Here is a 72,089-nt window from a genome sequence, read left to right as displayed (position 1 = left end):
AAGTTGGCTCGTCCTCTGCATGGTTATTTCCAAGCTGGCATGTGCTTCTCTTGGTTCTATATCGCTTTCTGTGAGATCCAAGCAATGGCATAAACTTCGATAGATCGTTAGAACCAAGAGAGAACTCTGTGTGGAGCCTAATCTGTCCTTGTAGATAAGGCCACACCTTCAAGACTCAGCTGGGGGAGGAACGGCAGAGCTGGGGCCGAGCCTCCCATGCCAAACATGGTTTTCTTCCCCTAACACAGCAGATGGTCTCTGTGTCTGCTGTCCTCTGAGCCTGGGAGTCCCAGATCCCTCTCCCCACGTCCACCAAATGCGAGACCACCATGGGCTGGGCGTGGTCGCTAAGGTGTCTGTAGCCTTTTATCAACAGCATTGCTGGGCTGCTATCTGACTGACCCAGACTTCCAGTCACCTTAGGTCACCCTGGTCTCCTGCCCATCATGACTCTGTCCCTCTGCTGAATGGGGGACGACTGACCATACCCTCCTGGGAGGAAGCACAGAGGTGCAGCCTCTGGGTGAGATGAGCAAAATCTATTAAGGGGACCCTTCTTCGAAAGGAGAGGCATGAGAAGATCCTCTCATGCCCAACCATGAGAATTTTCCGTGTTTCTGCTTAGGGTCACTAGTCGTACAAATGAAGGCAATGTGCCACAGATGCCCCATCACCAGGGCTACAGTAAAAACCTAATAAATGGAAAACAGCAACATTGCCTGATGAACAACTGGGTTTTTCCAAGCAATTTTGTCAGCAGAAGTTTACTGCTTTTTGATAGAATTGAAAATAAACAGGGGCTTCCCTGGTGGCGCAGTGGTTAAGAGTCTGCCTGCCAATGCAGGCGACACGGGTTCCAGCCCTGGTCCGGGAAGATCCCACATGCCACAGAGCAGCTGGGCCCGTGCACCACAACTACTGAGCCCGCGTGCCATAACTACTGAAGCCCACGTACCTAGAGCCGCAGCAAGAGAGGCCGCCACAATGAGAGGCCCACGCACAGCAACAAAGAGTAGCCCCTGCTGGCTGCAACTGGAGAAAGTCCACATGCAGCAACAAAGACCCAACGCAGCCTAAATAAATAAATAAATAAATAAATAAATAAATAAAATGAAATAAAAAATTTTAAAAAAGAAAAGAAACAGAAACAATAGAAAGGCAGTATTTTAAATACACCTGGATTTTAGTAAATCATTGTGGTAATGTGCTACATAATTTTGGAAAATTAATTCTGGTTTGGCTATCAGCAATAAAATGATGAAATGGTTAATGGGCTCCATAATCATTCTTCCAATAATGTCTGGGAGAAAATGAAGTTAAAGCAAATCTAATTTAGAAAAGCAAGTGGAATTGAATGGTTGAAAATGTCAACAGAAGTGATTCTCATCTGTTGGAAAATAGTGTCTAATGCACACGTGGAACTATATAACCAGAACACAGAAATTTAGCTTCTCTGTTCACATGAAAACCTCAGCTTCATCTGAAATGCTGAGGATGGCAGGACAGAAAGAGGATGAATTCGCGCCGTTAGGGAGTCTGCATCTGCGGTACCGAGTTGATAAAGGCAGCCACAGCCAGGAGAGTAGGTGTGTACGAGGGCCAGAATTTGTTTCTGTGCACACCAGGACCCACACTCACAGAGATGTCTAAACAGAGGAGGCACTTCCTGGCCCCGTGACGGCTCACCTTTTTTCTATCTGCTGGCCCACAGAGCCTCATTCCAGGTGTCTCAATCCACCTCCACGGGCAGGGGAAGCAAAGAACAGCAAAAATACCAACAATTTTGCTCAGTCTTTCTACAAATGCTCTTTGCTTTTACTGCAACATGAAACCCAGAGCAACGCAAGTGACGTGAGCCACCGGTGGGTGTAGCATCACTGAAAGCCTAACATTTGAGGAGTACCTAAGGAATGGTACATAACCGCCTGCAACTTCTCTGCTGAAGTCATTCTTCCGAGAAGAACTTCTCTGCTATGTCTGAGTGGGCAGAAGTAAAGAAAAGCAAATGCCAAAGCTAGGACCATGCTTAGGCAGGGAGCCCAATCCCAGGTGCATATTTTAGAGATACAGTGGGGAAACCTTGAGGCACAACCAAACCGAGGAGGGGACTTACACGTGTCCAGAGCTGTGGAGGGCAGTGGAGGGTCCCCAGTGTAGCTACTGGGTTGGGACTTGGTGGGGTTTCGTGCGCAGCTGGGCTCTCTCGTCTCTGTGGCCCAGGGCTCTGATGTGTAGGCAGCTGCCGATGGAGATCCCAAGGACTAGTGTGCTGCTGAAGCGACCCTGTCAGGTTGCGCCGGTGATGCAGCAAAGTCTAGAGACAGGAGCTTACTTTCTGTTTCTTGGTTCCACTGCCTCATGTTGACTTGTTGCAGCAAAATACAGCAAACATTTACCCTTTCTTCTGCTTCTCATTCCAGCTCTAAAACTCCTACTTCTTTTCAAGGCAACGTGGATGTTCTAACTAGTGCAAAGTCACATACAAGGGAGTAGATAAACGGAAGTCAGGGAGATTCATGTTTCAAGATATCATCCTTCCCTACCGGGAGGAAAAGTGTACTGTTGGAAAATATTCAGCCAGCGTTCTAAGCCAGAGAGCCTCATAGATCCATGGAAATTGCATGTATTTTAAAGAAAAATCTTGAGAGGAAAATAAATAAGCTACTTTATATAGATGTTTCTCCTTTGACTGAAGGACAATTGTGCTGTCTACAATAGTTGTTAGAGCTATAAAACCTTAAAAGGGCATTCATAAGAAGGAAACACAGACTTGCTGTGATTCCTGCTGTTACAAGTGAAATGCCCCCTTGCTCTGCCTTGTCTTATCCTGGGATGGAAGGCAAATTGCCCGGTAGACAGTGTCTGCACAAGATCTTACGAAAGCTGGGCCTTCAGGTGACTTGCAAGTATCATACGTTTACATATGATGGCTTCCTAACTTATCAAGCCTCCGCTCACAGGTTGCCTTCTCATTAGACCTACCTTTAATATTTCAGTTAAAATTGCAACGTTCCCCAGACACTCAGAAACCCCCTCACACTGGTCTATTTTTCACCCTTATTAATGTATTAATAAATTTATTAATTTATTAATTACCCCAGGATGTAAGCTTCACCAGGGCAGAATTTTCTTTTTTCTCTTTTGTTCACCAATGCATCCTGGCTCCCAGGACAGTGCCTGGTACATACTAGACACTTAGATACTTGCTGAATAAATAAATGAATGAACAAATCAATGAAACACATCCTTCATATAAAAAATGTTAAATATGCATGTTCATGTTCTAGACCAGAAGATTCTATTGATCTCACAACAGAATTGAAGGAATACACCAGGACGGTTGGTAAATGGAGATATTTCCAGATTATGTTGCTTATTTACTTGATAAAGTTTGATGTTACTATGGCCTGAAAGTTTGTCCCCTCAAAATCCACAAGTTGAAATCCTAATGCCTGATGAGATGGCATTAGGAGGTGGGGCCTTTGGGAGGTGCTTGAACTCAGAAGGCCGAGCTCTCATGAATGGGATTAGTGCCTTGTAAAGCTACCACTGTCTGTGCTTTGCCTGAAGCTTTTCCTGTATTAACTAGAGATTCAAGGTGGGGATGGCGGGAAAGGATGAGGAATGAGGGAAATATGAGCACAAACAATAAGAGGCAGAAGAAAATCAAAAGACAATAGAAGACAAAAAGGTGGAGCAGGACAACACAGCTTGTGGTTTATAAAGCAGACACAGCACACGTGAAAAGATCAAACACCCGTGTCAGCCGCTGTTGGTTAAAGAGGCTGTAATGAGCTACCTTGGGAAATCTATGTCACACACATGACATGAGTACTATGGAAAAGGAGACCAAGAACCAAACTCTAAAAAATGGGCAAGAATGTCTTTCTAAACTTGTTGCTTAGAAAGGAGACAGATTTTTCAGTTGTATTCCTCTTTATCATATTTTAAAATTATTGATCACTATTATTTTATTACTGAAACAATACAGTAGATGGAATATACTATACGCTTAACGAAAAATAGAAAATACAGACAAGCGTAAAGAATAAATATCTACAAACCATCCATAATTCCACCACTCGGAAACAACCACTCTTGTTTTTAAAAGAGGCCCTGTTTTGAAGCCTCAGATAGCTATGCAGGAAACGTTCACCTTTGGAAGAGGGAAGGTCCACCATGGGGCACACGTGCGGTTAACTGTGTTCACGTGTTTCTCTGCACGGGCCCTCAAACTACTTACATTAGAATCATCTGGTGCGTTTATTTAGCTGCAGCATCCCAGGCACACCTGTGGCTTCTCAGTCAGAATTTCTGGGGCTGAGGTCTGGGCAGCGGCTAATCTACAAGCTACTCAGGAGGTTCTAAGGCCCAGTACGGTTTCAACTGCTGGTCCAAACGAACGTTTCCCAAGCTCGCCACGATGTGTGCGCAAGGATCACCCAACGAGCTTGTGAAAGCTGCCGTTCCACCCCCATGAGATTCTCTTCGCTTTGATCATGGTAAAACCCGCATACTTCTGTTACCCAAAGTCTTTCCGGTTGATTCTCTGCAGCCAGATTTGGAAGCCCCTGCTTTAGATCAGTTGTTTCCTATTTTTGTTAAGCCCTCAAACTCTTTGTTCCAATGACCGGGCTTTCAATTAATGTGTAAAACAAGCGAAAGCAATTACTGTTTGAATCAGAGAAATCTGGGCAAAACTTGTGCCCCCCGCGGTGCCCAGAGGTCTCCCCATCCTGCAGCCTAAACACCGCTGCTGGGTGGGGGAGACCCGGCGGGTGACGGCGCACAGGGCCCGACCTCTGTGGTCTGCAGTTGTCATGTGTTTGACACTCCACAGGGGACACAGCAGAGAGGCTGGCATCTCATAACCAACCCACGAACTTTCACAGAACAGCTGAGGTCTAAGAGGGGCGAGGTCTAAGAGGGGCAAGGCCCAGTTCACACAGACGTCCGCTGTGTCTGGAACTCAGTCCAGTGTCAGCGCCAAATGTGACACAAGAGGACAGAATCAAAACGCAATTGCTCCGGCTCTGTAAACACTGTGTGCGCGTGGAAAACATTTGCTCGACGTCCTGTACAATGCTGGTCTCTGAGCGCAAACAAGGGCTTTTCCAGGGAATGGCGTCAAGAAAACAGGACCGCAATTTCTAAAACAAAACTAAATGTTAAATTACCCTTGCCCACTTGACCCGGTGTCAGTTCCCCAACAGTGCTTTTCACAGTGGCAACAGGAAAATGGTAAAAGTATTTCAGATGGTATTTTGGTTAAGAGAAGGGCAAAAATAAAAAGAAAATAGCATTCTACAGCAGGGCCTTGCCAAAAGTGCAGCAAATCAGAATTCTCCGGCTCTTCCGGCTTCCTGGGGTTTAATTTAACCTGTGCTTTGGCATTCCTTCTGCCCGCCAGTCTCCCCAGAAGAGGTGAGATGGCTCAATGAAATTTCACGCATTCATACCATCCGGGTTAAGGTACAGAAAACCACATGCTTTTTCTAGCAACTACAGGCATTTATCTTGGCAAAGCCAGTGGAAAGAGGTCTGTATTACACACTAGATCCCTCTCTACCTCCTCAGATGTGGCGGGATCCCCATAGGGAAGGATGGAACGTTCAAACTGGGGTAGTTGAAGGAGTATTTAATAAAGGGACTATGTACACCGGTGTGGACAGGGTTTAGGAAACCCAGGAGGGACGGCGTAGTCCCTGGGGCTGGGGAACGCGAGCGCCAGTCCTGTATTCACCCTGGGTGAGGAGAGTCAATGCCAGGGAATAAGGCCGCAGAGGTGGGACCGCCTGAGCTACGCATCCATTCCTGGTGACAGGGAAGACCTCCTGATAACCCAGGAAAAGCGGTTTATGGTTATGGAAACATAGTAATGTTTCGTTATTGCTGGAGTAGATGCCACGATGCTGTTTATAGTGGATTTGCACGTGAACTTCCATTCTTTTTACGGCTCTCACAAGGTGGTTTGTTAAATGTATAACTTAAACAATTTACCATTTAGAAGTGAGGCATAGGAGAGGCACTTCCCCTTAAACAAGGTCTCAGACGTGCAGTGTTTTCCGCTGGAATCCCGTTCGTCGGAGCCCTGTCGATAGGACGTGGGTGTGGGGCAAGCTGGTGAGGCAGGAGTTAGATGGCCCCAGGCTGAGCAGCTGGAGTCTGTCCCCCTGGACAGATACTCCAAGACGAAGACAGCAGCAGGAGGGAGGAGGACCTGAGCCCAGCCCAGATAAGAGATAACGAGACCTCATATTCCTTCCCGATTACACATGTGCAGAAAGGCTCCTGGGGGTCAACAGGAGGGGGCGCCACCCCATAGTAGGTGATGTCAACCTACCCGTAGGCCTCTGTGCTAGAATCCATCTTGGCTAAGAGATGCACGCACACACAGGGCAGGACCTTGAGATAAACCAGATACAGACTCAGAGCCAGACAGAGCAAGATGATTGGCCAGAGGAAACCCGGAAGAACTGCCGAATATAAGTGATTCAAACTACCACGAGGGCGCCACTCTCTGAGTCCATCCATGTGTCTATCCACATGTCCTCTTTTTCCTCCTAATAAATACTTTACTTGTTTCACTGTTTTCCGTCTCTGTGGAAATTCATTTCTACAAAGCCGAGGGGCCAGGGCCTTGTCACTGGCTGCTGGTCTAGTGGCCAGGATTCAGCGCCCTCACTGCCGCAGCCCGACTTCAATCTCTGGCCGGGAGCCGAAATCCTGCCTCAGGCTGCTTCAGGCCGAGGCCACCTGAGATCAAGACGTGCAGTGTTTTCCACTGGAATCCCCTGTGCCTAGGAGCCCAGTCCAAGGGACGAGGGTGCATGGGGGCAGGCACGTGGGTTTGGTGGGCAGAGGCCTGGGGAGCAGCGATGCAGGTGTGGAGGACAGGGGGCGGGGATGTGGGCGTCGGGGGGAGTGTGATTACATCTCAGGTTTGAGGGTGCCAGCGACTGGGATCGTGACCTTCACAAGAGCCTTTCAGTTCTGTTTTCTTCCCACCTCAGGTGAGACCTTGGGTTTGCCCTGTGATCTCAGTTCTCTGAGGGGTATAAGAAGCACTGTTGATTTTCAATTTGTTCGCTTTTTACTTGTAAAACCACAGGGGTGGCACCATCCAGGCTGCTTACCTGCTAGCCTGGACCCTGGAGACTGGCAGGCCACGCCCTGAGCTCAGGCGTGACTCAGCTCCGGGCCTGGCGACTCTGGAAGGCTGTAGATTTGCGTCCTCCTTCCGGCCGCAGGTCCGGCCCTGCACAGCCCTGGGGCCCCACCCTGCTCCCCCTACTGGCCGCCTGCTGTGGGTCCTGCCTGTTGGGCACGCAGACAGCCTCTAGAGCTAGAAAAAACAAAGACGTGGATTCTCCTCTGGGCGCCAGAAGGAACCCTCCCCTGCCAACACCTAGTAGGACCCTGACCTCCGGAGCTGTAAGATAAAGGAGGTTGATGATGGGGTGGGGGGGACCGGGTGGGAGAGGAGGAAGCTGGGCAAATGCTCTCCCTGCGGGCAGCTCCCACCTGCAGCCAGCCCATCCGTGGCCCCTGGGGCTCGCGGCTTCCTGGGCTCTGGGTTGGGCCGTCGGCCCCCTTCTGAGGGAGCAGACTTCTCAGCAGAGGCCCTTGGCAGCTCAAGCCCTCGGTATCAGCCAGACCTTCCATCAGGGACAGAGCCCCTCCTGGGCCACCTGCTCGCACGCCCGCCAGCATGCTGTGTGCCTCTCTGTTCACCCAGGTAATTATTCACCCTCCCCTATGGGCCATCGCTGCAATGTCTCCTAGGGAAGAAAAACAAATCCAATGGAAACAAAGCAAAAGCAGATTTTTTAAAAAGAAAAAAGACCACCCTGAGGGCTGTCAGCAGCAGCTTCATAGGTCGGTTCACCGGACTCCAGAGGCAGCTTTTGGGCTTTGAACAATCCCCCTCGGCCCTGAGATGAGGTTAAGACACCCCCGCAGAGAGCACAAGGCTGGGGCAACAGTTCTTTCACCGTAGACTCTTTCCTGCTAGTCTTCCTTCCAATCTCCAGTGGGAAGAGGGGGATAAAACCTAAAAGTGTGAGGTAGGCATTCCATCCTTTAAAATATGCGGATACATAAAAATCCAGCCTTCACATGAGTTTGGAGCACTAAACCCACCTTGCAAAGGATTCTTAACAAGTCTTCAAGCAAATGGAGTTAAATCTAATTAGGCACAGCTTTAAATATTACTGAAAGCAAAGGCCCACGTACGTGACTACAATAAATGACAGTGAGGCATCCGCTCTATTTAAAACACAGTAAGCGATTGTATTTAGCAGCACAGTGGCCGAGGGCGTGGGTAGGGGCTGGGGTGGAGTTCAGGCTGGAATGCGGGAGGCCGCAGGGTGGCTTTAAATACAGCTCTTGTGGTTGGGATTAACAGATACACACTACTACATATAAAATAGATAATCAACAAGGACCTACTGTGTAGCACAGGGAACTACTCAATATTCTGTAATAACCTATAAGGGAAAATGTGGTGCTCCAAGGACAATGGTGCTTCAAGGACAAAGGACAGCCCAGCCTGAAAAAGCTGTGTTACGGACCCCACCAGACTCTCTCGCCCTCCGCGCCATGTTGCGATGGGAACGAAATTCCTGAGCCCACCTGGTCAATGGGACTGTTCCTCTTTCGTCCCAAATAAGGAAAGGCATCTGCCTTGTCCCACTCCCACCCTATAGAGGGAAGGTATATATATGTGCCTCGACCAATTGAGAAAAGAAATTTTCACCTCGGACTATTCTTTTGTTCTCTGGCTATAAAAACCGACTGATAGCACATGTTCAGGGTCGGCTATCCCAGACTACTAGGAAGTCGGCCCGCTGTTCTGGCAGCAACCATTCCCGCTAATGAATTCCATCCTCTGCATTCTGCCTTGTGTCTGGAAATTCTTTTCCAACCTGCGTTTGGACCACGACAGAAAAGAATCTAAAAGGAATATATATTCAGTTATATACATGTAACTGAATCACTGTGCTGTACAACTGAAACTAACACGGTATTATAAATCAACTATACTTAAATAAAGTTTTCGTTCTGAAGGGCGCTCGAAGCTGAGAGCTTGCACACCAGGCTCAGCCGTAAACCACATTTTGGAGGCATGTGTCGTAAGGACACTCTACTCAGCGTGGTCCAAAAATCAAATGTCTTTCACGTGTGGCCCCTTGTCTACGCATGTACCTAGATGTATTTGTGATAATAAAACACACATTTCTGAAATATTACTGAATAGTACCTTTTTGTCATTATGCCATTTCCCAATACACAAAAATTCTGAGTACAAGGGTGGTCCTCAGCCTTTCTTAAGTAGCCACAGTTTATTCCCCTACAACACTGATCTTATTATTCTTCAGAAACTAGGTGAAAGCCCTTTTGTACTTTTATAAAACTAGTAATTTGTATAAGCACAACTTCGTTAAAAAAAAATTGGAGGGGGGAAAAAAACGATAAGCCATGGTAAAGAAGTGATTATAAACTGTCATTCTTAGATCATATAATCTGACAACATCCAAACGAGTACAGACCCCAATGTTGGTCCTGGGTCTCCAGTTTTTATACTAACACAGGTGCCAGGAGTTCTGCCCGCCCCACGACCTGGAAACAGCAAACGCTGAACATGTCTGTGTCATTTTGACATTTCTGGGAATATTTCATCTTGAATAAAAAGGAGAAACATGAAATAAGAGATGCTAAATCCTACATATCTTTATCCAAAACCCAAGAGAAAAGCAAAAATACATTTTTTAATATTTCTATTATAATCACTTTTTTAAACTGGAGGGTGTAAACACCAAGTTGGGCATTATTCAGAAACGTGCTTGGGCCGGACTGGCTGAAGGTTAGGTCAATCTTAGCTGCATTTTCACAGTCAAACCTATTGTTTCACACTCAAGTCAGTGTGGTAAACGAGATGTTCAGGAAGAAAAATCATAGTATTAGTATTAGTTTCGTACTGCTGCTAGAACAAATTACCACAAACTTAATGGTTTAAAACACGCAAATTTATCACTTTGTGGTTCTGGAGCTCAGAAACGGAAAGGGGTCTCTCTGAGCTAAAATCAAGGTGTTGGCAGAGCCGTGTCCCACGGAAAACCCATTTCTTGCCTTTTCCTGCTTCTGGAGGTTGCTCACCTTCCTCGGCTCCCGGGACCCTCCCCCTTCAAAGCCAGCCCTGACCACCAAGACTTTCCCGCCCCCCTCTCCCTGGATCCTCCACTCACTCATAAGGACCCTGATGACACTGGGCCCACCTGGGTGATCCCGGCTGACCGCCCACCTCACGGTCAGATGATAAGCAACGTTTACCGCTTAGCCTAAGGTAGTCATTGTTTCTGGGGATTAAGACTTGGACATCTTTGGGGCCTTACCCTGCTGCCCACAGATGGGTTACTGGTCTTCACAGAACAATGGTCCTGAACAGGCAGATGATCCTGTGTCTTCGTCCAGTATGGGGACAAAGGCACAAGCGTTGCCACTGAGCCACCAACGCCTCCCACTGGAAGCAGGACTGTCCCGACTTGCGCCACCTGTGAATTCCACCCCACTGGTGCTCAAGGCTCCCACCAAGAGGACCCCTGCATCCCCACTGCCTGTCCACCATCTACTCAGCTCGCGCAGGCATTTCCTGCTTGTGCCCCTCGACCCTCGGAACTCTCAGTCCAGCCCCTCTGTCCCTCTGAGCCACTGTCGCAGTTACAACCTTTAATTTATTACCAAGTGACTTCAGGTGCACCTCTCCGAGTCGGACTGTAATCTCCGTGGGGGACTGCAGTTCTGTTCTGTTCCCCATTGGAGCTGTGACACAGTTCTAAGGACCCACACTTAGATGGTGCTCTGGGAATGTTTGCTGAAGGAACGAGCCTCCCACTGAATGAAAACGAGATGGGAGGAGGTTTACAGAGGACGGTGAACAGCTGGTGACACGGGTTTGATGACTGAAGCTGATGGGTTATCAGGATGCAGGATCTACTGCATCAGTGGAAACTGTTCATGAGACGGTGGTGAAGGGGCCAGACCGACAGGCTCAGCCCCAGCTCGCCCGCCCGCGGCAGACCCTTAAACCCTGTGCCTCCTTGTTTTCTCTTTTGCAAAACACGGTAGTGGTACCTGCCCCACCCTCCCCTACCCCCCAGCAGTGTAGTGATGGCTGAGTGCACGGCGATCAGTCTTCTTCAGACTTGGGCAGAGCCCGGTGCACTGTGAGTGTCCCCGAGAGCCACACACTGTCCTCGTCAGCACAGCTGTCAGAAGTCCCCACGCCAAAGCCACAGCACAGCCGTCACCCGTGGATCGGCCAGGAACTGGAGTTCACTCGGAAAAGAGGGATGGAAATGTTTTTTAAAGCACGTCAAGGTGGTTTATATAATGTCATTTAATTAACCCTTCAAATAAAGGACCTAACATCAAGAGTCTCTAAACTGATCTCTAACGGTCACTAGTGAGCAAAACAAAGGTGTGAGGACATCGTACCTAACATGTCCTCACTCCTTAACCTTCGTTTTGCTCACTAGTGACCATTAGAGGTTTAGGGATCCCTGACCCTAATTTAAGGCCCATTTCAATAATAATAACAAGTCGTCAAGAGTGAACAATCTATCACTTCAAGAGAGGTGTTAGTAAATTTGCTGAGTGGAAATGAACTTACTAAATCATCAGCCCTGGGGACGGAATGAGCTGCCCGGGGGCAGGGGAGCCACAGCGGCAGGACTGTCCACTCCTCGTGGCAGATCACAGGGGCCTTGGGAGGGAGCAGCAAAGAACTCCCAACAGTTTCTCCATTTTATTGGAGAAGCATAAGGAGAGATGATTCTAATTAGAAAAGAACAAAATGCTGAAGGTCCCATACGATACAAGATACTGCATGTAGGGCTAATTAGCGCTTTAAAGAGGAAGTCACCTGTCTAAGCAGTAGACAGTGAGGGCTAACTTCACAATAATCATCTCTGACTCTAATTGGAGAGCTACTCTTTGGAAGCAGAGCTCAGAGAAACAATTTGCAGATAACATCAAAAGAGATTTAATCATACACCTTCCTATTTGAAAATGTTAGCTGCCGCTGTGCAGACATATAATCACTTATCTACCATACGAAAGATAAAAACTCAGCCCACCCACTATTTCTCCTTCTCCGCAAAAAATATTTTTTCTCTGATGGCTCGTTTTTAACCAAGAAACTTACTGCTTATGTGGTGGCTTATCTTTGCTGCTAAAGTATTAACTGTTCAAATGTCTTGAGGTGAGAATATGGAAAAGCAGACTCCTGGGCCCTCTCAACATCACTGTACAGGAAGCTGGGAAATGGAAGCCAGTTTTACAACTTTGGGAATCAGGGGCAGGAGGGGAAGGAGCTAAGGAAGCATGAACGCCCAGGGTCTCCCGCACCCCAGGGTCGCCTGCCCCTCACCCCATCTGAGCGTCCTGTCCCTGCCACACACCGAAGGCAAGAAGCAGGGCAGGGGAGAGAAAGCGGTGGCATCTCAGGGACCCGTCATGCATCAGGGACAAGGGCCTGGGCAAATCCATGCATCGCTCGGCTGGGGATGCCTACCCCTGTTTGAACTGGTCGTGGACCCTGGCTCTGTCCCAGAGGTAGGGGTGCAGGGGGCTTCCCTCGGCTGATGGGCCTGAGAAGGGGGAGCTGAGACCCCTCTCACATGGCGGGAGGTAAAACTGAAGGCCAGTCTGCGTCCCAGTTCTTTGGCCTATGACCCAGCCTTTTAGCTAAGAGTCGGCCAAGGGGAGGTGGGCGGGGAGGGTGTGGCCACCGTCACCCTGTGTGAGTTAGGGGATCCTGCAGGGGACGACAGCAAAACCAGGTGGTGTCATGGTCTCTCTGCAGCTCAGCCCTGTCCCTGCCCCCACGGGCCTTCAGGACCAGCCTGGCTCTGCAGACCCGCTTCCCTCAAAGATGAATGCTGACTGCCCGGAGTCAGCTCGGGGCCAGGTGGAGACATGCTGCCCAGCTGGGCGGGGAGAAGATGTTAGGCAGATGGGGAACGTACAAGAGCCTTGAACGTGAGGGACAAGTGCGACAGCCAGTTATCACTACTCTTCTCAACAGTGCACTGGAGAACAAGCCTTTGCAGTAAAATAAAAAATAAAAACCATGAGTTATAAGGGATGAGAGAAAGCAAAGCTATCATTTTCTTGCAGATGATACGATTGTCTACCTATAAAATCCAGGAGAATCTATGAATAAACTACTCAGATTAATAAAAGTTTAGGGCTTCCCTAGTGGTGTAGTGGTTAAGAATCTGCCTGCCAATGCAGGGGACACGGCTTCGAGCCCTGGTCCAGGAAGATCCCACGTGCTGCGGAGCAACTAAGCCTGTGCGTCACAGCTACTGAGCCTGCACTCTAGAGCCCGTGAGCCACAACTACTGAGCCCGTGTGCCACAACTACTGAAGCCCGCGTGCCTAGAGCCTGTGCTCTGCAACAATAGAAGCCACCGCAATGAGCAGCCCGCGCACCGCAACAAAGAGTAGCCCCCGCTCGCCACAACTAGAGAAAGCTCGTGAAAGCTCGTGTGCAGCAACGAAGACCCAACGCAGCCAAAAATAAATAAATTTATAAAATAAAAAAATAAAAGTTTAGCAAGATTTGCAGAGGACAAGAGCAATGCACAAAATTCATATCATTTCTTTACAGTAGCAATAACCAAGTGGGAATTATAATTTAAACTGCATCATTCATAGCCACAGCAAAATCTATGACATTCATAGCTGCGGCAAAATCTAACAAACGTGCAAGATCTTCACAGAGAAAACAACAAACGTGTTATTAAAAAATATAAAGGAAGAATTTAATAAATGGGGAAAAATTTCATGGTTAGAAATTTTACCCAATTTCGTGGATAGAAAGATTCAATTTTGTAAATGAATTCTCCAAAATCTTTAAATTCAATGAAAATTCAATCAAAACTCCATCAAAATATATGGGGAACTTAAAAAACTGATTTTAGAGAATATGTGTAAAGAAATAGCTTAAGAAATGCTTGGGGGCTTCCCTGGTGGTGTAGTGGTTAAGGATCCGCCTGCCAATGCAGGGGACACGGGTTCGAGCCCTGGTCCGGGAAGATCCCACATGCCGTGGAGCAACTAAGCCCGCAAACCACAACTACTGAGCCCGAGAGCCACAGCTACTGAGGCTGCATGCCACAACTACTGAAGCCTGCACGCCTAGAGTCCATGCTCTGCAACAAGAGAAGGCACCGCAATGAGAAGCCCGCACACCGCAACAAAGACCCAATGCATCCAAAAATAAATAATTAAATTTAAAAAAAAAAAGAAAGAAATGCTTGGAATGATACACTACCTGTAACTGGCTTCAAAAGAATATGGGGCAGGGGTGGGGGGACCAAGGGGGAGGCGTAGATGAAAACAGATCAGGCATGAATTGATTATCACTGCAGCTGGAATTGGTCTATCCTATTGGGTCTACTTTTGTATGTTTAACATTTTCTATAATATAAGGTTAAAAAAATTTGAGAAGGAAAAATACCAAAACTCTTTTTTTGAGAAAAAGCCAAATTGGGAGAATTTACAAGAAAGTGAATATATCAAAGGTACAGTCATAAAGATTGTGACAACAGTACAGCAGTAGAAAAATAGACCAAGGGAAAAGAAGAGCTCAGAAGCAGTCTTGTGTGTATTTGGGAATTTGGTAATCTGATGATGGTGACGTCACAGGTCAGTAGGAAACACGGACATTCAATATATAACGTGGGGAGACTGGGTCTCTTTATCGGGAAAACCTGTTAAACAAGATTCCTGCTTTATGAATATGACAAATTAAAGCCTAAATGTGACCAACCAAAAACTAGTAGGATGAAATATAGGTAATATAGGATTTTGTGATCACGAACATAGTGTGAAAAGAGAAAGGGGCAGAATAATTAATACAGCATGGTGCCACTTAATGTAAAGTAACACTTTCAAAAATAAGTTTGTATAATGGACACATGTACATATGTAAATTTTTTAAAAAGGAATATAAAAATACAAACCACCAAACTGTTTACCACTGGGTGAGTGAGGATAGGCCTCTGTGTTGTTCGTAAAGGATTCCTAAGCTATATCTATTATGTATTTTTTCTTTTAAAGGGATTAGAAACAAGTATGACAAAATATATAGTTAAATTTGGGTTATGGAAACAATGTGTTTTGTAAAAATTCTTTATACTTTTCCTGTATCTTTAATTTTTTTTCAAAAATGCAAAAAGACAAAGAAATAAGAAATCATTCAAAGAAATAACATCACTTAGAGTCAAGACAAGCTCTCCTAGGAAAAAAGCAGAAGGAAGAGCTGTAAGGGCTCCAAGGAGAGACTGCAGGACAGGGACAGAGGATCAGGAGTGGATGGAGGAGGAAGAAACCAGGAGGTGAAAAGCTCCTACAGACGCCATCAGAAGTAGGAGAAGCAGGTGGGAAACGCTGTCCTGGACACGGGGAGCAAACCTGAAGTCACTCAGGGTGCTGGGCACGCACAGTGCAAAGCGGTTAAGTGACTCGGGGGCCAGGGAATGATGTGGAGATGATGGGAAAATAACGTGTGTATAACTGGTGCTCCTAAAGAAAGAAACCAGAAGAGAAAAAAATTAAAGATATGAGTGCATAAAGGTAACTTTAAAAAATGAAAAATTTTTATCTTTTGGCCTTATGTTCCAGGAAACAAAAGTGATACAAGAAGATGGATATAAAATACCTTGATTAAGTAACTCAACTTCAAGGAGAAAGAAAGACCCCTGGTTTCTAGAAGGAAAAGTATCAAAGGCAGGAAGAGGTCCAGAAGCCAGAGCCAGGGGAGGGGCCTGGGGGTGCCAGGCAGAGGGAGGGGGTCTGTCATAGCCGCTGGCTGGCTCACACAAGAGGGAGGGGTCCTTGTGGGCCTTGGGCAGGGACAGAGGTGATCCAAACCCAAGGAACCAGCCGAAGGCAGCTTCTCGAATGCTTAATCATGGGTCTGAATGCCCTGCATTGGATCAAACTCCGTAGGAAAGCTCAGGAAGGGCCCCTATGGGGCACCAGCTAATCTTTCAATTACTGACAAGACTGGATCAGGGAGCTTAACTGATTTTTCCAATACTCCACAGCTGATTAAAGAGAGCCAGAACTCCTTCTAGCTTTTATTGGATTCTTAATCTGCTGCTCTTTGTTGGAAAGATCAAATGTATAATATTCGTAGTTTTCTCCATTTATTTTTTAAAATAATGTATTTTAAAAATATTTTATATCCATATATTTACACATAGATTATATATCATAGAAAATATTTATATAATATATAATATAGAACTATATAGAATACTATATATAGTATAGCTATATATTTTGGTTATAACATATGTAACTATAATACTATATACTATTATACTATATATACTAAATATTTTATATTCAATACATTTTATATACAATATAGTATACATTATATTGTATATATAGTATTCTACATATATAGAATATATGGAATATTTAATACATTCTATATGTCATATACCATATGTAATATATAATTACATACTAAATACTAGATAATACAAATTGTTACATAATCTGCTACAGAAGTATACATACATACATAACTATACATATATATACATATACATACATAAATATACATATGATAACCTAAAATATATAACGCATGTCATACGCATGCATAACTGAGAACAGTGTCAGCGGCTCACCTGGCGGTGCCCTCCTTGCTGACTCGGCCAGAGGGCATTTCTGCGTCTGTATCTTCTTCCTTCTATTCTTCAGCCGTCTCAGTACCTCCGACCCCTCCCCAGGAGGCTCTTCCGCAGCCTCCTGTCTCCCATGGTTACACTAGCTCCATCCGTGACAAGACCGCGTTTGTATTTTCTCATTTGTGGCACTTCTTTCTCTTTCCTACGACGTTACAGTACATCAAGCTTGTAGCACCGTTTCCCCAAGGGTCACTCCCCCGTGGCCTCTGCGGGACATTCTGTGGCACTTGGCACTCGACCACATTGTGCAGATGAGGTGCAGACATTGCTTCTCCTCTGTGCCTTCGGAATTGTGCTTCACGGGTTGAGAAAAATCTTACTTAAACTCTGTGAGGCTGGGATTCAAAGCAGGAAGCAGCTGCGGCTGAAACTTCCTACCGGACAATCATCTGTTTAAACAGCAAGAAGCAGCCTGTGAAATCAAAAGTAAACGCGAAGATGCCTTTGGACAATGTATCAAAGGGACTGAAAACCAATCCTGCTTAATCCTTCTAAACGCTGCATCTCCCCAGCAGGAACGCAACCTGCCAATTAGGGAAACAAGACAAACACAATCTCTTGGGGCTGCGGTGAAGGGGGACAGGTGTATTTAATGAGACCTTTGAAGGGGAAGCCAGTTGCAGGCCTAACATCTCCGTGGGCAGAACAGGGAGAAGCCAGCACCCCAAGGGGAGAGAATGCCAGGAAGTGCCAGAATTATGCAAACGGTACGGGGGAAGCTAAAAACAGACCTTCACAGGTAACATCCTGTAAGGAAGCCCATGGATCTCCTAACAGAATCAACACAGTTGCCCTGCCAGGCACCTGAGAGCATCTGGTCTGAGGTGGGAGCAGCCAGCCTCAGCGGGTGCCGGGCTCCCCCCTCCAGTGTTGTCGACTCCGGGCACCATGTACGGTTCGGCTCCTGCCTCTCTGACTAACGTCCCTCCCCCACCTCCCCCTCCCCAGCCCTGACACCCACCGTTCCAGTCCCTGATCCCATGAATGTGAGTAGGATCAGATGTCCTGATCCTACATGGGGCATTTCAGATGCCCCATGTGAGTAGGATCATGTGTGCTTGTCCTGTGATGGCTCATTTCCCTGGGCGTATGTCCTCCAGGTTCATCCATTCCACTGCATATTAAGAATTCCCTTCTTTTCCAGCAGCCTCGGTGTGTGCTGTAACCTCCCCCACTCCCCCCTTATCACCAGTGTCAGTTCTTGTTTGGTCATATCGGATATGTCTTTGGCTCTGTTACCTACATGGTGTTCTAGAACGTGGACTTGAGTTGGAGCAGTGGGCGTGGGACTCCAAAGGAGGTGCTGGGTCCAGGAGGATAAGGTGCAGGGAGAGTCAGCTCATCATAGGCAAGGAGACGTGAGGAGGCAGCCTCAGCCCTCCTCACCTTCACTCAGTGGAGCTCCTGGGCTGACAGTCTGGTGGCTGCTCCGCCTTTCAGACCCCAGTGTGACGACTGGCTGGAAGCTGCTGGGAGATTAATTTTCTGATTATGTAACGTTGTGGAAATGCAGAAGACCCTGGAAAGTCACTTGAAGTGAACATACGGGCTGTGACATCTCATCTATGAATTTCGTCAGCAGAAAACACATGGCTTGGGAGCTTCAAGATGGCGAAAGAGTAAGACGCGGAGATCACCTTCCTCCCCACAAATACATCAGAAATACATCTACACGTGGAACAACTCCTACAGAACACCTACTGAACGCTGGCAGAAGACCTCAGACCTCCCAAAAGGCAAGAAACTCCCCACGCACCTGGGTAGGGCAAAAGAAAAAAGAATAAACAGAGACAAAAGGATAGGGATGGGACCTGCACCAGTGGGAGGGAGCTGTGAAGAAGGAAAGGTTTCCACACACTAGGAAGCCCCTTCGCGGGTGGAGACTGCGGGTGGCGGAGTGGGGGAGCTTCGGAGCCGCGGAGACCACAGCAACAGGGGTGCAGAGGGGAAAGCAGGGGGATTCCCGCACAGAGGATCGGTGCCAACCGGCACTCACCAGCCCGAGAGGCTTGTCTGCTCACCCGCCGGGGCGGGCGGGTCTGGGAGCTGAGGCTCGGGCTTCGGTCGGATCCCAGGGAGAGAACTGGAGTTGGCGGCGTGAACACAGCCTACAGGGGGTTAGTGCGCCATGGCTGGCCGGCAGGGAGTCCAGGGAAAAGCCTGGACCTGCTGAAGAGGCAAGAGACTTTTTCTTCCCTCTTTGTTTCCTGGTGCACGAGGAGAGAAGATTCAGAGCGCCACTTAAAGGAGCTCCAGACACGGGCGTGAGCTGCGCCTATCAGCGCGGATCCCAGAGACGGGCATGAGACGCTAAGGCTGCTGCTGCTGCCGCCACCAAGAAGCCTGTGTGTCAGCACAGGTCACTCTCCACGCCGCCCCTCCCGTGAGCCTGTGCAGCCCGCCACTGCCAGGGTCCCGCGATCCAGGGACAACTTCCCCGGGAGAACGCACGGCGCGCCTCAGGTTGGTGCAACGTCATGCTGGCCTCTGCTGCCGCAGGCTCGCCCCGTACTCCGGGCCCCTCCCTCCCCCCGGCCTGAGTGAGCCAGAGCCCCCGAAGCAGCTGCTCCTTTAACCCCGTCCTGTCTGAGTGAAGCACAGACGCCCTCAGGCGACCTACATGCAGAGGCGGGGCCATATCCAAAGCTGAACCCCAGGAGCTGTGTGAATAAAGAAGAGAAAGGGAAATCTCTCCCAGCAGCCTCGGGAGCAGTGGATTAAATCTCCACCATCAACTTGATGTACCTGCATCTGTGCAATACCTGAATAGACAACAAATCACCCCAAATTGAGGAGGTGTACATTGGGAGCAATGATATATATATATATTTCCCTTTTTCTCTTTTTGTGAGTGTGTATGTGTATGCTTCTGTGTGTGATTTTGTCTGTATAGCTTTGCTTTTACCATTTGTTCCAGGGTTCTGTCTGTCCTTTTTTTTCTATTACTTAAAAAAAATTTTTTTTCATAATAATTTTTTTTATTTTAATAACTTTATTTTATTTTACTTTATTTTATCTTCTTCTTTCTTTCTTTCTTTTTTTTTCTCCCTTTTATTCTGAGCCATGTGGAGGACAGGCTCTTGGTGCTCCAGCCAGGTGTCAGGGCTGGGCCACTGAGGTGGGAGAACCAAGTTCAGGACACTGGTCCAAAAGAGACCTCCCAGCACCACGTAATATCAAATGGTGAAAATCTCCCAGAGATCTCCATCTCAACGCCAAGACCCAGCTCCACTCAACGACCAGCAAGCCACAGTGCTGGACAACCTATGCCAAACAACTAGCAAGACAGGAACACAACCCCATCCATTAGCACAGAGGCTGCCTAAAATCATAATAAGACCACAGAAACCCCAAAACACACCACCAGATGTGGACCTGCTCACAAGAAAGACAAGATCCAGCCTCATCCACCAGAACACAGGCACTAGTACCCTCCACCAGGAAGCCTACACAACCCACTGAACCAACCTTAGCCACTGGTGACAGACACCAAAAACAACGGAAACTACGAATGTGCAGCCTACGAAAAGGAGACCCCAAACACAGTAAGTTAAACAGAATGAGAAGACAGAGAAACACACAGCAGATGAAGGAGCAAGGTAAAAACCCACCAGACCTAACAAATGAGGAGGAAATAGGCAGTCTATCTGAAAAAGAATTCATAATAATGATAGTAAAGATGATACAAAATCTTGGAAATAGAATGGAGAAAATACAAGAAACGTTTAACAAGGACCTAGAAGAACTAAAGGGCAAACAAACAGAGATGAACAACACAATAAATGAAATTTAAAATTCTCTAGAAGGGATCAGTAGCAGAATAACCGAGGCAGAAGAACAGATAAGTGACCTGGATGATAAAATAGTGGAAATAACTACTGCAGAGCAGAATAAAGAAAAAAGAATGAAAAGAATTGAGGACAGTCTTAGAGACCTCTGGGACAACATTAAACACACCAACATTTGAACTATAGGGGTCCCAGAAGAAGAAGAGAAAAAGAAAAGGACTGAGAAAATATTTGAAGAGATTATAGTTGAAAACTTCCCTAATATGGGAAAGGAAATAGTTAATCAAGTCCAGGAAGCACAGAGAGTCCCATACAGGATAAATCCAAGGAGAAACACACCAAGACACATATTAATCAAACTAGCAAAAATTAAATACAAAGAACAAATATTAAAAGCAGCAAGGGAAAAACAACAAGTAACACATAAGGGAATCCCCATAAGGTTAACAGCTGATCTTTCAGCAGAAACTCTGCAAGGCAGAAGGGAGTGGCAGGACATATTTAAAGTGATGAAAGAGAAAAACCTACAACCAAGATTACGCTACCCAGCAAGGATCTCATTCAGATTTGATGGAGAAATTAAAAGCTTTACAGACAAGCAAAAGCTAAGAGAATTCAGCACCACCAAACTACCTTTATAACAAATGCTAAAGGAACTCCTCTAGGCAGGAAACACAAGAGAAGGAAAAGACCTCCAATAATAAACCCAAAACAATTAAGAAAATGGGAATAGGAACATACATATCAATAATTACCTTAAATGTAAATGGATTAAATGCCCCAACCAAAAGACATAGACTGGCTGAATGGATACAAAAACAAGATCGTATATATGCTGTCTACAAGAGGCCCACTTCAGACCGAGGGACACATACAGATTGAAAGTGAGGGGATGGAAAAAGATATTCCATGCAAATGGAAATCGAAAGAAAGCTGGAGTAGCAATTCTTATATCAGACAGAGTAGACTTTAAAGCAAAGACTATTACAAGAGACTATGAAGGACACTACATAATGATCAAGGGATCAATCCAAGAAGAAGATATAACAATTGTAAATATTTATGCACCCAACATAGGAGCACCTCAATACATAAGGCAAATACTAACAGCCATAAAAGGGGAAATAGACAGTAACACAATCATAGTAGGGGACTTTAACACCCCACTTTCACCAATGGACAGATCATCCAAAATGAAAATAAATAAGGAAACACAAGCTTTAAATGATACATTAAACAAGATGGACTTAATTGATATTTATAGGACATTCCATCCAAAAACAACACAATACACATTCTTCTCAAGTGCTCATGGAACATTCTCCAGGATAGATCATATCTTGGGTCACAAATCAAGCTTTGGTAAATTTAAGGAAATTGAAATTGTATCATTATCTTTTCTGACCACAACGCTATGAGACTAAGTATCAATTACAGGAAAAAATCTGTAAGAAATACAAACACATGGAGGTTAAACAACACCCTACTTAATAACCAAGAGATCACTGAAGAAATCAAACAGGAAATCAAAAAATACCTAGAAACAGATGACAATGAAAACACAACTACCCAAAACCTATGGGATGCAGCAAAAGCAGTTCTAAGAGGGAAGTTTATAGCTATACAAGCCTACCTTAAGAAACAAGAAACATCTCAAATAAACAACCTAACCTCACACCTGAAGCAATTAGAGAAAGAAGAACAAAAAAACCCAAAGTTAGCAGAAGGAAAGAAATCATAAAGATCAGATCAGAAATAAATGAAAAAGAAATGAAGGAAACGATAGCAAAGATCAATAAAACTAAAAGCTGCTTCTTTGAGAAGATAAACAAAATTGATAAACCATTAGCCAGACTTATCAAGAAAAAAAGGGAGAAGTCTCAAATCAATAGAATTAGAAATGAAAAAGGAGAAGTAACAACTGACACTGCAGAAATACAAAGGATCATGAGAGATTACTACAAGCAACTCTATGCCAATAAAATCGACAACCTGGAAGAAATGGACAAATTCTTGGAAACGCACAACCTTCCAAGACTGAACCAGGAAGAAATAGAAAATATGAACAGACCAATCACAAGCACTGAAATTGAAACTGTAATTAAAAACCTTCCAACAAACAAAAGCCCAGGACCAGATGGCTTCACAGGCGAATTCTATGAAATTCTAAATTCTATTTAGAGAAGAGCTAACACCTATCCTTCTCAAACTCTTCCAAACTATAGCAGAGGGAGGAACACTCCCAAATTCATTCTACGAGGCCACCATCACTCTGATACCAAAACCAGACAAAGATGTCACAAAGAAAGAAAACTACAGGCCAATATCACTGATGAACATAGATACAAAATCCTCAACAAAATACTAGCAAACAAAATCCAACAGCACATTAAACGGATCATACACTATGATCAAGTGGGGTTTATCCCAGGAATGCAAGGATTCTTCAATATATGCAAATCAATCAACGTGATACACCATATTAACAAATTGAAGGAGAAACACCATATGATCATCTCAATCGATGCAGAAAAAGCTTTCAACAAAATTCAACACCCATTTATGATAAAAACCCTCCAGAAAGTAGGCATAGAGGGAACTTTCCTCAACATAATAAAGGCCATATATGACAAACCCACAGCCAACATCATCCTCAATGGTGAAAAACTGAAACCATTTCCACTAAGATCAGGAACAAGACAAGGTTGCCCACTCTCACCACTATTATTCAAAATAGTTTTGGAAGTTTTAGCCACAGCAATCAGAGAAGAAAAAGAAGTAAAAGGAATCCAAATCGGAAAAGAAGAAGTAAAGCTGTCACTGTTTGCAGATGACGTGATACTATACATAGAGAATCCTAAGGATGCTACCAGAAAACTACTAGAACTAATCAATGAATTTGGTAAAGGAGCAGGATACAAAATTAATGCAGAGAAATCTCTTGCATTCCTATACACTAATGATGAAAAATCTGAAAGTGAAATTAAGAAAACACTCCCATTTACCATTGCAACAAAAAGAATAAAATACCTAGGAATAAACCTACCTAAGGAGACAAAAGACCTGTATGCAGAAAATTATAAGACACTGATGAAGGAAATTAAAGATGATACAAATAGATGGAGAGATATACCATGTTCTTGGATTGGAAACATCAACATTGTGAAAATGACTGTACTACCCAAAGCAATCTACAGATTCAATGCAATCCCTATCAAACTACCACTGGCATTTTTCACAGAACTAGAACAAAAAATTTCACAATTTGTATGGAGACAAAAAAGACCCCGAATAGCAAAAGCAATCTTGAGAAAGAAAAACGGAGCTGGAGGAATCAGGCTCCCAGACTTCAGATGATACTACTAAGCTACAGTAATCAAGACAGTATGGTACTGGCACAAAAACAGAAATATAGATCAATGGAACAGGATAGAAAGCCCAGAGATAAACCCACGCACATATGGTCACCTCATGTTTGATAAAGGAGGCAAGAATATACAATGGAGAAAAGACAGCCTCTTCAGTAAGTGGTGCTGGGAAAACTGGACAGCTACATATAAAGGAATGAAATTAGAACACTCCCTAACACCATACACAAAAATAAACTCAAAATGGATTAAAACCTAAATGTAAGGCCAGACACCATCAAACTCTTAGAGGAAAACATAGGCAGAACACTCTATGACATAAATCACAGCAAGATCCTTTTTGACCCACCTCCTAGAGGAACGGAAATAAAAACAAAAATAAACAAATGGGACCTAATGAAACTTAAAAGCTTTTGCACAGCAAAGGAAACCATAAACAAGACGAAAAGACGACCCTCAGAATGGGAGAAAATATTTGCAAGTGAAGCAACTGACAAAGGATTAATCTCCAAAACATACAAGCAACTCATGCAGCTCAATATCAAGAAAAACAAACAACCCAATCCAAAAATGTGCAGAAGACCTAAATAGAGATTTCTCCAAAGAAGATATACAGATTGCCAACAAACACATGAAAGAATGCTCAACATCATTAATCATTAGAGAAATGCAAATCAAAACTACAATGAGATATCATCTCACACTGGTCAGTATGGCCATCATCAAAAAATCTACAAACAATAAATGCTGGAGAGGGTGTGGAGAAAACGGAACCTTCTTGCACTGTTGGTGGGAGTGTAAATTGATACAACCACTATGAAGAACAGTATGGAGGTTCCTTAAAAAACTGAAAATAGAACTACCATATGACCCAGCAACCCCACTCCTGGGCATATACCCTGAGAAAACCATAATTCAAAAAGAGTCATGTACCAAAATGTTCATTGCCGCTCAGTTTACAATAGCCAGGACATGGAAGCAACCTAAGTGTCCCTCAACAGATGAATGGATAAAGAAGATATGGCACATATATACAATGGAATATTACTCAGCCATAACAAGGAACGAAACTGAGTTATTTGTAGTGAGGTGGATGGACCTAGAGACTGTCATACAGAGTGAAGTAAGTCAGAAAGAGAAAAACAAATACCATATGCTAACGCATATATATGGAATATAAAAAAAAAAAAGAAAGAAAATCATCAGAAGAACCTACGGGCAAGATGGGAATAAACATGCAGACCTACTAGAGAATGGACTTGAGGATATGGGGAGGGGGAAGAGTAAGCTGGGACAAAGTGAGAGAGAGGCATGGACATATATACACTACCAAACGTAAAATGGATAGCTAGTGGGAAGCAGCCACATAGCACAGGGAGATCAGCTCCGTGCTTTGTGACCACCTAGAGGGGTGGGATAGAGAGGGTGGGAGGGAGGGAGGGAGACGCAAGAGGGAAGAGATATGGGGACATATGTATATGCATGACTGATTTACTTTGTTATAAAGCAGAAACTGACACACCATTGTAAAGCAATTATACTGTAATAAAGATGTTAAAAAAAGACTAAAAAATAAAACTAAAAAAAAAAAGAAAACACATGGCTTCATCAATGATATGGCATTTGATTACATTTAATCATGTAAAGTTATTATCACAATTAGGCCATATAAAATCACCAGTAAGTGCTTTATCGAATTCATTAGCAGGTGTGAAAGGTCGCTGGGGAACATGTAATCTCGAAAGGCTCAGCAAATTGGCAAATAAAATGACAGAGAATCTCACACACGGGTTGCTCTTTATAAACCAAAACACACTGTGTCCTCTGGGACAGACCCCAGGTTTCCCTACGGCTCCCCTGGAGACCTGACATCCTGCTGTCCCGTGGGCAGCTGGTGGATCTGGACTCCTGCCTGGGTGTGTGTCCAGCTCTGCAAACCACTGAGACCCCTGGTAGTCCGGAGTCCCAGCCCCTCACTGGCCCTCAGTGGAGCCCTGCAGTTCAAACAAGACGAGGCTGTGGGGAGGCTAGGAAACAGTGATTCCTCTTTCCAGCCAGCTTAGTCTAGCCTGTCTTGACTCATGCCCCCATCTCTCATTCCAAGAATTAACACCGATTTCTTGTGAAATTTGCCTGTTTGCCCTCTGTATGCGTTTCAGCAGCTCGTGAGAACCCGTGAGCATCTTGGGCTGCGGTCACTTGCACTCCAGGCGGCTGCTTCCCAAGCCTCCGGCGCCAAGGCCCAGGCTGACCGTTACTCACCCCTCCTAGTCAGGCGTGTTTTGGGGGTTTGCACAGTTTAGAAAGTGGGGTGAGGGCGCCTTAGTCTTGGTAATGATACTCCAGGTGGTGAGGTTCAGACAGCTGGGAAGCTGGCAGCGCCCCAGGATCTCAGAGCATCTGAAGGTTAGAGTCCGTTTCCAGAAGAAACTAAAACCTGGGTTCTGCGTTGCCAAGATCTAGGGTCAGGCCCGCTCCGCTTGCACTCACGCTCTTTTCTTTCTCGCTCATCCTGAGCCGAGCCGTGCTTCTCTCCCTCCCGGAAGCGATGCATCGAGGGTGCAAGCTCCCCAGGCCTGGAAGACCCACGACCAGGAAGCGACCCTGGAGACGAGAACCTGCACTTGTCTCAGGAAGGCAGAGAGGTCCCAGGAGGCGGTGGGTGAGCCCAGCGGGGTGAGCCCAGCGGTGTGAGCCTGCCGGCAACCCGAACCTCGGCATTGGTAAACTGTCTGCAGCCGGGCGGGGCTTGCTGGCGCCGGGGCCTCCTTCCTCTCCTGGCACTTGGACCATCCAGATGTTTCTGTTCGTCCTCTTCGATCTTCTGCTCCCTTTCGAATCATCCCCTTTTCGCCAGCTCTCCAGTCGAGGCTGAGATTTGAAGCTTCCTTCCTCCTGGACCATCCAGCTCGAATCCCGTGATGCAAAGAGCAGGTGCCGTTCTCTGGTGTTTCCCACTTCCTGGGGGTGCAGCTGGTGACCTTGTTCAGCCAGAAGATATGCTTTGTGAGGGCTCAAACTGAGGCTGAGTATTTTCTGTGTATTAATATAAGGACCTGTCTGGTCTGGACTGTACTTCTTGTGACTCAGTGGTAATGGGCAATTACAAAGCCCGTAATTACACTTTGAAACTGGATGCCATTCCTTAGAGTTTTCAAAGCTTGGCCCCTGATTGGTTCCAGGTCAGGAAGACATGTTAAATGTTTGTAATATGCTTAGTTTCAAGCAAAATTAACCCGCAAAATTGACCTTGCAGCAGTAAACTGCTAACCTTGAAAAGCACTCCTTTTTTTTCCCTCTCAGAATGGGGAGCTCCGACAGTACATTTTTCCAATAGATATTTCTCAGCTCTGAGAAGGTACATAAAGTGTGTAAGTCAGTATGTACATTTTGGGCTGCTGATTCCCATTCACTGACGTATAGTAAATTACAATTTCTATAATTAAGACATTGAAGAATGGCTTAGCATGGCCTGTTTTTGTTGTAAAAATCCAGTTTCATGAAATTTGTGTGAGGAAAAGTAACAAGAGAATTTAGTGTGTTCTTCAAGCTTTAGTTCCAGGCGCGACTGATCTTACATGGATGGAGTGGGCAGGGGTTTGTGGATGTTTCCCTTTGTGGGCCACACAGCTGTGCCCATGACTCAGCTCAATTGTTACAGCAGGAGAGCAGGTAATTCTTAGATGAGCGGCTGTGGCTGCGTTTCATTAAAACTTTATTTACAAAAGCAGATGATCACTGAATTTGGCCTGTGGAAATTTACAATTTGCTAATTATAAATTATAATTTGCTAATTCCTGACCTAGAGATTTTAAATATTTACTTAATTCCATTCAACAGAACAGGTCCTGGGCTAAGTAATAATGAGGGAAAAATGAGAAAGACAATTCGGAGTTTATCAGGAGATGATAGTTCTAACTCAATTTCTTTCCTTCCTTCCTTCCTTCCTTCCTTCCTTCCTTCCTTGCTTTCTTTCTCTCTTTCTCTCTTTCTTTCTTGTTTTTTAGGTCACTCTGTGTGGCATGCAGGATCTTAGTTCCCTGACCGGGGATCAGACCCGTGCCCACTGCATTGAGAGTGCAGAGTCTTAACCACTAGACTGCCAGGGAAGTCCCTCCAATTCAATTTCTTAACTGGAACTATTTAAAACAAAATATTTTCTTGGATCAGTCTCCTAAGGCAAAAGGAATAAAAGCAAAAATGAACAAATGGAACCAAATTAAACTGAAAAGCTTTTGCATAGCAAAGGAAACCATTGACAAAACGAGAAAACAACCTACAGAGTGGGAGAACATATTTGCTAATGATGTGACCGACAAGGGGTTAATCTCCAAAATATACAAACAGCTCATACAACTCAATGTTGAAAAGACAAACAACTCATTCAAAAAATGGGCAGAAGACCTGAATAGACATTTCTACAAAGAAGACATACAGGTGACCAACTGGCACATGAAAAGATGCTCAACATTGTTAATTATTAGAGAAAAGCAAATCAAAACTGCAATGAGATATCACCTCACACCAGTCAGAATGGCCATCATCAAAAAGTCTACAAATAACCAATGCTGGTGAGGATGTGGAGAAAAGGGAACCTTCCTACACTGTTGGTGGGAATGTAAATTGGTGCAGCCACTATGGAAAACAATGGGGGTTCCTCAAAAAACTAAAAATAGAGCTACCATATGATCCAGCAATTCTACTCCTGGGTATGTATCTGGAAAAAAATGAAAACACTAATTCAAAAAGATACATGCACCCCAATGTTCATAGCACCACTATTTATAATAGCTAAGACATTGAAGCAACCCAAGCGCCCATCAACAGATGATTGGATTAAGATACACACACACACACACACACACACACACACATATACACACAATGGAATATTACTCAGCCATAAAAAAGAATGAAATAATGTCATTTGCAGTGACGTGGATGGAGAATATTATATTTAGTGAAGTAAGTCAGAGAAAGATAAATATTGTATGATATCATTTATATGTGGAATCTAAAAAATAATACGAATAAATCTATTTACAAAACAGCAATAGACTTCCACATAGAAAACAAACCTGTGGTTACCAAAGGGGAGAGGGAAAGGGGGAGGGACAAATTAGGGGTATGGGATCAACAGATACAAACTACTATACATACAACAGATAAGCAACAAGGATTTACTGTACAGCACAGGGACTTATAAATATTATCTTGTAATAGCCTATAATGGAGTATAATCTGCAAAAATACTGAATCACCATGCTGTACACCTGAAACTAACATAATATTGTAAATCGACTACACTTCTAAGAGCCGGTGCAACGTCCCAGCCTCTTTCCCTCTGCCATGAGGCTGGCAACGCTGCAGATGTGGGAGATTCTTTCTCCATGGGACTGAGGGTGAAACTGATTGAGCTGGTGAATTGACGAAGCAGCGCCTCTGTTAGCTTGTGAGGGATGAACCTGGGCAAGTAGTGAAGCTTTGCTTTTTTAACCCACAGAGGTTTTCTGAGCTTGTCTGTTACCATGGCAGGGCTTGGTCCGTCCTGATTGATATGGTCAAGAGGGGCTTGAGGCAGAGCTGTCCAGGTGAGGATACAGGGTACCCACTGATTCATCGTTCACACATTTGCCAACTGCTCTGAGACACCTGTGGGGACAAGATGAGTAAAACGCGATTCCGGCCTTCAAGGAAATCAGGGCATCACAGGGCAACAGCGGTGGAGCAAAGTGCTGCACAGGATTACCAAGGACAGACACTGTTACATCCCTGGGAAAGCCTGGAATAAACCGTAGGGTACTGAAACTTTCCTAAGAGATTGTAGGGAGTTACATATTCAAGAATCTTATTAAGTGGTTGCTTCTAAAGGGTAGAATTACGGAAGGTTTCAGAAAAGCAAACCCCTGGTGAAAGGCAGCGTTGGTTCTGTCTGAGGAAGGGCAGCCTGACCAATCCAGGATTTCCAAAAGGTGCGCATGGATAAAAGATACTGTTGTTGTAATCTACATAAGATTTAAAAAAGGAGAGCAAAATGCTGACTTACTGGTACCTTTCTGGAAGGAAACGGGCAACTCTGTTTCTCAGGGGTAAGTGCAGGACCTTATTTGAAGTTCCTCTAAGTGCTCTTCAGAACACAAGATGTGAGGTGGTTGAGAATCTGCCTGCCAATGCAGGGGACATGGGTTCGAGCCCTGGTCTGGGAAGATCCCACATGCCGCGGAGCAACTAGGCCCGTGAGCCACAGCTACTGAGCCTGCGCGTCTGGAGCCTGGGCTCTGCAACAAGAGAGGCCGCGATAGAAAGAGGCCCGCGCACCGCGATGAAGAGTGGCCCCTGCTCGCCACGACTAGAGAAAGCCCTCGCACAGAAATGAAGACCCAACACAGCCGTAAATAAATTAATAAAGCAAACTGTCAACAAGTAAAAATAAATAAACACTAAAAAAAAAAAAAAAGAGTCCTGCTCTGTCTAAAAGTACTGGTCATCATTGGAGATGATTTTGGAATTTGGTACATTTAACGGAAGCAAATGACTGAAGACTGAAGCCAAGAATGGAAGGCCTGCACTCAGCTGAACACCGTTTGTCTCCGAGGTAGAAGAACACCCCACAGAGCCGGGGCGTTGTTGGCATCAACAACCTCAATGGGAGGATTCCCCCAAAGGCAGTTCTCACACGGCTGCCTTCCCTCCTTCGCCTGGGCAATACCCCCCCTCACCCCCGCAGCAGGCCAGGCGCCTCCTGCCGGGACCGCGCTATGGCAGGTTGGGTGTTCTGGCTCCACTACCCAGACTGCTATTTTCATTTCCCAGCCTCTCTGCCTGAAACAGACTGGAGCAGACCGGACTTCGATTCAGAAACTTGTTAAAACAGACCATCAAGCAAACCCCAAATCAAGGAGTCAACAAGAGCAAAAATTCTTTTTGAGGAGCATTGGGTTCAACACTCTGGAAACTCCCATTAAAACCAGGATCTGGCCAAGGAAGGGAAAAAGGGTGATGGGGAAAATTAATCCCTTTATTTTGGTTATCACATTTTTTTTTTTTTTGCGGTACGCGGGCCTCTCACTGTTGCAGCCTCTCCTGTTGCGGAGCACAGGCTCCAGACGCGCAGGCTCCGGGTGCGCAGGCTCAGCGGCCATGGCCCATGGGCCCAGCCGCTCTGCGGCATGTGGGATCTTCCCGGACCGGGGCATGAACCCGCGTCCCCTGCATCGGCAGGTGGACTCCCAACCACTGCGCCACCAGGGAAGCCCATGGTTATCACATTTTTAAAGATTAAATCTGGTTGAAAAACCACAGAGACAGTCCCAGACGGAAAACGGCAGGTTTCTCCCCACTTGGAGAGCCTGTGGAAGGAGGGCTGCTGTGGCTTGGTGACCAGTGCTGGTCCTGCCTGCGCTGCTCTTCTGAGGTTCATTTGAACAGCCCGGAGATCTGCCTTTTTCTTTGTCACCCGCCCCTCACAGCCCACCCCCTTCCCAAGTCTCTCTCCAAAGGCTCTGCTTCCCTCCCAGAAGCTCAGGATCTGGACAGTCGCAGCACAGGCGCCTCTGACAGCTGACCCAGCGTGGAAGCTGCCTGTGGCCACCAGGTCCTAGTGGAGTCTCAGGAGCTTTAGAAAAAGACCTATCCACTGTCTTGAAAATCAGAAGAAGGACAGTGATTTCATCCTTGTTCTCCTTGTCTTGTGGATATTTCAAAATGGCACCCAGTACACAAAAGTTAACTCAAAATGGATTGAAGACTTGAACATAAAACCTAAAACCATAAAATTCCTAGAAGAAAACATAGGCAGTAAGTTCTGCGAATGGGTCCTGGTGATGATTTTTTTGGATGTGACACCAAAAACAAAGGCAACAAAAGCATAAACAACAAACAAGAGGGACTACATCAAACTAAGACGCTTCTGCACAGCAAAGGAATCCATCAACAAAATGAGAAGGCAACCTACCAAATGGGAGAAAACATCTAACAAGGGGTTAATATCCAAAATATAATAAACTCAAACAACTCAATAGGAAAAAAAAACCCCAATCTTATTTAAAAAATGAGCAGACGATCTGAAGAGATGTTTCTCTAAAGAAGACATACAAATGCCAACAGGTACATGAAAAGATGCTCAACATCACTCATCACCAGGAAAATACAAATCAAAGCCACAATGAGATATCACCTGACACTGTCAGAATGGCCATCATTAAAAAGACAAGAAATAACAAATGTTGGCAAAGATGTGAAGAAAAGGGAACCCTTGTGCATTGTTGGTGGAAATGTAAATTGGTACAGCCACTATGGAGAACAGTCTGGAGGTTCCTCAAAAAGTTAAAAATTAGGGGGCTTCCCTGGTGGTGCAGTGGTTGAGAATCTGCCTGCCAATGCAGCGGACACGGGTTCGAGCCCTGGTCTGGGAAGATCCCACATGCCGCGGAGCAACTGGGCCTGTGAGCCATGGCCACTGAGCCTGCGCGTCTGGAGCCTGTGCTCCGCAACAAAAGAGGCCGCGATAGTGAGAGGCCCGCGCACTGCGATGAAGAGTGGCCCCTGCTCGCCGCAACTAGAGAAAGCCCTCGCACAGAAACGAAGACCCAACACAGCCAAAAATAAATAAATAAATAAAAGAAAAAAAAAAGTTAAAAATTAGGGGCTTCCTGGGAGGTCAGTGGTTAAGACTCTGTGCTCCCAATGCAGGGGGCCTGGGTTCCATTCCTGGTCGGGGAACTATATTCTGCATGCCGCAACTAAAGATCCCACGTGCCGCAACTAAGACCTGGTGCAGCCAAATAAATAAATAAATATTAAAAAAATTAAACTATGATATGATCCAGCAATTCCACTTCTGAAGAAAATGAGAACACTAACATGGAAAGATATATGCACCCCCATGTTTACAGCAGCATTTAAATAGCCAAGATATGGAAGCAAACTGAGTGTCCATTGATGGATGAATCAATAAAGAAAAATGTAACACACACGCACACGCACACACACACACACACGAATACTAGTCAGCCATAGAAAAGGAAATCTTGCCATTTGTGACAACATGGATGGACCTAGAGGGTATTATGCCAAGTAAAATAAGTCAGAGAAAGACAAACACCGTATGATCTCATATGCGGAATTAAAAAAAAAAACAACACATGACAAAAACTGACCTGACGGTTACAGAAAACAGATTGGTGGTTACCAGAGGAAGGATTAGGGGTGGGTGAAATGGGTGCGGGTCCAAAGCTACAAATTTCCAGTTATAAGTCCTGGGACGCACTATACTGCACGGTGAGCGTGGTCTCATTCCGAAGCAAAGGTGTCCAGTGATTTTGGTGAATCTCACCCAGCTCTGCAGGTCAGTGGTGGTTCAACACAGATGGGATGAGAGGGGAGATCATGCTTGTAACCCTAGCATTGCAAAGGGAGCCTCTGAACAGAAGGGTCAGCTGGTAAATGTGTAGTACAGGTTTTCTCTATTTAATAGGTCGTTTTAAGAGGGATGCGTTGATTCCATGACATGCTAGTTTAAAGCCATCCAGAACTATGTATTCCTTTATTTAAGACGTGCATTTTCCCACTTGGGGCGTGAGAAAAAGTACAGTGCTCACTCATCGTACTTTCCCTCTGGTTTCTACTTCCCTTGTTTTTAAAGACTCTTTATCAGCTCCAAAAGATGAAACATCCTCAAATACGAAAGGTCTGCTCTCTATTTGAAAAGACTAGCCCCAAGAAACACACCCACATTTCCACAGACTTCAAAACTGTTCATTAAAATGCATTGAAAGAGAAGAATGTTGAGGAGGGCTGGTGGGGGTCTTGGGGTGCCCGCTCTGGGGGACACACACTGGAGAAGGGCTGTGGGGTCTTGTAAAGTATCCAACAAGATTGTCTACGGAGAGATTTCTTAGAAACAGACGGTGTAATCAGGAGATGTGGGTAACCAAGGACAGTTAACTGCAAGTTTTAACCAGGCGATCACAGGAGTCAGGTCGTCACATGCCTATGGTTAAGCACTGGGATATCTTGTTTAATTTTTTCAACTGGCAACCAATTTAAAAAATAGTTCTGTTCCCTGCTAATCAATCATGCATTAACAAGCAATAAATATTTGAACCCTCTGCTAGGTACTATAGGTGTTTAAAGAGACAGAAGGTGATTTTAACCTAGTCTGGAAATCAAGATGTGTGCACAGGATGACCTGACTGGAACCAGGAATATATTGAGAATCAACAGCACAGAGAAAAGCACAGGGACTGGGAAATGAGGTGGCAGAGGAAACGGGCTGTAACCTGGAAAATAAAACATGAGTGGTGGTCAATTCCCCGTTTGCTCGTCCAGAGCTCACTGATCCTTGAAACCCGACTTTCACGTAATTCAGTGGTTTGGTGCATGTTCCCCTCCCCAGCATTCTTGAAAATGTTTAATGTGTGGGACCAGCCAGCTTATTGAAAAGTTACAATTTAATGAACCAAAAATATTGTGTAAGGCCTATATTCAACATTAAGCGGGCAGACTGCATAGAAAGACAGGATTTCACCTTCATCTACAAAACCCATTCGCAGTCTGCACATGTGCAAAGCCCGGGGGTGTGTGATTTGGCCCTGCGGCTCCATGCTTCGACCTCGAAGCTTCCTGCACACGCAGGCCCCCAGCCTCCTGGGCTGTGCTGTCAGAACCAAGACGGGGCAGTGCCAGCCGGCACCGCGGGTCAGCATGGGCCGTGGGCGTGGTGGCTGCCGTGGAGCTCAGCAAGCCTTGTTGAGGGACTCATTGTCTCGGGCAGCACTCTCCATCCCCTTAGCTGTGCCAACCCTCAGGGGAATTTGGTGGGTGAGGACGTGTCGGACTAGAGGCCAACTCCAGCACCTGTGTGCGTGCGTTTGTGTGTGTTTATGTTTCCGTATGTGTATGTGCATAGTGTGGGTGCATGTGTGTGCACATGTGTAGTGTGTATGTGTATTTAAGTATGTGTGGGTGTATGTTGTGTATATACGTATGCACGTGTGTACTGTGTGCCTGTGTGTGTTTCCTCTGTGGGTGTTGCTTTGTGTGCACACGTGTCCTCTGCATGGACGTGCACACATGCGTATATATTTTGCACATGTGTGTGTGACTGTGCGCACGTTATGCATGTGTACGTGTGTTGTGTGCAAGCGATGGTATTATGAGGGGAGGTGGAGGCCGCTGAGCTGCCGCAGGGACAGATATCGCGAGAGAACCAGGATCCAGACGGAACAGTGAGCGCAGGGGAGGCTCCAGCCTCGGGGCAGACCTGCCAGGCTCCTCCCAGCACCTGGTGGAGCCGCTCGCTGGATTCCTGCCGTGGGCTTCTCCCATCCTGTTCCAGTCTGTTCCGGTCCTGCCCCTCTGAGGGGCGTCTACGCAAGGACACAACAGCTGACAGCGTTTCCCAATCCTCTTGGGTGGGCTCAAGCTTTTACTGGCGGGACTGGTCAAAGGTCAAGGGTGCAACCCGTCGCCGAGGCGGGTGGTGGGGGCTCCTGACCCCCGTGTTGAGGAGGAACAAGCGGGCTGCGTGCACGCGTCCTGAGCGCAGAGACTCCACTCCTGTTCTTCCCGCTGGCCCTTCCTCCTCCTCCAGCCACTGCCCTGGAGTCTGATCCGGAGCTCTGCGCTCCAAAAGCGTTACAGCCCAGGGGCGGTTCCTTCCTCAGGGCCTCATTTCTGCTGAGCGAGAGGTTTCTTAGAACTGACCAAAGTCATATTTGTTTGATTCAGGTTCAACAGATTTCATGTCTGTCAGTACAACTTAAAAATACCCCCGAACATACATGCCCTATTACAGACTTTCTTCCAGGTACATCTCCCTCACATATGAGTTAGCCTAGTAATTTCTTCTCACTTCTGCAACAATAAACTTCTTTCCTGATCAGCTCTACCCAACAGTCACAATATCCCAAATAGGCACTTGTAACGTAAAAGCTGATTACAGGAGGTGCCGAAGTTATGAGGCTCAGAAAATACGACCTATTCAGTGAAAATCAGGAACCAGGGCTTAGAGCTCTGCATACTTTCCTCAGACGCAAAGGAAATCCTAGGAGCCCAGGGGCCGCAGCTGTGGTCTCTCATTACGAGGAAGACGGAGCAAAAGGGGAACAAACCTTAAAGAACAGGGAGGTAATAAAATAGAATCGTTTGTGGGCTGATGAGAATAACTACCAGGATAAGAGCCATGAAGCAAAGATTAATCGGCACGTCAGCGGTTTGCAAGTTTCGAGGAGTTTAACCACAGGAGGACGGCGCTCTAGTACACAGTCCTGCTGGGACCCGCGCGCAGACGGGGTGGGACGGCTGGCGCTTTTGAAGCCCTATCTCCCTCCGCCTCATGCCACCCGATTTTAGTTGTGACTGTGAGTGCCAGACTTGTGCCAAACTATGCATAAAAACGAAGGCAAGTTTAATTTTAAAACCCCAGCTGTTTTTCGAAACCTGTGTATCAAGGACAAGATATATGGTAAGATATATGTAACTTAGATATATATATAGTTGGTGTTTTGATGGATTCTTTTCTGATTTTTTTCCTCTATGCAATATTCATGTACATCTACAGAAAGCAACTACTCTCATTTGCAATAGTTAAAATATTTTATGGGGAGTCCCATATTCCCCTTTCACTTAAAAGTCCTTTACAGGGGGCTTCCCTGGTGGCGCAGTGGTTAAGGATCTGCCTGCTGATGCAGGGAACACGGGTTCGAGCCCTGGTCTGGGAAGATCCCACATGCCATGGAGCAACTGGGCCCGTGGGCCACAACACTGAGCCTGTGCTCTAGAGCCCGCGAACCACAACTACTGAAGCCCATGCACCTAGAGTCCGTGCTCCACAACAAGAGAAGCCACTGCAATGAGAAGCCCGCACACCACAACGAAGAGTAGGCCCCACTCGCTCCAACTAGAGAAAGCCCGCGCACAGCAACGAAGACCCAACGAAGCCACAAATAAGTAAAATTTAAAAAAAAAAAAAGTTCTTTACAGGACTTCCCTGGCGGTCCAGCGGTTAAGAATCCACCTTCCAAAGCACGGGACGTGGGTTTAATCCCTGGTCAGGGGACTAAGATCCTACATGCCTCGGGGCAACTAAGCCCATGCGCCTCAACTAGAGAGCCCGCGCACCGCAACTAAGACCCGATGCAGCCAAAACTAAATATGTATTTTTAAAGTTCTTTACAAACATTTCACCATAGATAAAAAAAATTCAGAACAATTTTAATGACTAATAACATTTCATTGCATTTATATTTAACCAGTTCATTTTGAACTGATACCTTCAATAATTTTTCTATGAAGTAACACAGTTATGAACATCTTCAGATGTGAATATTTGTATTTCTAATTATTTTCTTAGCCTAGTTTCCTAAAAACTAAAATTTCTAGGTCAAAGAGTCAACACACATCTTGACTGACAAGTTGATCTCCACAAAGTGGCTATCAGTCACCTCCCACTGTGTGGTATCTGCAATACCCTGTGGTCCACAGCTTCCACACATGTCTGTGTTCTCCCGTGAAACTGCATCCTTGGTTTATTGGACATGCCTCCTCAAGTCTTTGCAACTACCTAGCAATTGCCTTAGTTTTCTAATCAGTTCTGATTTCTAGGATTACAGGGCTTTGGAGAGAAACACGGAGCTAGTTAGTCGTCCATGACAATCAGAAAGGCTCCTTCACGTGGAGAAGAGCTGTGCTCCTCTGAGCCTTCTGAAATCTTTTGTCATTATAATGACTTGGGCTCTGACTCCCTCCAGCTCAGGCTGATTTCCTGGGCATTGTTTACTACGGAGGATTCAGAGTCTGGGAAGATGCATTCCTGCCTACAGCATCCCCCATGAGGCTAGAACCAGGAATCTGAAGGAGCTGGGGAAGCGTGCTCAGAGCCCTCATCATCTCCTTTTCACTGGATGCTGAGTCAGGAAAAGGGCAGTGGGCCCTGAGGACGTGCCCACCTGCCCTGTCCCAGCCCGGGCCGCCTACCTAACTCTCCCCCAACTCCCTAATTCCCCTCCCACCATCTCTCCACTCACCCAGCCAGAGGCCCTTCCTGCTGACACTTCATGGTGACATATGCACTTCAGATGTAGTGCCTACTTCTCACTCCCTGAGCCCAGATTTCCACCGACATCCGTCCCCACTTTGTTGTGTTTGTGGTCAGTTCCCTCCCCTCAGCAGTGCTGACTATACAGTCTAGTTGGAAGGACCTGGTGCCCTTGCCCGTGTGGGATGCACCAAACCCTAAACACGCAACCAGAAACCATCTCTGCAGCATAAGCTCACTTCCATATTCTTTAGAACACTCTTGAACTTGGATTTTTAAAGTCTTTTTTCTCATCCCTCTATAAGGGCTTCTAATCTTTCTCTAGCATGAAATTTAATTATTTCCACTTGGGGTATCAGCCCTGGCTGCTTTGATTTTAAAGTAATCTCTCATTTGCCAAGGAAAATTCATTAGAGCAAATAGAGGTTTTCTCTCTGTTACATCCCATTAAAACGTGGCAAGAATCAGGCAGAGGGGCCAGCAGACCTGTTTTGAGGTCGCCAAGCAGCCACGTGGGCAGCCGAGCCCCTAGCCAGGAGGAGATCCTGAGACAGGAAATTGCCTTTTGAGAGGCAGAGTCAGAGACGCAGGCTATGTATTACAATGTACACAAACATGTATACATGTACACATACGCATGTGTGTGATCCAGCTCTCAGCAATATTGTAACCTGGCGGCAGAAGACAAACACGCTGGCCTGGGAGTGGTCGCTGTTCTGGAAACTGCACCTTCCAGCAAGTTCAAGTTGAAGAGCCAGTCAGTCTGTGAGGCAAAAGCAGAAAAGGAGCAGCACCCTGGGGCCCGGGGTCCTCTGCCCGGCATGGGTGCAGGCAGGGGCTCGGCAAATGTTCTCCTGTGTTTGATACTGGGTGTTGTTCTCCCAGCTGTGGCTGGCCTGGAACGCTCTGACCACTGCTGCGTGCGGACATGCCCCTGCCTGGGTTATAGGACCACAGCCTTCGGGAAGCTTACAATGACCCTCGGCAGGAATTCCCCCTTCTCCTCCCTGCATAGCATCTGCCATCACTACATTGCCACTGAGTCGGTTCTTCTCTGACAGGGAGATTCATCAGGGAATGGCCAGGACATCGTATACTGCAATGGACTGAAGCCCAATTCAAAATGGCTTAGGGTATGTAGCCCAAGGCCCAGGTGTGATCATCAGGCATAGCTGGATCCAGGTGGTCATATTGGAAATTTGTCCCCATCTTTGGTCACTCCTTCTGAGTAGGCTTCATCGCTGGCTTGGTTTCTCCATGTGGCAGCAACAACGACTCCCAAAGCTTGGGGCTTTCATGTGCTTTGTGTCTAGTCATCAGAAAAAGGGGGGCTTTCCTTCAATAATCCCAGCAGACATGGGTATAATATGTATTGGTCTTGCTAGAGTCAGGTGCCCACCTTGAACCCATCTCAACAGTCGGGGATGGAAGACCCTCCCAGGAGAGGCCTAGCTTGTGGGCCTCCCCTAGAGACACAAGGTGGGGCAGCCCCACCCAGTCACACTCTCAAGAGTGTCACCCAAGTTACATGCCTTGGAGAGGAGTGAGTCCCCAAAGGAAAACAGGGTGCCCTTATGAAGAAGAGAAAGAGGGTGCTGGACAGACAAGCAGAGCAGGTGCCCCTACAGTTGTCAATTCTAATTAGGAAGCAGGGCAGGGGACCATCAGCCAGTTCACCAGAACAGCTGTGCTGGCTTTTACTAAAACATGACCTACTAAGAACATGGCACTCATTAGCGCTGTGCCTCCCTCATCCTTCTTTCCTTGGACAAAGAAGAGCATATTTAGTAACCCCACTTTGTGCTGGCACTGTGATATGCAACACCCAGGCATATCATAGCTAGTCCCTCTACTGAGGTGCTCACTACATAATGTTGAAGGCAAAGATGTTAACAAAAACGCCTAAAGTTATACACAAATATAATCAGTTCTACAGCAAAAGGCTGTGGAGCAACAACTCTGGTTTGGGGTGGAGTGGTTGAAGGTTTCAGAGCTGACAACATTTGAACTGGGCTTTGAAGTATGAATAGGAGCTCACCAGACAGTAATGAGGTATTCAGACGTTGTATGCAGAGGGAAACAAAATATGAGAGGGTGCAGAGTTGTAAATGACTCTGTCACAGAAACAAAACCTTATGCAAACAAGAATACTGTAAGCATAGGCTTTGCTGTTAGTGCAGAGCAATCTTTGTGAATAAGTTAAAAAATACTAACTTAGAACATAGGAAGTGTTTGGCAGGGATGTGGGGAGAGGAGAGAGCTGAAGGTGGAAAAACAGGACCAGATGATGGATGATGTGAAAGAGTCTCGGCCTCATCCCACAGGAAGTGAGGAACCATACATGGGAATCAGCCCACAAACACAGGTTCCCGTGAAGCACTATTAAGGCAAAGTCACTCCCTCTCTTTGCAGCGTGTGCTGCATTTTCGGTGGGTATGTGGCTGGACTTTGGCACAGCGCCCAAAGCTTATGGCATTAAAAGCCACATTGACTTAGACGTAGCTGGTCTGTCAGGGAAGATGGACAGAAGCCAATTCCTCTGAACACAGTCCCTTTTCAGACACTTTACGCAGATTGAAAGTCCAGGAGCAGCAGGCTCTCCCTGCGGTGGGGACGGGGACCCCAGGTCATGTCCACGGTCCTGTAAAGTGGGCTGGCCAATGTGTCACATGGGGGCGAGCAGGACCCCCCTCTTCTACTCATGCCCAGGGCACACGTGGCTCACAGCGGCCAGAAACCAAGGACGGGCCTCCCTTGGCCAAGGTTGTCGAAGTGGGAGGATAGTTCTGCAAGCTGAAGGGTTGGTGCATTGTACCCAGGTGAGATGCCCGTCTCCTAGATGCTCATTCTGGGATCTCAAGATCAGTTTCCCCGTTGACTGCACAATACAGGGAGCCCACTGATCCAGCTGAAAACATAAGAACACCTCACTTTTCTAGAACACTTCCCTCCTGCGTGGTCTGGGTCTCAGACACAAACACCTCGGACCAAAGAAATGTTGAGGCTGTGTGTGCCTTTCTGTTTCCTTTAAGCTTTAAGAAAAAAGGTATGAGGTGGCTGATTGCACCAAAAATACAGGCTATTTCTGGCATTCATTCTGAATGCCACCTGACACGGCCAATTTTGGGATCGTACATTTTCCTCTGAAGGACTCTTCGGTCTGGGTTCACAACCATGCAGCCCTGTGCTAGCAAAGTGCCCAGTACGTGGGGTGGCTGCCCCTATAGCACAGCTCCTGTGTCCCGCATTTGGACCAAGTAGAGAGGCACAGAGACCCATCTGAGAAAAACAAACCATAGACGATGGTTCCCACAACAGATCAAATGAGGAGTGAACCAGACAGGAAGCCCCGAGTGAAGGTGGGGCCTGCCCATTCCCATGAGAATCTCCACGCACATCCAGGCGGCCCTTCGTACCTGAGGCTTGTTTTTTTTTTTTCCCTCCTTGAGTTAACTCATCAATATGCAAACATGCTGGTCTTCATCTAAAAGCTAAACAAAAATCAAGCAGAACCCCCTCTGACGAGCACACGTCAGCCTCCGGATTCCACTTCACTTCTCTGTCTTCCGTTACTGCATGGCTTCCCCCGCCCCCGCTCTGCTGACCAGGCTTCCAGCCCAGGGGTGGCGGCGGCGCCTCTGAAATGCTCTTGACAAAGTCCCTGTCAACTTCCTGTTGGCAGATGTCAGCCTCATCTGCCTGGTCCTTGCAACAGTATTTGGTCACTTTTGCTGACCTTTCAGAAACCAGGTTTTGAAGTGATTTTCTGGGAACTTGCAGTTTTTCTGCTGTGCCCTTGGCCACAAGGCTGGATCCTCTTCTCTTCCTAGAAATAATGGAAATCCTTTTGTCTGTCTCTGTACTCAGGGTGTCGCACCCTATCCCAAGAGTTTAAGCACAACCACAATGCTGACAGGTTCCCACATTTAGATGCTCAGCCCTGCTCTCCGGGCTCACATACCCAGCCTCTGCCTGGACGTCTCACCTGGATCTCTGGCCGGCAGCTCACACGGAAAGGTTCAGCGCAGGACCCCTGCCTGCCCTGCCCTGCTCTGCTCAGCGTGGCAGAGACCAGCACCGGCTCGGGCCCCAGGCTCAGGAACTTTCTATAAACCCGGTCTCCTTACGTCGCAAGCCCAGTCCGTTAGCAAGTCCCAAGTCTGGCCAATTCCCAGTGTCTGAGCCTCCACGTGCCTCTGGGAGCCTGGAGTCCCGTTCCCTGCACCCGGCCCCGCACAGCAGCCAGCGTTCACCCTCCAGTAACCCGCGTGGCCGAGCTCAGAGCCCCCACTGTGCCCAACAGGCCCAACTCCGTCCTTCCTGCCTTCTCCTGGCACCGTTTGCCCAGTCGTCAGCCTTTCCCCCCGGGACGAATATTCCAAGCTGGCGTACGCTCTTCTCCAGGCTCACTTCAGTCATCCACTCGAAGGCCGTGGATACTGGAGCTTTGGTGACCCTGAGCCCACCCTGTTACTTCATCCCCTTGCCCTCCTGGGAGTCCTCACGGCCTGAGGGGCCGCGTGTCTGATCCAACTCCGTCTTCTGACCAAAGGAGCTGCAGGTGCCGTGAGCTCGGGGCCTCGGCTGGTGCCGACTTCTTGCCCTTCATCCAGGCATCTGAGGCAGCAGTGGGTGCTAAGGACATTCTGTGCGTGAATTATGGTAAATTGAAGCTGGGATGGGTTAAGTAATGTAAGCAGTTTTAGTAAGTGGTCTGATGACAAAGCAGTGTAGAAGCTGTGCGCACATCGGGCAGGTAACCTTGCAGCGACCTTGAGGCACAGGCCCCATTTTAATTGTTGGAGAGAAAGAGATTGGCATTCATGTTGGAGCAGCAAAAACAGATGCGCAGAGGCAGAAATAGACAAAATGTGTTGATGGAATTTAAAAGAGAGGAGTTTTATAGCATCAGAGAAGTTGGAAGAGAAATCGTGCGAAGTAAGTTGAGACTAATAAATGGAGGGCACCCAGCAATGGGCCACAAAGCCTGGGCTGCAGGGGGCGCGGCAGAGGCTGTGAAGGCATACGGGTGCTGAGGTCCTAGGACTCACTGTGTGTCCAGTCCGTAGGCTTAGTGGGGATTCAACAGAAACAATGGGTCTGCTCTATAAAATCTGTTGACTGGGAAAAGAAAAAAACCCACGTTTTTGTGTCCATTAGCAAGAAAATATACTTCATTTCACATTTTAAATTGAAATGTGTGACATTTACCTTCTTTCTCTATAAAAAAAAATCTGCTTTCAAAAAAGTGATCATATTAAGAAGAAATGAGAAATTCTTACTGACTCAAAATTCAATCAGCCTGGATCATTAGACCATAGATTACACATGTCACCAAAAATCCTTCTAAACCAGCATTTGACACAAGAATTGAAATGCAGCATTGAACCAGTTTGAACAAATCTGGAGCAGTGGTGTCTGTGCTTTATATATATATATATATATATATATATATATATATATATATATATATATATACATACACACACATAGATATTTTATATATAGGTATAGATATTTATAATTTAAATATCTATATATATTTCTACTTGTCAAGAGATGATCGGTTAAAGAGAACGTTTTATTCAATACTCCAGGTCCGTTGTGGACAGATCTTAGAGAAAGTCTCCTTTTGCATGAGGTTAAAACAACTGCACTCTATTCCTTTACACTAAAGGAGCCTCTCAGTGTCAGCCAAAGTCAGAATACTTGAAGCTTAACGTGCTGCGTCTCCTTATGGAAATTCCTTCTGCAGACGTTTGTGGAGTTTTTGTATCAATGTTTCAGAGGTAAAACCGCTTGCCATATGTGTTACTTCCTCCATTTGCCAGAAAACTTTAACCAAAATCACCTTTTTTTCCCTCTATGAATTTTAGAAATTAAAATTCATCAAGATGGCAGATGAGCATATGAAAAGATGCTCCACGTCGTATGTCATTAGGGAAATAAAAATTAAAACAATGAGATCCCACCACACACATATTAGAACGGCCAAAATCCAGAGCACTGACACCAAATGCCGACAAGGACAGGGAGCAACAGGAACTCTCGTCACTGCCGGTGGGAACGCAAAAGGGTACAGACACTTTGGAAGACAGTCTGGTGATTACTTATAAAACTAAACATACCCTTACAATGTGATCCGGCAATCATGCTCCTTGGTATTTACTCAAAGGGATTGAAAACTTATGCCCACACAAATGTCTATAGCAGCTTTATCCATAACTGCCAAAACCTGGAAGCAAATGAGATGTCCTTCAGCAGGTGAGTGGATAAATAAACTTGGCCTGTCCAGACAGTAGGATATTAGAATGTCAAGTCCCAACAATTTCTGAGGCAATGCAAAAGGGCAGCTGAGGAGAAAATCCTGCAGTCCTGGAAGGAAGCTCTTTGTTCAAGGAACAATCTTTCCAAGCCGCTCTGTTTCTAGGGGCATCTAAACTCTGCCCTTCTGAATGAGGCAGAGTATCAGGAATTTTCCAATTTTCTAATCTCCAGCTCATCTCCAGAATTCACAGTGGAAAACAGTCTGCAGAGTTGCCTCCGTGGGTTCAATTCTTGGGGTCAAACCCAACATAAGACCCAATTTCTAATCAGCCCAGCCCAGAAGCTGGCGGCTTCCTGCTAAGGGCAGCCCACAGGCTGGTTCTTCTGTTCCCTTGGCCACCGCCAGGGAGCTGGGTCATGTCTCTTGTAGAACAACAAACCAGCCAAGGGCTACCTGTGAATCTCTACAAGCGGGAGATTCTGGAAAGTTAAAGTTAATGCATCATTGCACATATGGTCTGGGGTCGTGGGGGTGGATTTACCCGATAGACCAACATTTTCTTTTTTAAAAAAATTAATTTATTTATTTATTTTGGCTGCATTGGGTCTTCGTTGCTGCACGCGGGCTTTCTCTAGTTGCAGCGAGCGGGTCCCACTCTTTGTTGTGGTGCATGGGCTTCTCATTGCGGTGGCTTCTCTTGTTGCAGAGCATGGGCTCTAGGCACGCGGGCTCAGTAGTTGTGGCGCACGAGCTTAGTTGCTCCGCGGCATGTGGGATCTTCCCGGACCAGGGCTCGAACCCGTGTCCCCTGCACTGGCAGGCGGATTCTTAACCACTGTGCCACCAGGGAAGCCCCAGACCAACATTTTCTGTAAAACTTTTCGACAAGTGAAAGACAGTGTGGTTGAAACGTAACAAGCAGGATTACCCAGAAATGACCCCAGGGGCAACTTCCATTCTGAGGGCCATGGCGCTCAGACCACCCCTCAGCAGGAGGACCCCAGGGACCTCCTGGAATGGAATTTAAAAGAGAGGAGTTTTATAGCTGGGAGCTGGGAGCTGCTGGCCCCACGTCCCGAGCAGGAGCTTGCCACCCAGAGCCCTCTCCTGAACACTCAGCCCATGGGAGGGGCTCAGAGGGACGCTCACCCCTCGCAGAGCGGCCCCAGCACGCCACGGCCCCACCGGGAACGGGCGCCCCTCGTCCCCCCAGGCTAAGTCTGCCCCCACCTGAGTGTGAACACACCTCAGCTGCCAGCGCTTCGATGGAAACAGTGGTTTCATTCTCTGTCTCTCAGTGATGGATCTTTCAAATGTCACACTCAGGTCCTGGGCCCTAGACTCAGAACTCACTGGAGGAGTGCGAGTGGCCGACGCAGGGGTGCGGGCTCAGGAGCAGCTGGCACGTGCTGACCCCTGGGTTCCTTTTCCCCACCCTCCTCCTGCACCAGAGCCCCCGCCGTGGCCAGAAGCTCTAGACCTCCTTCCTCTGCCCAGGCCCTTTCTTCAGGTCTGAATTTCACCCATAAACTCCCTGCTGGTGGCTGAGGAGAAGGCAGGAGGGTCAGAGTCAGAGGAAGAAGATGTGAGAAGAAGTTGCCCGGAGGCCTTGAAGGTGAAGGAGGGGGCAGGAGCCTCGAGGAGCTGGAAGAAGACAGGGAAGAGGTTCCCCCAGAAGCCTCCAGAAGGAACTGCCTGTGCATTCACTTCAGACTTCTGTCTCTACAACTGTAAGACCATAAATATGTGCTGTTCTAAGCCAGTGAATTTTTGGAAATGTTCTACAGCAGCAATGGGAACCCTAATTCATCACCATTTCCTTGTTTTCACTCTCCAGTTTTCTTACTGACTTCATGGTGTGTGGTGATCAGAACTGCATATACTACTCTGTGAGAGGGTAGGGGAATATCGGCCAGATTTGTTTGGTGGCCAGGAAAATTATTTCGTAACCTCAAGAGAAGAGTACAGACCAGAACCTTTGGAGACAGCCTTCTAGAGAATCCTGGGTACCAGGAAGCACACTGACTTTGAATTTTAGTGAATGATTATATTGTCCACAATAACAGTGATGTACTGTATTCTTTTCTACAATTGACCCTGTTCTAAGTCTCATTAGAAAGTTGAAAGCCCATTTAAGGAGTCTGGGAAGATGGTGGCAATTTAGTGTTTTTGTATTTTCCCCAAATTCTCCCAGAAACAGACATACTAGATCTGAAAGCAAAACTAAGAACCCAATACCCACGGATCCCACAGTTCTGGAACAGTCTGAACCCTATCAACTCAAAACTAACAGAGCTCTCCCAGCACCCAGATTCCTTCCCTCAGGAGAAACTCCTGAGGACTGAATCTGGCCAAATTGATCAGGACGCACAGTAGGGGCAGAGGAGAAGACACCTCGCAGGTGGTCGGGGAGGGGAGACAAGCGGGTTGATTTCTGAACCGCCCAGGCTAAATTGCTCATCGCTTTGTGAAAACAACAAAAGAGGAAGCACCAGGGCTTCAAAGTTAAAAAGCTATGCCAGCCCATTGCTATCTCCTGACGATTCAGGAAAAGTCTTTGTTTTGTTTTATTTTTAAAAATAAGCAGCATGAACAATCACAGGAAAATCTACCCGAGCATTGTCAATTCCCTGCCAACAATAAAGGCGTGCCAGGAAAATACAGGGCTTCCTGCATATTGAAACACACCCATAATAGCAATAACTATAACAATAACAGAAGGAAACCACTAAGTTAAAAGCGGGAGCAGGCATGGGCATTGTTATTCTGAGACTAAGGTTTTTACGTTGAGGTCAGATTGAGTCATTACTTTGATATCATTGAGAATCAAAATAGTGTGAGTGAAAGGAGACGGTCATGCAATGGATGAGGTTAAGTAAAAACACTGTATTCCTAAATTCGAATGGGAATTATGGATATGAAATGACTAGCTTTGTACAGAAAAGGACTGAAAACAGTGACCAAACCCGATCAATAGTCACCCCCAGTGAGTAGATATCTCACTAAAACCATCCATGGCTTCCGGGAGAAATGGAAGATTTCATGTCTGAGTCGGGAAATGCACCATCTAAAACATCGTGTCCACCAGAAAACAAGAAAGCCACCAAAGGTCTCCAGGTCCACGTCAAAAGGATTCACTGAAGAGGCCCCCACCGACTGAAGATGTGAGAATTACCGCATTGAAACACATCCAATGTTTAAATCCATGAGTTAACAGACATTAAAACAAACTAAAACAAAAAGCGCAAAATCTAAATTGAACCTCAAGGTACAAGTAGTTGATGAGGGAAAGTGTTTTTTGTTTTTTTAAAATAGAAGCTTGGAATTAAAATGCCATTGTTTCACAACTCAGCATACCTGAGTAAATCTAGGCAACCATTTTCAAAGGCTGGTAACATCACCAAGAGAGACAGCCAGGCACCGGGGTTCCCATTATGATGGGATCTGCTTTGGTGCCCGGAGGCCTCCAGCCGGCCCCAAAACACTCACCCTTCCACAGCTCTGCATTCTCCCAGCTAAATGAGGCCACAGATTAACAGATACCATGCTGGGTGTTTTGTTTTGCTAAGCAATTATTGTCAACTTTTTGCTTAATGATAGAAATGCAATTACCTCCCATCTTTCAGAGATCCTTAGGGTGGATGCAACAGTACCATATCTGGAATTGCCCCAACGCCCCTGGGGGAGAGTGGTAGGCAGGGCAAAGATGGAACCGGATCGCTCAGCTGTATAACCTTTTCTCTCTACTGACAAATTTCCACAATAAGAAAAAAAACAAGACAAACACGCACAAAGCCACACATACTCATTTAGATGAGAACCTGAATGGATTTGGTCCTACAGGGCTTGTGGAGCCGCTGAGGGTGGAAATTAGAACCGGGAGACGTTTTTGTTCTATGGCACCTCCTGAGCAGTTTTGCAGCATTAAGAGCATTTTAAGTTGTACCCAAACTCTCACCAAAAAGAGATCTCCCTGATCCATTCTTATGCAAGGAGCTGTGATGTCAGCTTTGTTGATTTAAATTTTAAGCAAAGGGTAGATGGCGGTGACCAGGGGCCGGGAGGTGGGGGAGGTGGGCAGGAGCTGGTCAGAGAGACAAAGCTGCAGGGACGCAGGGTGAGCAGTCCCGAGACTACTGTCCAGCACAGTGACTGCAGGTGATAACGCTGGGTCAGGTCCTGGAAATTCGCTCAGGGAGTAGACCTCAGGTGCTCTGACCACACACAGTGGTCACTACGTAAGCCAGACGTGCTAATTAGCTTGACTGTAGTAACCGTTTCACTGTGTGTGTTTCAAACCAGCATGCTGGACACCCTAAAAATTTTAAATTCTTATTTAAATTTTAAAAATTTAAATGCTGAAGAGCTGTGAAAGTGCACTTCTGCTAAATGCTGCCTTCCTGTTGCTTCTGGTGTGAGTGGCACCCTCGAAGGCCGCGGCTGTTCCTCGTTCTCCTCTGCAGTCCTAGAAGTAGGTGGTACCATAACCAAACTGGAGTTGAGGTGCACGGGTCACACGGCCCTGGGAGCAGGTGCCCCAGAGAGCTGCCCTAACGTTCTTGCCCAGGCCTTCCTCTTCCCTCTGAGCTTCATGTTTACCCCAAGGGAGCCTTGCACCCCCCTCACAGCCCCACCTGCTCCTGGTACGTGCCCTGCAGGCCTCTGCCCACATCGGCCCCTGGAGCCGCGCACAGAGGGGAGGGCTGGCAGGCGCCGTGCTCCTCCCACAAAGCTGGCTCCACTCGCCTCTGCAACTTCCTTTTTCTCTTTCCCGAATCTCCAGTCCTGGAGCATGTCCCGTGGTTAATGGGCACCTGTGCTGTCTGCCAGGGCCTCCTGATGGGGCTCCCCAGCTGCCCGCCACTCGACACCCTCCGTGTGAAGACAGGCTGGTCCTCTGGGGGTGAATCATGTGGTTACGTCCATGCTCAAAAAACTCCAAACTTGTTCTCAGCCTGTGAGGCTCTGCAAATCCAGCCCTGCCTTTTCTCTCCAAACTCAGGTCCCGAACCGGCCCCTCGATCTCGTGGCTCCAGCCCCTGTGGGCTTCTCTCTGAGCTGCAAGGGGAGAGTTCCATTCCCCTCGTAGGACCCTCACTCTCACTGTCCCGTGTGCTGATCTTCACATCTGTCTGTGCGGCTGTGATTCAGATCTGGTGAACTGACATGGCTTCCAGGGGATCTTTATCCCGCTGATTTGATCATGGACCTAAGCCTCTGTGTTTTCTTGACTGTGTTTTAGTGAAGCCTCTTGCTCCCCGGCGGGTGCACGTTACCTGGGAACAGCCCCATCTTGCTGGCCCTGCTCACCCTCCACCTCTGGGTCCTGCCGCAGTGCTGGGCCCAGACTGAGTGCTCAGTGAAGGAATTTCTGCCCCTTGGTCTCCACTCCACTCCTGCTGTCTCCCCAGAGCAAGTTTTGTTAGTTCCCCTCCCAATGCGTTTTTCCATTTTCTTGGAAGGAAAAGGGTGCAGATCCTCCCTAAGCCAAGGTCAGCTCCCTCGCAGGGACTTCCTGCACATGCTGCCGTTGGAGCTGCACCTGGGGCCAGGCGCCTTCCCTGAGCGCTGGGTCCTCTGTCTGGAAGGGGCACGGTGGGCCGTGGGGGACGAAGTCAGACCAGAGATGAGGCCCCATGGCTCTGAGGAGCAGATGCCCAGGTTCCCAGGGGTCATTTCATTCCCATCTCCGCCCCCGACCCTGCTGTCCCCTCAGGAATCATGAGCGGCCCCGACTCCTGTCTCTCCTAGATCCTTGGATGCTGGACCCCAAGGGAGCCTCCCTCGGGAACGCGTTTGTCGTTGATGGGCTTCCGTTTGTTGGCCAGGCTCAGCAGCCGCAGGAATCAAGCTCTCCTCCTACAGAGACACCAAACCCCCAAAGGGGCCTTCAGTTACCCCTTCCAGTCGCTCCAAGTTAATTAAAAAAAAGTGCTCACTGCTTCAGGTGTCTGCTATTTGTTTTGACAAGGACCGGCTGTCTCTCTGGGAAGAGGCAGCTATGGACCAGCTCCCTGGCACGGCCAGCTGCGTCTCAGCTCAGATTGGGACTGAGGCCACTGGCAGAAACTTTGTTCTCCTGACCTTGAGAGGATGACAGCCAGGAGCCCCTTTGGACTGAATAATCCTATAAAGTGCTCAGTGGCCTGGAAAAAATGATTTTTTCAGCTTTAATCCGTTATGATATGTTATTTGAAAATGTAATCTTCCGTGCAAACAAGCAGCACACTGGCCTCCTTTGCTGGCCTGACGTCCCCGTCTGGGCTGACAGTGTCTCTTCAAAGCCGTCCTCTGGTCGTGTCTGCAGGCTGTGAACTACTTGCATATTGGGGAACCTCGAGCCGGCGTGAAAAGTGAATTCAGTCCTTAGTAACCAGGTGGCCTTGTCTCTGGGGCCCCGGCTAACAGATAGGAAGCACCAGGCTCTGCAAGGGAACTGAACACAAACGTCCACGTCCTCCAGGGACTGAGTACATCTAAACCCTCTAATCCTTTCTGAGAACCTGTCTCGCTTGTTTGGATTACACCAGTTCAAGGGGGGCTTCGGGGTCATGCACCTAACTGGACCTGGGAGGAGCTGGGGGCTGCCACGGCCGCCCCATGCCCCCTCTTCTCTGCCCAGCAGGGTCCTGCCCTCAGCCCCTGGACACAGGCCCAACCATGGGGAGGGAGTGTAAGGACGAACCCCTGGACACATGCTCTGGGGAACGCCAGGCACAGCCCAAGGGGACGTGTCTGATCAAGGGACCCCCACTGCATCTTCAGGATCCAGTCCCTGGGCTCCGTGGGGCAGAGTAAAGGGATGTCAGGGTTGTGGAAGGAACATAGGTTTGGGTGAAAGAGGGTCTGGGTTTGATCCTGCCTCTGTCACTCAGGGCCTTTGGGAAGACATACTCAGTTCCCACACAGAGGTGCAGGATGATGCTGGCTTCCTCCCTCGGACAAGGAGGTGAGGGTACACCCAGCCTGGCCGGACAGCAGCTGCTCACATGCACTTCCACTCTCTGCCTTATTTATGCATTATACACTGATCTGTGCTGTGGAGGAAAGGCCCTCCTCCCTCCTGGGAGGGCATCAGGCACGGCACTCGTGAGAGAGGTGGGGTGCTGGGACCCTGCCTCACGGCCTGCCCCCACCATCTGCAGGAAGGACTGTGGTGCCCAGTCACATACGGACACACAGCAGGAGCGAGGGCACCCATCCCCGCAAGCTCCCTTCCCACCACACGGGGCTCCGCCCCACATCCTGCCCCGCAAACAAGACACGCAGGCCGGCCTGTCCTCAGGAGCAAGGATGGCCCACGCCCTTCGGGGCAGGAAGAGGCGGCAGCAAGCTTACCTGCAGCATATGGACAGATGGGGTTACTCCAAGCCCTTGGGGACTCTGGCAAAGTCGTGTTGGAGAGAGGGGAGCTACTGCCATCTGGTGGACGACGCTGGAGATGCTGCCCAAGGTCTCGCAGGCAGGACACCCCACACGGAGGACTCTCTGCTCCCAAAGCAGGAACTGACTCGGCTCTGGACTCACGCTGTCCAACAGAATCACGTGAAATGTTAAGTGTGCTAGTAGCTACACGAAAAAGTAAAAAGAAATTAATTTTCATAACATTTTATTTAACCCAACAGATCCAAAATATGATTCTTTAACCATGTACTCAATCTAAACATTACTAGTGAGGTTATTTTACACTTTTCTTCCTCCCCAGCACGTCTCCGTTCCAGTGTGAATTTCACACCGACCGCACCTCTTGGTGCAGACCGGCCGATTTCCAGGTCCAGGAGCCTCTGTCATTTTGGACCAGTGGTGGCCTGCCGGAGTCTGGTGTCCCCTTTCTGAAAAGTGGAAGAGTCTCAACTACCCTGTAAATTGAGCCTCCAGTACTTACTGGCTGGTATTGTTCCCACCAGGGTCAAAGGTTTTCTAAGACAGGGTTTTGCACTTCATTTGTGTCTGTGAAGCTCCTCAGCCACCTGGCAGAGTAGATGCTTAATTAACTTCTGAGTCCCTTTGGCTGAAGTACTGCAGATGAGCGTGAAACCAGACGTCTGTTCCTCAAGGTTGGAAGCTGGAGTCCAAGGTCAAGGTGCTGGGGACCTGGGGTCGGGTGAGGACCCGCTTCCTGGTCTGCAGATCCTGTTTTCCCTGAGTCCCCATGAGCACCGAGAAGCTGTTTAAAGCTTCGAGGATGCTGTAGTCACAGGCCTCAGGGGCTGGGGGAGGGAACAGACCTGTGAGCCTGGGCAGGAGGGCCAAGTCCACTGCCCTAACCTTGATATGTGTTGACCCCAGTCAAGGCATTGAAGAAGGGACATCCTGCACCAGATCCTCAGTCTTTAGTCTGCCTGGGGGTGGGGGAAGAATTCTCTCTCTCTGCCTCTTGACCTACCTACCATAAGGGACTTGGGTAGTCACCCAAAAAACAGAATAAAGCAGACTGAATTGTAATTAAGATGAAGGAAGAAAAAAAGGTGGGCACTAATTAACCAGGGAAAGGAATGACGCTTCAATGGAGACGATGACACAGATGAATGAGTTTGCTGCAAATTTGGTTCCCACCTTCCTAGAATGATCTGCCAAAAGGGAGGCATCCTCAACCATGGTTTAGTCAACGTGCAGGAGGTAAAACTAACCATTATCCAGGGAATTTGTTGCTCTTCCTGGTATGAAGTCAGTGGGAAGGGATTTCTCCTGGGAGGTCTATGAAGTTCACCATCTCCAACTTTCTGTCCTTGGATGACATGAGAGAACTCACCCTGGAGGAAGACCATATGGATGCCATCTGTGCAGGGTCGCCGCTGTCAAAGCTCTCACTCTGGATGATATATGAGTGCTCGAATTATAAATGCGACGAGTGTGGAAGAGTCTTCACCACAGCTCTAACCTAACATACCAGAGAGCGCACACAGGCTGAAAATCAACGTCTCTGTAACCCCTAAGTTTTCTTTTTTAAAAATTTTATTTATTTATTTTTGGCTGTGTTGGATCTTCGTTGCTCTGCGCGGGCTTTCTCTAGTTGCGGCGAGCGGGGACTACTCTTTTGTTGTGGTGCGTGGGCTTCTCACTGCGGTGGCTTCTCTTGTTGCGGAGCACGGGCTCTAGGCACGTGGGCTGCAGTAGTTGTGGCACACGGGCTCAGTAGTTGTAGCGCACGGACTTAGTTGCTCCGCTGCATGTGGGATCTTACTGGGCCAGGGCTCGAATCCATGTATTGGCAGGTGGATTCGTAACCACTGCGCCACCAGGGAAGCCCCCGTAACTTATCCTTAAACAACACGAGTGACCTCCATTTGGGAGGGAGCCTCTCTCTGTTCCCACTGCAGCAGGGACTTCATCTAAGCTTCAGCGTTAATGTGCACAAGAAAATTCAGGGTAGGAAGAACTATAAAAACCGGAAAATCTTTAGAAAAGTAGACAAGTCTTTACCAGGAGAAGCAAGTTGGAAGTGAAATAACACATAACTCATGCTGGAGAAGTTATTAAATGAAAGAAATGTAAAAAGCCCTTTACTTGTAGAATATGTGAGACTGCACACTGTATAAAACACTCAGTGTAATGAATTAAGGAAAGCCTTCAGTGATTTCCAACCCCTTAGGTAATATTAAAGTTCCCATACTGAGGAGATACCAATCTTAAAATCAAAGTGAAAAAGCCTTCAGCGGAAATTCATGTTAGAAGTCTCAGAATTGGAAAAACCTCCATCATAAATGTTTTACAACACAATTCATCCATAAATTCAAACTTCTGCCTAATGACTTATTATTGAATATAAAATAAAATAAAATGTAGGAACATGGAACAATTTGGGAATGTTGAGTGCAGAATTTTGTGAAAATTATTACATTACATTTTATAATGTAATATATAAATATATAGATTAAAAGTTGCAGCTGAAAAGCTATTATGTTGGTCACTTTCCAGTTTTTTTACATAGCTCTAAATATAATTAAGATGACTGGGGTCAATTAGAAAATAAATTTCTGTGTTAACGGAAATATGTAGAATATGAGTGTTAACTATACTCTGCATAGCTATAGTCCAGCTTTCTTTGCTTATTTTTAACAAATGTACCTTCTCCATCCTTTTACTTCTAATATATCTGTATCTTTATATTTAATGTGGGTTTCTTTTACATAACGTATAGTTGAGCCTTTTTTTCTTTTTTTTAAAATCCCCTCTGACAGTCTTTTTTTTTGGCTGTGCCCCACAGGCTTGTGGGATCTTAGCTCCCTGACCAGGGATTGCACCAGGCCCTCAGCAGTGAGAGCGCACAGTCCTAAGCACTGGACTGCCAGGGAATTCCCAGTCTTTCTTTTAATTGATGTATTTAAACGTCTGATGTTTAAAGTGGTTACTGTTACTATTGGATTGGTATCTATCCTATTTGTAACTGTTTTCTATTCATTGCCCTTGTTCTTTATTATTTTTTTTGTCTTCCAATTTTTTCTCCCTTACCTGGTTTTAACTGAGCATTTTATATAATTTATATAATGCCATTCTTTGTTCTTACTGTATCAATTAATCAATCATACTTCTAGAAAATGTTTGTCACTGTCCTTGAGTTTGCAATATGCATTTACAACTAATCTAAGTCTACTTTAAAGTGACACCATGCCACTTGCAAGTACCTTACAACAGACTACAGGCTTCCCTGCTATCCACTTTCTTATATGTTAGCAATGAACAACTGGAATTTGAAATAAATTATTTATATTAGCACCCAAAAAATGAAATCCTTAGGCATAAATCTAATAAAAGATATATAAGACTTATATGAAGAAAAGTACAAAACTCAGTGAAATCAATAAATATGTAAATAAAAGTAAAGCTAGTCCATGTACATGGTGAGGAAGACACAATTCTGTCATGATATCAGATCTTCCTGATTTTGACCTGCACATTCAATAGAATGCCAGTCGAAACCCCAGCAAATTATTTTGGGGGTATCAGATTTTAAAGTTTATATGAAAAGACAGAAGACCAAAAACTAACCTAACATTGAAGGAGAAAAACAAAGTTGGAACACTGACACCACCCAACTTTAATACTTAAAGTTACCATAAAGCTACAGTGATCAAGACACTGTGGTATTAACAAAAGAACAGACAAACAGTTTAATAGAACAGAATAGAAAGCACAGAAAGAGAGTCATACAAATATACTGGACTGATCTCTGACAAAGGCACACAGGCAATTCAATGAGGAAACAACAGTCTTTTGAACAAATGGTGTTGGAACAACTGGACAGCCACAAGCAAAATAATGAATTTAGAGGCAGATATTACACCCTTCATAAAAATCAACTGAAAGTGCATCACAGACTTAAATGTAAAATATAAAACTCCTAGAAGAAAACATAAGAGAAAGTCTAGATGACTCTGGGTTTGGAGATGACATTTTAGGTGCAGTGCCAAAGCCATGATTCATGTCAGAAAAAAATGGATAAATTGGACTTCATTAAAATTTAAGGTACTTCCCTGGTGGTCCAGTGGTAAAGAATCCGCCTTACAATGCAGGGGACTCAGGTTCGATCCCTGGTCAGGGAACTAAGATCCCACATGCCACAACTAAGCCCCTCGGGCCACAACTACTGAGCTTGCGTGCCTCAACTAGCGAGCCTGTGTGCTGTAAACTACACAGCCCACACGCCCTGGAGCTTGCACGCCACAACTAGAGAAGAGAAAACCTGCACGCCACAACTAGAGAGAAGCCCATGCACCACAACGAAGAGCCCGCACGCCGCAACAAAAGATCCTGCATGCCGCAACTAAGACCTGACGCAGCCAAAAATAAATAATAATAAATCTTAAAAGAAATTTTAAAAGTTCAACCCAATTAAAAATGCACAAACTATCTGAGCAGACACCTGACCAAAGACATACAGATGGCAAAGATCCAACATGTCATAAGGGAACTGCAAATTAAAAGACCTGTTAGCATGGCTAAAACACAGAACGCTGACAACACCAAACGTAAACAATGATATGGGACAACAGGTGCTCTCGCTCACTCCTGCTGGGAATGTAAAATGATACAGCCAGTTTGAGACACTGAAGCTACTTTTCTCCACTGGGGAGGTGAGGCTCAGTTCATTATCTTTCCAAAACGCAAGCCTGCTCAGGCACCCACAGCTGGTGCTGAAGTCCACTGGGGTCTCACTCTAGCAGAAAAACCATCACAATCACCACAGACACCATAACCTGCATGATGGTTTTGCTTCTGTGGCAACAGTGCTCACTCCTTCAGAGAAACTTGTCTGACTTAAAAGAGACTTTATGGGACTCTGGAATATGGGGACCGCCTGCTACATGAATGCAGCACTGCAAAATCTGACATATACGCCATCTCTTGGCAACTCTACACCGACTCAGGGGTACTCTCAGATTTGTCGGCATTAAGGATTCTGCATCCTATGTACTAGGCAAGCCATCATCATTGTGATGTTATCAAGCCATCACACCCGTGAGTTGCTGGCTTCCATACACACAAGCAGGAAGATGTCCATGAATTTCTGATGTTCACTGTCAAAGCCATGCAGAAGGCACGTTTGCAAGGTGACAAGTAGTTACAGTGTCACTTCAAGGGCACCACCCTAACACGACCAATATTTGGAGGGTGCTGGAGACCTTAAATCAAGTGTCTCCATTGCAAGGGCATTTTAAACACCTTTGACCCTTACCTGAACATTAAGCTGGATATCAAGGTAGCTCAGAGTGAGAGCCAAGCTTTAGGATAGTCGATGAAGCCCAAAGAGCTGGACCACGAAAACTCCTGTCATTGTAGTGTTTGTCTAAAGAAGGTGCCTACTGCCAATGTTTACTTTGCACACTCCCTCTAAGGTCCTCATCCTGGTACTGAAACAGTTCACAGGTGACAAAATTGCTGAGTAACCATATCCCGAGTGTCTTGACGTGCAAATCTTCCTGTCTCAGCAGAACGCAGGACAACTTGTCTGTTTACTCTAGGCTGTGCTGGTCTATGCCACTTTGAGTTGTCTCAATGGACATTACTTCTGATATGTAAAAACTGGGAGAAAAAAAGAGTGGGATGATGGATGATCTAAGGTAGCCACCTGTGACATGACTTCTTTCCTGAGCCAAACTGCCTATGTCCTCTTTAACACTCAGAAGAGCGAACTGGAAAGAAAGAGTGGGAGTCTGGCAATAGGTAGGGAATCAACAGCCCTTGGGCTGATGACACAGCCATGGGAACAGATTTAGGAAGCCCTGAAGGAGATGCCTACATCCAAGTTCCTGAGTCACAGGAGAATTTGGAAGAAACACCAACCAAAGGAGTCACCTTAGACCAGGGGAAATTTCTCCAAGAACAAAACTGACCGAAGCCTGAATTCAACCTCAGGAAAACAGAATTCACCCCGGGGCGCTGCAGTGCAGTTGTGATTCAGCAGTCAAAATAAAGAGGCGGGATGAGAAGAATCTCCAGAGCAGGAAAACTACCTGCTGAACGTTTCATTCAGGGACATCCCAGCTCAGGCGGAGAAGAGTAGCAAACTCCCTTGTCTGGGGCAGAGTGCCAGAGGTACCAAGAGAAAAAACAAGAAGGGTGAGGAGCCTGTGCATGTATTCCAGTTATCTTGGTACAAGTGTTGAGGGCGCACATGTGCAATGAGCACATACACATAGTCACTCTGGGGTGAAGAAACAAAGGTGAGGCTCAGTGACGTGTACACTGGTGCCACTGTGTAACAGTGACGGATCCAGAGCCGAGGCCTTGGAAGGGAAACTGTGCCTCGATGCCCTGAAACATGTGTGGGATACGTGTGAATCGTCTTAACAACTTTGCATATTTGATTTCGGAGGTTTTCTAGTGGGATTGGGTGTTGTACATATGCTGATAGGTTGTCAAAAGAGGTCTCAGGGTGAGTTCTCAGGGAATACCGGGCTGAGCAATTAAGTATTTGGAGGGATTCTTAGTATAGATTTTGTGGTTTGTGGGCGGCATAGATGGGATAAGCGTATGAGCGCTAAGTATGAGAACTGAGGTATTTTTTGCACATCACCTTGCCTTCGTCAGATATGGGATTTTGCATTTGAGCTTATGTTTTGTAAAATTCAGAGATATGGGGAATGTGTGCTGGCGTTCTATGTGTGAAGATTCATAAACTTTTGGGGTTATAGAGACAGCAGGGAAAGTTTTATTTGAAAATGGGGGTAGAAGGCACTTTGCCTTAATGGTGGAGCTTTTTATGGAGACATGTAAATGCTCTAGGAATAGTGTTTTTTTCCTGTATTTTGGCTGCATAGTATTAATATCTTACAGAGTTCTCCTGGTTGCCACCTCTATCTTTAAAAGTTATGTATCCTCGGGCTTCCCTGGTGGCGCAGTGGTTGAGAGCCCGCCTGCCGATGCAGGGGACACGGGTTCATGCCCTGGTCCGGGAAGATCCCACATGCTGCGGAGCGGCTGGGCCCGTGAGCCATGGCCGCTGAGCCTGCGCGTCTTGGAGCCTGTGCTCCGTCCGCAACGGAAGAGGCCACAACAGTGAGAGGTTCGCGTACCGCAAAAAAAAAAAAAAAAAAAAAAGTTATATATCCTCTTTCCCTAAAACAATGATCTTTCCACGCAATAAATAGAAAGCTCGTATGAAACTGAAACTAAATTATAAATAGCAAATGTCCAAATCCATAAAGATATAAATACAGGGAAAACTAACTAAATGCTATATGCTATGTTTACTTGCTTCAGTTCATTAAAATAGAAGTTATATAAGAACTTCCTGAAAACTCAATTAATTTTTTTATATATAGTGGGGCACAGAGGAATTCAGAAACATTTACAGCACAAAATGACAATGTCACCAGTTTTCAACATTTCCTAACAGATACACTTACATGTTAGAACATGTTGGCTTGGGAAAACTGAGTATTTAAAACAATGGGGTATTGGAAAAACAGCGACAAACATCCAAAAGAGCAAAAAGGAACAGTAAAAATTACAAGCATACAAGCGATATATATAGAACAAAAAAGAGGATGTCACAGAAGCTGTTCTTGAAAAGATTTATAACCTGAATTCACATGGGGCACATCATGTAAAAGAGTAATACTAGAAACAAAACACAGACGAAAAAAGGGGCAAATAATTATGGACAAAGCAGATATGGGAATTACTTTCAATTATATGAATAATTCCAAGACAATGACACTAAAAAACACAAATTCTGAGCCTGTTCCCCAGTGTTTGTGGGAACTGACTTTATAAAGATAAGCCCGCTGTCACTGAAAGGCAGCATCTTCCCAAAGAAACCCTCCTAAACACACAGGCCCGGCCGTGTGCGTTAGTGTGCATGTGGGATGGGAGCCAAGGGTCAGATAGTAAACTTCCACATGGGGACTGTATTTGTTGGATGTACAGTGGCGTTTTTCTTATGGTTCATACTTGTACGCATTACTTGCATCTTATCTGAGAGTATCAAATAAACAATAAAAGTGATGTCATTTTGAGAAATCATTTTGAAAAAATAGAAGATGTCACAAAGGACACTATATTAGTTTCCTAGGGTTCCCATAACAAATTACCACAAACTTGGGAGCTTAAAACAAGAGTAATTTATTCTCTCAAAGCCCCCAAAAATGTGCTGGCAGGGCCACATTCCCTCCACAGACTCTGGGGACCGCCCCCGCCCCCCGCCCTCCAGCTTCTGGCAGCTCCTGGCCTCTGCTGGCTCATCTCAGCCTCCGTCACCACGTGGCCTCTTTCCCTGCGGCTCACACTCCCTCTCATCTCTGACAAAGATACCACTCACTGGACTTAGGGTCCACAATAAATTAAGGAAACAACTTGAGATCTTTTTTTAACATCTTTATTGGAGTATAATTGCTTTACAAGGTTGTGTTAGTTTCTGCTGTATAACAAAGTGAATCAGCTATACGTATACACATATCTCCATATCCCCTCCCTCTTGCATCTCCCTCCCACCCTCCCTATCCTACCCCTCTAGGTGGTCACAAAGCACCAGGCTGATCTCCCTGTGCTATGCGGCTGCTTCCCACTAGCCATCTATTTTACATTTGGTAGTGTATATATGTCCATGCCACTCTCTCACTTTGTCCCAGCTTACCCTTCCCCCTCCCCGTGTCCTCAAGTCCATTCTCTACATCTACAGGCGTCTTTATGCCTGTCCTGCCCCTAGGTTCTTCATAACCTTTTTTTTTTTTTTTTTTTAGATTCCATATATATGTGTTAGCATACGGTTTTATTTTTCTCTTTCTGACTTACTTCACTCCGTAGGACAGACTCTAGGTCCATCCACCTCACTACAAATAACTCAATTTCATTTCTTTTTATGGCTGAGTAATATTCCATTGTATATATGTGCCACATCTTCTTTATCCATTCATCTGTTGATGGACACTTAGGTTGCTTCCATGTCCTGGCTATTGTAAATTGAGCTGCAATGAACATTGTGGTACATGACTCTTTTTGAATTATGGTTTTCTCAGGGTATATGCCCAGTAGTGGGATTGCTGGGTCATATGGTAATTCTATTTTTAGTTTTTAAGTAACGTCCATACTGTTCTCCATAGTGGCTGTATCAATTTACATTCCCACTAACAGTGCAAAAGGGTTCCCTTCTCTCCACACCCTCTCCAGCATCTATTGCTTGTAGATTTTTTGATGATGACCATTCTGACTGGTGTGAGGTGATACCGCATTGTTCAACTTGAGATCTTTAACTGTATCTGCAGACACTCTATTTCCAAATAAGTTCACATTCACAGATCCCTGGGGTTATGAGTTGGGCTTATCTTTTTGGGGTCACAGATTCAACCCATGACAGACGTCATTTCAGCCTCCGTTGCAGGTGAATGGTGAAACGGCTCAGAAGCACAGTCAGTGACTAAGGCATGGAGAATGTGAATGTATTTTTTGGCCTCTGTGTGTTCAGCGCGATGGACAGAGATTTTAAGTTTTTCCTTCCTAAACTTTATGTGCTTCCAGGAACCTTATTCACTACAAATTGCAGTGCTACCAACATGCCTCTTTCTCTAATATGGAATAAAAATCACATCAAGTATAAAATAATTTCCAGCTTCCTTCAAAAATGTTACTTCAGAGCCTGCCTGTTTTGAAACTTGGTCTCTGAATACTGGCCCCTTAAGCCATGAACAGGATTTCAGGTTAAATGTGGATTTCCACAATCCAGGCTAGTGCTGTGCATAAATGGCATGCTTGTGAAGAAAACACTCGCTGAAGCAAGAGAAACTGAATGTTCGTCTATATTGTGGCATAATTTAGTCATCTCTTACCTGGGTGGGATCTTAAGAAAAAAAAAGTTTTACAAAGAAACGTGAGACCTCCCACATTTACATGGTTTACAATGTAAATTGTGCAGTTTAAACTGTTACAGTGTATGAACCACATTTTGGTAGATGTACACACATCTAATTAACACCTCCACATGGATTCAGAAAATTACAGAGGCTCTGGGGTTCAGGGGCTACCCCTCCAGCCTTTCTTGCCAGGCACAAGCAGTTGCTGTTCCTCACTTAGGACATGTTCAGGGTCTCAGGCAGAACGAGCATGTCCTCCCACCGCCATCCCTGCTCACGTGGACTGTTTCCAGCCTCTGACAATTCCCACATGCTCTTCCCTAGAAGTTACTGGGAGGTACTGTGGGGACCCTCTGTCAGCCTCTTTAGTAAATCAGAAGCTCTCTGGGGGGCAGAGAATTTCATGCAATGTTTTATAACAAGAATGATAAATAATAACAGTGGTAATAACTTCAATACTGATGATTAACAAGAACAATGACAATGAGGTTGAGGATGATAATAAGCCCAAGGAGATGGTAGAAAAGATAAAGACTTCTAAGAGTCGCTGACCACGTGACCATATCAGCACTCATGGGTGGAGTGGAGCCACACCAAGGTCTGTACGGTGAGGCATGTTCCCTGAGGACAAGAACAAGTAGGAGGATGGAAAAGAAAACTACCGGGAAGAGGTCCTGGATACACACGGGGCTCCCGCGTGTTGACTGGGACTGGAGGACTCTGGGGTGGAGGGAAGGAGACCTAGCTCCTTCTGTGGGCCTCACAGCCTCCTCTCCTCTGAGCCTGGACATGTACTCCACTCACCCAACATACCATCCACCTTCCGGTCCTCCTAGAAGCCTAGACAGGGAAATTCCAAGCCTGTACCTTGCATTTCCAAACCTTAATCTCTCCAGGCTTTTATGGGGATCTGGAGCTGATGACAGTCAAGCAGCCCCTATTCCCACCATACAGTGTACCCCAGAATTCACTGAGGTGAAACACACTTCTCTTCAGCCAGGACACTGGTTACGGGATTCTCCGACTGCTAAACAGAGGAAACCAAGGGGTGGCTTGGAGAGGGCTTCATGGCCATCTTTATGCCCAATGCACAGCACACTAAGAAAGCACAGCGTGCCTGCTCCGCACAGAGTCAACGCACCCTCCCGCACCCCGCCGACTACATGCCACAGCGCAGCCCCTTCTCCATTCCTCGTCCCTATTCCTGTTCATCTCTCAATTGTGAGCAATTCTGAACCTCTTCTGGGGTATAGGGACCAGAGGGTCAAACAACAGTTATCCTTCAGGAACGACATCTGAGGCACAGGCCCTCTCTCTCCGTCGCTCCAGATTGTGCTGGGTCTGGGACGTCCAGAAGAGCTCACATGACCAGGCACCACTTCCCCAGGCTTGGAAATGATTTCATCTGAAACATGCCTGCCTGAGCTGTCTCATAACAAGTGCTCAACCAGTGTCGGCAGTTGTTCTTCCTACTGGATCCACACAACCTCCATGGGCATCTTCATCATTCACGTGACCACCATCATCCTGGAGGGCAGGGGCCCCCAAGGCCAGAAGAATACTGAACCCAGATGGCTCAGGAGTCAAGGGCCCAGAGTCTGGACTCAGCCTGCCTGGATTCCAGCCAGGATCCCCACATGCTGGGCGATGCACAAACGGAGATGGCCCTTGTCCTCACAGGGTTGTTAAGGGGTGGAAATGGTTTCGTGAGTGTAAAGTGCTGAAACCTGGAAGATTATGAGTCATGGCTGTTCTTATTTACATATGGGGTGACAAGGGCAGTTTGCAGGTGATAAGTGAGCAGAAGGGCAAGAGTTCAAGGTGAACCCATCTCCACAGATCCCTAAGACCATTTCGTTACCCCCGTTGCCTTCTGTGGGGGTGGGTCTCTCCATTTGAACCTGTCTTAAGTTGCCTGACTAGATGTATCACCTAGAGAAGCAGTGTCAGAAAATAACACCAAACTGTTAAGATAAAGAAAGCAAAGCAAATAAAAAATTGCCTTACATTTTACAAAAAATGTGCTGAGAATTCCATGCTACAATCTCTTGGGCACAATTAAAGTAGCCAGAACACAATCGAAAGGGAGACAAGAAGATCCCAACAATAGCCCCAGACTTCGGGGCTCTTGACTCACACCAACCATAATCCCCACAGGTTAGGAATCTTTGGGAAATGTGGAAATGAGAAATATCACCCAGCAGTCACTCCCCTCTGGTCTGGGGTGGATACCAGCAGCCTGCATATTTTCAAGAAGTTGCTTTAGGCCAAAACTGCCCCCAGGATACCACCCCTCATGTTACTCTCATGATTATGGTATGTTACAAGGCAAAAGAGATCTGGCAGATGTGATTAAGGTCACTGTCGGTTGAACTTGAAAGATTATGCAGTTAGATCTAATCTAATTACAAGAACCCTTAAAAGCAGCTTTCTCTGGGCTTCCCTGGTGGTGCAGTGGTTAAGAATCCGCCTGCCAATGCAGGGGACACGGGTTCGAGCCCTGGTCCGGGAAGAACCCACATGCTGCGGACCAACCAAGCCCGTGCGCCACAACTACTGAGCCTGTGCTCTAGAGCCTGCGAGCCACAACTACTGAAGCCTGTGCGCCTAGAGCCCGTGCTCCGCAACAAGAGAAGCCACTGCAATGAGAAGCCCGTGCACCGCAACTAGAGAAAGCCCACGCGCAGCAACAAAGACCCAACACAGCCATAAATAAAATTAATTAATTAAAAAAAAAAGAAGCTTTCTCTGGATGGAAGTAGAAGGGGAAGAAAGGGAGATTCCAAATGAGAGATGGACATGTCCTTAGATGGAATGTTAAACCAAGACATACCCAGGTGAAAAGTCTGGGCAAGTAAAAGCAACTTTCTCAGCTTGGAATGGTCAAGGAAGACTCTTGTAAGGGTATATTTTTTATTATAACATGATGGAAGGAGTAAAGGAAGTTAGGAACACAAAGTTTTTTTTGTTTTTGTTCTTTTTTGCAACAATTAGTGTATTTTACTGTATTTAAATTATACCTCAATAAAGTGCTACTAGCATAAAGCCAAAAACCTGTACTTATTTATAATTTTTATTTAAAAAAAATTTTACTGGAGTATAGTTGATTTACAATGTTGTGTTAGTTTCAGGTGTACAGCAAAGTGAATCAGTTATACAGATACATATATCCACTCTTTTTTAGACTCTTTTTCCATATAAGCCATTACAGAGTATTGAGTTCCCTGTGCTATACAGTAGGGCCTTATTAGTTACCTATTTTATATATAGTAGTGTGTATATGTCAATCCCAGTCTCCCAATTTATCCCTCCCTCCCTTACCCGCTGGTAACCAGAAGTTTGTTTTCTATATCTGTGACTCTATTTCTGTTTTGTAGATAAATTCATTTGTACCATTTTTAGATTCCACATATAAGCAATATCATATGGTATTTGTCTTTCTCTGTCTGACTTACTTCACTCAGTATGACAATCTCTAGCTCCATCCATGTTGCTGCAAATGATATTATTTCATTCTTTTTTATGGCTGAGTAAATATTCCATTGAATAGATGTACCACAAGGGATTTTTTTTTAAGATTTGGTGAAGAAAACTTCCAAAGAGATGGACTTTAATTTCTTTATGAAGTGGGGTCCAGCACATTTATTGAGTGAGTTAGGACAGAAGGTGGGTGAAGTGGAGAATATTTGAAATAACGTTGTTAGGGATGAAAGAGTTGGATATGCAAACAATGATGCAAGTCAGGGGTCCTAGAACTACAGACCGTGTGCGAATCTTACTTGCTGCACCGTAACAGTTCTAGGTTAAGAGGTGTCTTCAGGTTCTTCGATTTTGAAAAATACCAAAAGAAGAACATTCATGATGTGTAAAAATTATATATGAAATTCTAATCCTTTTCCCATGTCCTTGTCCACTGGAATACAACCACACTCATTTGTTTATGTTTGGTTGATGGCTGCTTTTGTACAGCTATGGAAAAACCGAGAACTTGTCACAAATACACCTGCAAAGCATAAAATATTTAATATCTGACCACTTACAGAAAAAGTTTGACTACAGAAAAGATCTGGGTGTTAGCTCCAAAAAGCAAGGAACTCTATTTTTCACACTGATGTATTCTAACAGTACAAAGAAGACACTTAGGGCTTCCCTGGTGGCACAGTGGTTAAGAATCCACCTGCCAATGCAGAGGACACAGGTTTGAGCCCTGGTCCAGGAAGATCCCACGTGCCGCGGAGCAACTAAGCCCGCATGCCACAACTACTGAGCCTGTGCTCTAGAGCCCACAAGCCACAACTACTGAGCCCACATGCCACAACTACTGAAGCCCACGTGCCTAGAGCCCGTGCACCGCACACAACTACTGAAGCCCACGTGCAGAGAAGCCTGCGCACTGCAATGAACAGTAGCCCCTGCTCACTGCAACTAGAGAAAGCCTGCGCACAGCAACGAAGACCCGACGCAGCCAAATAAAATAAATAAATTAAACAAACAAACAAAAAACAAAGAAGACACTTAGCATGTTTATGTGGAATTAGTGAATGACTTCTATGCAGTTTGGGGGATGACCATTAGTAGTAGTTACGTTACTAGTTTCAAGCTTATGGTATCATAATACAATATGTGGTGTTATTTTATCCAGTAGAGCTCAATCACTTACTAGAAAGGTCTCAGAGACAGAAAGTAACGATTTCTCCAGGAAGAGCTGATGAAAGGTGAATGGGGTACAGATATATGAGGGTGGTTAAGTGATGGCATAGGAAGACATTAAGTCCAGAGTTTGCTAACAGACAAAGACCAGCCCGTGTCTCACCTGCTGGCTTTGGATCACCGAGATCAAAGCCCTCCAATGGCCCAGGGCTTGGGGATTTGCGCACAGAGATGTCTGGACCTCCTGGGCCTAGCAAGAGCAGAGGGCAGAGGGCAGTGTGGTGGTAAGGATCACATGCTGCTGGGGGCTTAATGTTCACGTAGGCAGGGCTGCTACGCTGCAGGAATGTGGGCGTGGCTCAGGAGTCCTGCCTTCCTGGCAGGGAGCTGCGCCCCATCAGCTAGCTGGCTGCTTTCCAGAAAGCAGGTGGGTTTAGGGCAGTGGGTGAGTGCCTATCACCCCCACTAGTGTCCCCCAGAAATCCCCCAATTACACCTCTGCCTGACTTCTGATGGTTTGCTTTTCCCTTCTGGCGTGGTCTTCCACCTTCAAGGAACACGTTTCAAGGTAGAGAACTACGTACGACTGCAACTCAAACCACCCCATAAGTACTGATTTGGGCGCTCTGTCACTCATTCAGGGTAGGCTATACTCTATTCTCCCATTTCCTGACATTATTATTTATCATTGTTGCTGTTGTTGTTATAAGACATTAAATAACATTTCTCTATCCAGTCACGGTCTGATTTACCGGCTAGGATGACTATTTCCAACATATACACACACACACAGGTTTCGTGCTCTACCACAGTACCTCCTGATGGCATTTTCCCCGACGAGTGCCTGGAAATTTTCAAGTCCCCTTCCAGGTGCTCAGACCTGCAATTTCTACAGGGGAGCTTGAAAAGGGCATCCTGTCCTGCCTGAGCCCCTGGAAAATATTCTAAGTTATCTGGGGCCCAGCAAGGGCCCATGGCTGCCCGAAGTTACTTGGAGGCCATCTTTGGGTCACAAGAGTCACTTCAAATTTCCTGAGACCTCTCAGGGCCAACAAACCACCAAGGCAAGTTCAGAAGTCTTGAAAGAAGTCCTCACCTGTGCAGAAATTTCTAAGTACACCCTAGAACCAGGGAACCATTAATACCACACCAGGTCACAGCCTCACAGCCAGGAAACTCTGAGGATGCCGAGGGAACAATCTGATGGCCCATGAACGCTCTAAACAAAAAGTACAAGCCCAAATGTCTGACCTGAAGGTGGCCAGCAGAAAGTGCAGCAAGGCGGTCAGCAATGAGAGAGTGCTGCGGCCTTAATATTTGGTGTAGGTGGAGCTTTGGAGGGAAGTAAAGATGGATCCTGAGTCCAGCTTCCCTGGAGGAAACATACACACAAACATATTTAAATGAACGAAAAATAAGAGTTGTCTCTGAATGACAAATTGTTTTCCAAATGAATTTTCATGCCCTATAATTTTTGCTAATTTCTATTTCAGCATTTTTTTAAAAGAAAGAAGAAAAATGAGTATTGCTCCTATGAGTTGGATTACACAAAAAAATCAATATGACCATCTATTCTAGAACATCCTTCATATAAGCAAAACTTATAATAAATATATAACGTACCATTTGGAAACCATATCGCAATTAAATAAAATCCATACAAGTAGTTTTCTACATTTAATTTGATAGTTTCCATGTATCACTTGGCCTAGTTGACAGAAACCATGAGCTCTATGAAAGTGAGTTCCTGCTGCCCCTAAATGCGTCTCTTTCTAAGGCTGCTGCCAAATAAGGTATGACTACTGTCTAACAAGGTGTGCAGGACTCCTTACACAGTATGAACTTAGATTCTTTAGGCCAACTGTTGCTCTTTTGTAATTTCAAACAAAATATTACACAATTTATAGATACCATTTCTTGAAGAGAAGCCTTATAAATTTCACATTTTAATTTTCATTCTAAAAATATCGAAACAAGCTCAGTGAAACTGTACCATATGAAAAACATTTGAAGAGGAAAAATGGACACTGCATATCTCTAGCAAAAATTAAACACCAAACTATGGTATTTACTCACTCTCTTTCACTCTGTCTTTCCAAGTGCATCAGACCACCTCCCTCCTCTATTTAAACCTCTTTTTCCAGTGGGACACGGGAAAAGTAAAAACACCAGGCAGGGCATTTTGGCCCGTAAGAGCCACCGGAAAAAAAAAAAGTTTGTCAAGCCAGGAACTGCTTTTGTTAACATGGAACATCAGTGAACTTCATCTATCTCCTGCCTGGCACTCTTAAGATTTTCTAAGTGGCCCTGAGGACCCAAGAGCCACTAGTGTCTGCCTGGAAAGAATGGAGAGGGTGCCTATGCCAGTTAACATTGCTGCAGAATTTTCTAGGTCAGTTCAGGAGCCTGGGAAACGCCACTACCCAAATGCAGTCCCATGGAAAGCATTCTAGGCCTGCTTGGAAATGTTCTAAGTCCCCTCAGATACCCAGGAAAGGCTGGTGCTGGACTGGAAGGCACTAAGGGGGGCACACACTGAGAAATGACAAATTCTTTAAGTTCTCAGGGGACCCAGGGAAAGACTTGTACCTGTCCCCCTTGGTGGCTAGGAGCGGCAAGGATGACTGGATCCTTGAACATTTGTAGAGGAAAGACAAAAGGAACTTGAAGAGAACATTCACTTAGTTGGAAACCTTAGCTCAAGACCAACTAAGTCAAAAGATCATATAAGCAAAGAAAGGAAGCTGTTATATACTAGAATGATTAACTAGGTTTGACTGTTAATAAAAACATTACCAACATCCTTACCAAGAACAGGTTAAAATAGTGTAAAGTACCAAATAATATTTTCAATATGTAATAAAGACTGGAAAAGCATTGAGGCCGCTAACCAAACCTGAGACCATACATTTCAAAAGGAAAATAATGTGGAAACTAGAAAGCCATCTAATGAATGGGATGGGATCCACCCTCCTGTTGCCCCTACTGTTGCTATTGATCAGGGCCCTCTCCTCCTACTCTGCCCTCCTCCATCTCTCTGATTCCACTGTTGTCTATTTTCATTGATCGCACTGCTTCTTGCTTAGCTCACTCTCTCCCACTCTTACTGTTTTGCCAAGTCCACAGGATCCACCCACTCTCCATCCTCTACTTTGCAGTCTTTTTCCTCACTCTCCCTTGCTAGCTGTCTCCCTGGCTCTCCCTCTTTGTCCCTTTTTCCTCAACCCCCCGCCCACTCGACATCCACAGGGGTGGAACAAAGATGCTCTAACCAGAAAAGCACACTTTCCCGTGAGACATCAGGAATGTGGACACACGTTGGCGTGTATCGCCAGCGGATAGGATTTGGGACAGAAAGACACGGGGTGTCACTTCACAGGACTGATCCCCTGCCCCCAGCCCGGCGCTCTAGGGCCTTTCTGAGGCGGTGACCGCGAAGGGCAGAGAGCGGCACGGCCAGGCCGCAGGAGGCCCAGGATGGGCAGGTGGTCTCAGGAGAACACTGGCGTCTGTGGAGTCCCAAGGCCGCGGGAGGGCGCGGCGTCCCGGGCTGCCCCGAGGGGCCAAGAGGGGCGATGCGGGGCGCGAAGGGCGAGAGTCCACGTCGCGAGTGGGGACCTGACACGGCGCGGGTCGGGCCGGGAAAAGGTGAAGAGACCGAAGGCAGAAAGGCCTGACGGGGACGGCCTCGGAGCGATTTTGACCGGAAACGGACGCGGACTCGGACCCGGCAGCCGAGCGCCCGGCATCCCGAGTCTCAGGGCGACGCGGGCCGGAGGGGCGAGAACGGGGACCCCCAGAACCTGCGTGTGAAGGATGCGGTCGGGAGGGGGCTGTGGAGAGCGGCTCTGATTCTCAGAGCCGAGGGGCTCACTCACCCGAGGGGACCTTCGCTCCCGAAATCCGCTTCCGCGTCGGCAGGAAATTACGCAAGTGGGGCGGGGCCTTAGTCAGGGAGAGGCGGGGCGGAGCAGCGTGGGCGTGGGCGAGGCCTGAGCTTTCCCGCCCAGCTCGCGGCCGTTTCCGGGTCAGCCCCTACCCAGGCCGGACACACCTCCAGCCTCAGCGTTTGTGTGCGTTTGATTCGGCTGGTGTCCGGGGAGCCGGGCTGCGTGCTCGGGGCTTCAAGTTAAGTGTTTCGGACAACTCTAGGTACGAGCTTAGAGCTGTGAGCCCTTTCGTGGTAAATGCTGGGATGTTTCCCTGTTAACATGTTGAAAACGGTTTAGGTCGACATCCCCTTTCGCGCCTGGAGACTCGTGTCCTGCGAGTGCCTGGGGCGCGACTCGGCCTCGGGCGGGGACCTCGCTGGGTCCAAGTGGGCCGTGGTGGGATCCCGAACAACGTCTGTGGTTCCTGCTCTTGGAATGGGTTATTCAGTTTAGCAAGGGCTGGAATTGTCTGTGCTGGCGATGGAAACCAGAGCGACCATGATTTCCATTTCTGCTCCCGGTTCACCAGAGACGCCGCCCTGGGCTCAGTATCGGGGACTTCATGGGGCTAGGACCTGGGCTGCGAGGCTGAGGGGCTGAGGCATTGCTTTACAAGAATAAAATATACTGCTGTGTAGATGTAAATTCTTTTCTCCTTACATTTCACTTGTTCAGTTTCACTCATCTTGAGGTGATTTATGAATGCAAGACCTTTGGGACAAGCGTGGATGCTTATCATTAATTTCTAAATATATTGTAATTTCACATTTTTCTTTTTCTATATCACAGAGCTATGTGAAAGTTTTTAATTTAAAAAATGTGAGATATTTTAATTTCTTTGTTTTCTATTTCTCAATGTTTTATGTCAAGTTAGGATGAGGCTTACAAAAGAGTCAAGTGATATATATCTGCATGTGTAACTCATCCAGCCTCCCAATCACCTTCTCCACCAAGTCTTCTGCATTTAGGTTTATACATAATATGTGCTTGGGAGTCTCCATATCAACTGTAGTGATTCCTCTTGGGTCCATATGGGGTACATATCTCCCTAGGAGAAGCTGAGTCCATGAGATGAGTACCTTATGAGTAAACCAGTCTTTACACCACATATCTGAGTCTCTGTTTCCTTGGCTGGGGATTAGATCTAATGAAAGCTGAGAAGTTAAAAGAAGTGACATTGCACTGAAGAATAATTTCTTCAGTTTATGTTTTCATTGTCATTATTACTATTTAAAGAAGAGTTTCCAGGGATTCCTTAGAAAAACTACCTCACTAAAGAACTAGTCCCTTTTTTCAGGAGGAAATATAGTCCTATGTAAGCAGTGTTTATTTTAATGGAGATTATTCCTAAACTACTCTCCTCGAGTTTATACACTATTTCAACATAATCATGTGAATTTTTATTTGTACATGGGCTGTTTTTGTGGGTGAATCTTTGAACATCACCTAAAAGATTGTATGAGTGATACATTATTTTTGCCCACCACCTCCAATGGTCCTCAAACTTTGCTGCACATTAACATTATCTGGAGAGTGTTAAGCCTTATGCCAACCTCACCAAAATATGTATCTATGGGAGTAGGACTCAGGCATCAGAAAAGCAGCCTTGGAGCATGCATGGCACAGACTTCTTCCTCTCCCCCTGATAATCATCAGTCTAACCAACTTATCAATAAGGGTTGTTCCTTCTATGGAGAGCGTTCTCTGTCTCCCTCCTCTATTACCCAGCACCGGTTTCCAGGCTAATTCCAACTCTTCATCAATCTGGTAATTTTTAGATAATTCTTCCTCAGACAGGCTTTTTTATGCCGTCCTCACCAAAATATAAAGTATCATCTAGTAACTTTAAGGTATATTTCATATACTAACGCAGTTTATAATTTAATAGTAATTTATTTAGGCTTTAAATATAATTTTCCAAAACAATTATATCTATTGGAACTTCAACTACATTTGTTAATCAACACACCAATCCTGGT

General features: G+C 46.2%; 1 long non-coding RNA gene and 1 pseudogene across 1 annotated transcript; one reads left to right on the top strand and one right to left on the bottom strand.

The window, feature by feature from the left end:
* Positions 1-16,587: 16,587 nt before the first annotated feature.
* On the bottom strand, positions 16,588-51,777 carry LOC114897509. Its single transcript, XR_003794160.1, has 3 exons — positions 51,576-51,777; positions 18,019-18,244; positions 16,588-17,187 (listed from the first exon to the last, which is right to left on the bottom strand). It is a non-coding gene; the product is annotated as an uncharacterized LOC114897509 (long non-coding RNA).
* Positions 51,778-56,509: 4,732 nt separating this feature from the next.
* Positions 56,510-58,843, top strand: LOC114897481 (annotated as a pseudogene).
* Positions 58,844-72,089: the final 13,246 nt, after the last annotated feature.

Source organism: Monodon monoceros, unplaced genomic scaffold, assembly GCF_005190385.1.
Source record: "Monodon monoceros isolate NGI ecotype Baffin Bay Population unplaced genomic scaffold, NGI_Narwhal_1 Super_Scaffold_17, whole genome shotgun sequence".
NCBI classification, from domain to species: domain Eukaryota; kingdom Metazoa; phylum Chordata; class Mammalia; order Artiodactyla; family Monodontidae; genus Monodon; species Monodon monoceros.
The sequence above is the reverse complement of the archived record's forward strand: the minus strand, read 5'-3'. Positions and strand labels throughout refer to the sequence as shown.